Source organism: Artemia franciscana, unplaced genomic scaffold (genome assembly GCF_032884065.1).
Source record: "Artemia franciscana unplaced genomic scaffold, ASM3288406v1 Scaffold_1143, whole genome shotgun sequence".
In the NCBI taxonomy this organism is placed as follows: domain Eukaryota; kingdom Metazoa; phylum Arthropoda; class Branchiopoda; order Anostraca; family Artemiidae; genus Artemia; species Artemia franciscana.
Window position 1 is genome coordinate 31,535 of NW_027062748.1, and position 72,089 is coordinate 103,623.

A 72,089-nucleotide genomic window follows, 5' to 3' on the forward strand; every position below is an offset into this window, starting at 1 on the left:
GTTTTAAGTTTTAATGTCGCTCCTTACTTTCAGCTAAAAAAACTCGTTTTTTTTATTTAATTATTATTAAAGGACGAGATCGAAATATTTTTAACTGGACGAAAATGTGAATTTGTTGCTTTTTTCAAAATGACTTGTGTCAATCCAAGCTGTGTTATTTGTCAGATATTTTTGCGAAGTTAAACGATCTTAACTTGTCTCTTCAAAGAAAAAATTGCAATATATTTACTTCAAACGACGAAATTGAAAGTTTTATTAAAAAGATCAGCATTTGGAAAAGTAGGGTCGAAAAAAATTCGTTCGAAATGTTTTCCAGTGTTGACAATTTTTTAATTGAAAAAATTCATCGTAAAATTTTTATTGCAAAAACTATTGTAGATCACTTAAAAGCACTAGAAATACAGTTCCGGACATATTTTGTATTAAATATTGATTTACAAAAAATAGTTTGGATTCAAAAGCCGTTTTGGATTGGCTTAAGTGACATTGATCATCTACCACTTAAAGCTCAAGAGGAATTTGCTGAGCTTTCGTGTGACTCAAACTTAAAACTACAATTCCGAAAAAAGCCCTTGATTGAATTCTGGATCGGAACTAGAACTGAAATTCCCAAAATCACTGATATGGCGTTAAATGTACTTCTGCCATTCAACACCACATATTTATGTGAAGTTCTTTTCTCAGCTTTAACACACATTAAATCCCAATATCGTTCAGCGATAAGAAATGTTGAAGAGGTCTTACACCCAGCAGTTTCAAACATTACACCAAGATTTGATTTGTTATGCAACAAAAATAGGCACATCCATCTCATTAAATTTTAAAAGTAAACTTTAATTTAATATTTACCACGCAACTACTTGGATATATTCGAGAGAATTAAGACGGTTAGAATCCACTCTTGTTTTTGAAACTATAATAAAAACATTTCTATAACATTTTTTGCAAACTTCAATTTTAGATTTTTATATGTTTCAAAACGAATTCTAAATTTATATATTTTCATATGCATATGTATATTGTTACCTAATAAATATATCATGAAAAAAATATTAATTTTATTTTCTTTTATATTTGTTGGGGTCGCTAAGAAACTCGCAATCATAAATGGGGTCGGGAATTACAAAAGTTTAAGAAGCCCTGCTCTAGAAGGAAATTGTCTCCCCTCCAGTTTGAGCCTCTGTTGGAGTGTTATGTAGTAACTTCTTCAAGTTAAGTTAATTGAAGTATTTCTCGCAGATATATCAAGCACGGTTTGTGGAGAGATGCTGATGCTTTTGCATTGCAGTCTGGAGACATGAATACCATAAAACAAGTTCAAGAGGCTGAACTGGAAGCTGTAAAAAGACAAAAAGAACCTCCCAAAACTGGAAGAGTTCATCCTACGTCTAGGACGAGTTCAAATAACTGTGCATGCGTTTATGGTTTATTTAGAGATTTAGAGAGCTAGCTTGTGAAAGATGATACGACTAAAAAATTTCGGCATTTTTACAGGTTTTGTTTGTTTTACAGAAAGTTAGGTTCCGTTACTGCAGAATTAAAATTGCCTTCCCTTGCCTGTCTAGATTTGTCACTCGGCATTAGTTAACCCGGTTTTTAAACGGCAGAGGGAATAATGTGATTGGCCTATCAAGATATGTCGCACAAAATATACCAATGGAATAAAAATATACTTTTTAACACGAAAAAGAAAGAGCAGTAATGTCTCTTTTTCCTTTTGGTTCATACCTATCTATTTTTTGATCGCGCATGAAAGGTAAAAACACTAAATGACACATTTTCTTTACGCTTATTCTTCTTAGATTCTATTAACTACTAGCCTCAGTAGGCACTAAATCCGCAAACGGATGTAGAGCTGCTACTGAATTATTCGTTTACTTTTTTTTACTCTTAAAAATATAATTTTCGTTTTGTTCAGCTTTCATAATTCAAGAAGAACACTACTGCTGCTACGAACAACTCATTGCAAGACCAAGCAGTCTGAAGCCAACCACGCCCCTCCTCAAGCCCGGTCTTTTCAAAGCTTCACTCGTAACACACATTGATGTCGTTCCAGTTTCCCTGAGATCCTTTCTTATAGCCTCCTTCCGTCCCGTTATGGACAACATGCTTTTCGTTCACCCCAGACGGACGGCGAAAAGGAACAATCTCTGTTATCTGTCATAGTCTGGAGCAAAAAAAAACATCAAGCACACGGTTTTTCCGCCGCTGTGGTGGGTATAGTAGAATTTCCAAAAATCAAAAATTCACTGAACAAAGAGATTAATTTTTTTTCAAGGTACGTATCAAAGAACTCACATAGAAATAACACAGAGGGGTCAAAATGGGATGCGTAGTTTTGCCAGAACCCTACGGTTATATTTACTCTTATTTGCAAAGATTTGGAATAGCCAAGCCGGAGCTTAACCTGGCTTCGGAAACAGCATGCAGTGGCACCAGTTAACGATAATTGGTGGGAAATGTCTTTTTCAAAATCTAGGCAGTGATTTTCAAGTTTTTTCAATAGAGATACACAAAAACATTTTCAATGGAAATTCAATGAAACGGTTATTTTTAAAAGTCTGGGAGAGAGGGGACAAGGACTGCCCCCTCCTACTGGAGCTAATAACAGCACTTGAATGTATTAACTGTAAAAGATATTTCTAATCATCTGACATATTTAATTAGAGATATAAAAAAAATGACCACCGAACGGTGATCAAGAAGTTTTATCAGAAATTGAGAGGAGCTCAATTTCAACAATTAGAGAAAGTCTTAGAGAGAGGCAAGAGGCAACAAAATTACAATAATTAGTAAGCCCCTTCCAAGTGCAACTAATTAAAAGAATTTTATCTATGTAGCAAAGTAGAAACGGATGGGGCTCCTTCCTCTTTTGCGCCTTGTCTTTCAAGAATTGGAGAATTCAAGATTTGCTCATTGTAGAAGTTAATCTTCTTCCTCTTCTAGACAGCAAATCGGATTTTATTATTCCAGTTTTTGGATAAAATGTGTATCCTGCTTTGGTCTAGATTTAGCGAATTTTAATCAAATTTTAGAAAACCTAATGAAAACATTGTTAGTAATTCTTCCAAGCCTTTATAATTTACTAAAAAAAATTATTCCAGCTTTTTATTATTCCAGCTGTTTGAATACAGAATATTTATTGCTTCTGTTAGGTTTTAGTGAATTCTAGTAGATTTTTGAAAATTGAATTTTCAAAAAATTAATTTTTTTTAAATTATTAAAATTAAATTAAGGTATAAATTACTAATTTTCTTAAGAATTTCTAATCAACGCTGATCCCTGCTTTTCCAATTTTAATAATTGTCCTAAAAAGATAAGTATCATTACATTTTAAAATGAAAGCTGTTTTGAAGTGCGATACGTCTTTTGGAACTCCGTTACAGGAAGAAGGAAGAAAATTTCCACGCTTTTGGCGATCCGAACGTTTTATCCACTTAAATTTAAATATTGTTAAAGGTATAAATCGTCTATAAAAGAAATTTGCCTTATTTTGGAAAATAGGGGGGGGGGCACCCTAAAGGTCATAGAATATTAACGAAAGTCACATCATCGCATTCAGCTTATCAGAAAACCCTCCTGTAGAATTTTCAAGCTCTTATCTACAAAAATGTGGAATTTCATATTTTTTGCCAGAAGACCGATCACGGGTGCGTGTTTTTTTTTTTTTTTTTTTTTTAGGGGTGATTGCATCGACCCAGTGGTCCTAGAATGTTGCAAGAGGAAACATTCTAACGGATTAAATCAGAAGTTCTAGTGCCCTTTTTAAGTGAACAAAAATATTGAAGGGCATCTAGACCCCCTCCCACGCTCATGTTTTTCCCAAAGTCAAAACTCTGAGATAGCCATTTTGTTCAGCGAAGTCAAAAAGGTTAATAACTATGTCTTTGGGGACCACTTACTCCCTCACAGTCCCCAGGGGAGGGGTTACACGTTACAAACTTTTACCAGTGTTAACATATAGTAATGGTTATTGGGAAGGGTACAGGCATTTTCAGGGGAATTTTTTTCTTGGATAGGGAGGGGGTTGAGGGAAAGGGGTTATATGGGAGGGTCTTTCCATGGAAGAATTTGTCATGGGAGGAGAGAATTTCCATGACGGGGGCACAGGATTTTCTACTATTATTTAATACAAAAATACAATCAAAAGATAAATATGAAAGTCTTTTTCAACTAAAAGTAAGGAGCAGCATTAAAACAAAACGAACGGAAATTATTACGCATATGAGGGGTTCATCTCCTGCTAAATACCTGCTCTTTATGCTAAAGTATTTTTAGTAATTTCGACTATTTCTTCTACGGCCTTTGTGATTCAGAGGTCATTCTTAAAGAATTGGGACAACATTTAAGCTTTAGTGTAAAGAGTAAGGTATTACAGAGGGGCAAACCCACTCATATATGTAATAAAAATATACGAACATAGAAGTTCGTTATGAACGTTAATTCGGATGTTACGTATATTTTTTGTTAATAAAATCGTTCGTAAATAATTTAAAGTTCTAGTTGCCTTTTGAAGAAACAAAAAGATTGAAGGGCAACTAAGCCTCCTCCCCCACTCCTTTTTTCTCAAAATCGTCCGATCAAAACTAAGAGAAAGCCGTTTAGCCAAAAAAAAAAATATGCATTAATTCAAAAACATTCGGAAATTAAATAAAAAACAAGTTTTTTTTTTTAACTGAAAGTAAGGAGCGACATTAAACTTAAGCGAACAGAAATTACTCCGTATAAATGAAAGGGGCTGTGTCCTTAAACGTTTCATAAAATATGAAACGTTTGTTTTTCAGAATTTGGAAGTAAGAAATACAATTTTCCTTTAATGTATCTCTATATTTTCAAAGAGACTAAGAACCTAAGGGACTGTGAAAGAGGGGATGTTGCAAATCTCTAGTTAAGCATATTCTACCATATTTGTTTTAATTGGACCGTATTTCAAACAACAGGCAGTGCCGAAAGTGTGGTTCAATCCCTTTTCTAGGACTATGATGAAAAAAAGGTTGACCTGGGTCCAGTTCTGCGGATGTCGAATGACAGCTTGCCGAAGATTGTCCACGGTTTGGATGGGAGGGTGTCTTAAAAAGATTTTAGGGAATGGGAACGTTATCAGAGAGTGTATAGAGGGAGGTTTTGAATTGATTAGGATGGAGGAGGATTATGCGCAGCTATGTTAGCCTCAGCTGCCAATGTGCTGCGGTGAGTTATTAGTAGTAGTAATTTATTATAATGGTGGCCTTATTATACATCCCATCCATTCTACTGCGGAAGGTGCCATTTGGCATGTCATGATAGACCAAATAAGTAAAACTTTGAAGAGGCAGCATCCTCGGGATAATCCTGAGTGATCGCATATCAAACTTGGATACACGATGAATGTATGGTATGAAGAGATGCGTTGCCATAACCATCAAGGAGCGTCAACTGAAATGGTTGGGCCCATGTCTTACGGGGGCCAACAGAGTACCGGCCTCGCTGAACCCTTCTAGCTGGGTTCCTCAGCTCATGGAAGAGACGCCTAAGAGGACAGAAAAAACTGGTGAAACTTGATTTGATCAGATCTTGAACCTATTTGGATGTTCAGAATTCTTGGTCATAGATGGACAACCCAATGGCTTCCACTTGCGAAGCAACCGGCAGCAGACCACACTACATGGTCCAAACTGGTGTCAAAGATTCTTGATGACGGTTTCCCACCATAAGTAAGAAAGTAGAGCCATTAAACCGTCATTAATATATCCAGTCATTTATATAATAAGTGATCTTCATTATTTTAATTTATTTATTTTATTAATTTTAATTTCTCTATCTTGTACTCGATCCCTATGAACTATCCCTAGCTCTAAGAACAACAAGTAATAAGCAAAAATACAAAGGAACAATATTTTATTGATTCAAATTTTTAAAAAATATTGGAAAAAACTGGTCTTGAATTAGGAAGGGGTATCTTGGCAGGAGCAGAGGCCACATAATTGCACAGCTTAAATGAGCAGTAAATTCGTTAGGTGAAGGAGGAGCAAAAAGGAAAATTTATTATAAAATTTTTTAGGGCTCTATTTTTTTAAAATAAAATATGAAAAGGAGAGAGGAAGAAAGCTATACGCATATTTTACTGAGATTGTATTAAGCTTGAGGTTTAGAGCCCTTGATTTTTATTTATTTAAACTTTAAGTTTACAAGAAACCCGTTCTGTTGCACTGTCTTTTTCTGTCAAATAAAGCACTATGACACAAAAAGACGAATGCAACAGATAATAACAGGATTATACAGAGTATTCAAAATTTACTGCCCAGCTTTCCTATTCTTCATTTTACCTAGAAAAGAAAAGGAAAGTTAATCATTAGCAGACAATAGACACTATGATTTAAATAATAAAACAAATAATAAAAAACAAAAAACTAAAACAAAGAATATTATCCCACTCCCGACAGCACTCCTTTAAAAGTTTCAAGGATATTTCAAGCTAATATAGAGCGACACTGCCTATGATATTGCTTAGTTGCCTTTTGAACAAGGCAACTAAGCCGGCATATGGTTTTTTGTTTAATTGAAACTCTCTCTCTCTCTCTCTAAAACAAACTCTGCTTCCCTTTATTTTTTATTTTCACCCATCTTTTTTTGTTAATCGCTTTTAACACTCTTTTAACTATACTATATTATTCAAATTTTCGAATTATAGTATTCAATATCTTCAAAATCTAATTATTTTGGGGTTTAATCTTACTCTTTACTTTTATAATAGCATTTTAGACCGAAAACATTTCCAGCAATCAAAAGGGATTAAATTTCACATTCTACCTACAACCAATCCCACCCCTTTCTTAGAAATAATTTTGTATTTACCAGAATTACCTAACACAATTTCAAGCTGCTAGAAGCTAATAATGAGCCAAAACATTTTTGGTGTTGTATTCCAGTTGAAATCCTAGATTGAATTTTTCCCGCTTCTCTGACAGTCAATGATAATACTAGACATTCCTTGAGCTTCAAACCAAGTTCATATAAGTTTTCCCGTGCTACTTTATCAGTTTCTTTCTACATCTAATGACCAAGCAAAATATGTGAGTATTTCTGAATGTAAGAATCTGGGAGCTGAATTTGAAAAAATAAAAACAAAGAATATTATACCACTCCCGACAGCACTCCTTTAAAAGTTTCAATGATATTTCTAGCTAATAGAGAGCAGCACTGACTATGATATTGCTTAGTTGCCTTTTGAAAACCTGTTTTGGTATACGGTTTCTTCGTTTAATTGAAACTCTCTCTCTCTCTCTCCCTCTAAAACAAATTCCGCTTCCCTTTTTTTTCAATTCCTACCCAATATCTTTTTTGTTAATCGCTTTTAACACTCTTTTAACGATATTTTATAAATAAACATCTCCCCCCCCCCAAAAAAAAAATAGGCCCATCTGTATCACATCTGTTCTTTAACTAACATAGTCCTTCCCAAACTTACTTCTTCTACCACCCCTTTTCATGAAAAAATATCACTCAGTGCTCCCTGCGGATTATTTACTTTCAAATTTTAGCACCAAATAAAAAGAAAAGAGTATACAATAATGCATCTACCTTTTGTAAATCATACTAAAGAAAGGAGGAAATTAGAAAAACTGATGCTACTATTAAAACAATTTTTATTATAAAGCATAACAAAGTAACAAAAATATCTACAATGAAATTTGTTAACAACGAAATTGCTTTAAAAATGTTGAAACGTTGACAAAGAGCGAATAATGCAGCAATTATAGTTTTCTGCACCAATTGGGTGTAGAAATTGAATGCAACGTACAATATTTAATTGGTGAAAGTTAGACACTTTTGCAAACCAAAATCTGTTACTTGCGCCCTTGAACAAGCAGTGATTTAGTTGTTTCAACATGCAACATTGCGTCATAAGAGACACAATTTTTACTTTTTTCTTAAAGGGATAGTTCAAAGAATATTGCTAACTTATAAGAGTAGAAACTGGCACTAGTGTCGACGAAACAAATATTAATGCCATTTGGCGTTTGGTGATACTTGAAATTTTTTGTGGAATTATAAGAATAATTAAATTAATTAGTATAATTGCTAAAATCAAGGTACCAATAAGCATTTACTCTCAGTTCCCGACAAAGAAAATAAATACAAAGCTTAAAAAATGGCAAGCGTCGCCAAACTTTAGATGGCGTGGATAGTTTTTTTTTTGCAGACAGTAGGACCAGTATCCCCACTTCTAAGTAAATTTCTTTCCACGATAAACATTTGAAATTAAGAATAATTTTAAATAATAGATATCATTCCTGAATCAGCATTAACGGCAATTTTCTTTATACGAAGACTCAGTAGCACAAGAATTTAGCTGCATGAAAGTTCAGTTGAATGGGGATGAGTTGCACAGGGGGATCAATTGTACGAGGGTTCAGTTACAGGAGGGTAAAGTTACACATCCCCTCTTCTAAGTAAATTTCTTTCCACGATAAACATTTGAAATTAAGAATAATTTTAAATAATAGTTATCATTCCTGAATCAGCATTAACGGCAATTTTCTTTATACGAAGACTCAGTAGCACAAGAATTTAGCTGCATGAAAGTTCAGTTGAATGGGGATGAGTTGCACAGGGGGATCAATTGTACGAGGGTTCAGTTACAGGAGGGTAAAGTTACACAGGAGTTGAGTACACGTGCGTTCAGTTAAACAGGGGCTCCGTTTCCCCTGGGGTCAGATGCACGAGGATTCGGGGTTCAGTTAAATGGGTTCAGCTACAAGACTTCAGATACATAAGGGTTCAGTTGCAATAGAACCAAAAAAAGGTTTGAAACAGATATGAAATATTATAAATATCAAAATATTAAAACAAATAGAAACAAGGTATCGGGCATGAAAAAGTTCGGGCTTTGCAAAATTTATTTTTCAAAATTCAAGGTGGGATACTTTGTTGTTTTTTTTCGATCGTTTTCAACAAAACACAAAAAGGATATTTTTTTAAATATCCTTAAAACTTAAAATTCATCTAGAGTAAATGAAAGCTAATAAAAGGGGAAAAACTGTTACATGACATTATAATTTGTACACAAGCAATTATACAAATCAGATAAATGTTGCTAACCCGTTTAATAATTTACTCCTCAAAGAATACTATGGAATAGTGGCATTAAAAGTTGAAACTTTCACACCCCGCTGACGTAAAAATTCAGAAGACCCCCATGATCATCGTCGAAAATCATCTCTGTCACCATTGAAAACTGTTCAGAAATTAAAAACAGAGAGATTCAAGCTCTGATGAAGCGTGATAGCTTTCTAGGAAAAGATTTTAATTAATTTTCAAAATTTATTATTTGCTCAACCAGAAATTTACTCTCTATCTTTAGTCAACTATCCTAAATTTAAGAAACCCTCGCCTCTTTTTTCTATATTTCCATTGTTAAAATTCCCAAAAACCAAAACCACCCCCAGCCTCCCCCAGATTTTAGAAAATATTTACTTTTATCTTTATGTTATACATATACCACTGTTTACTCATAGATTAAGCTGCTTCAATCAACGGGCCCTAAGATGAAACGAAAGAGTGAGGTATAGTAAAATCCATGGAAAAAATATAATTTGGGCTACATATCTGCAAATTAAAAGGGTGGGGTAAAATAAAGTGAAGCGCTATTAGGAATTATACAAGTAATCCAGAAAATGCTAAAATACTTACATATACTATTCCTAAAAGCACTTCACTTTACTTTAGCCCCAATTAACCCTTTTTAATGTACAAATATACGGCCCAAATTATATATTCCCCATATGTCACTCGTTTTTGCTTATTACCCGTGAATAACTAAAAATATGTTTTAAATAGTGGTATAGGTTTATTATCTTCATAAGAAATTTAAGAAATCCTCGCCCCTTTTTTCTTGTATTTCCATTATTAAGAATCCAAAAACCCAAAACCACCCCCAGACTCCCCCTGATTCTGAGAATTACTTTATTATCTTCATTAGAAAACTTAAACCCTACCTTTTCGTGAATTAGCCGTGCGAAAATAATGTTGGGAAGCTCGTGGTACTTCTAGGAAAGCTGTATTAAGCACAAATCAGGTTTTAAATTAAGCACAATCAGTAAGAGGAGTCAAATCAGGTTTTTATTAAAATTTTAAGCATTAAATATAATGATAGGAAATAGTGCGTACCAAAAACAAACCATTAATAACTCTTGAAATTTGTGTTTTTCCTGTAATTTCTCACCAAAAGAAACAAAGATAAACTATTATTATTATTAAGTAGTTTCAACAGTGATATATGTTTGTCCTGTTTGTTTGTAATGGCTAACTGGCATTTTTCAACCACGCAAAGTAATTTTTAACAGATTACAATAGTTTAATGGCCTATTATGTTGGCTAGGATTATATACAAAAATTGCAGCTGAAAAAGTATTGAAACTACCTTATGACACCGATTATTTATTTACTCTCTATTTTGTAAAAGTTATTGTAGAAGCATCAGGCACAACATAACCCTACTATGTGCAAGAACTAAGAAAAGCCCATAGTTGCTCCTTATTTTAAAGTAGCTCTTGGCAGAAAAGGGCAAAATTAGAGCTCATGTTATCTTCCCTCATCAGCAACTCCTGGCTACACTCTAACATTGCAATCCTTTCTAAGGCCCAGCATGACTCAAGAAACCACGAAAGGGGTTTCTTGAAGTTGTTCCGAAAGCGGTTTCGAAAGTGGTTCCAATCCTTGCTAAGTTGTGTTTTCGAGCAGATTTAGTTTAGGACGGTACACCTCTAACCAAGTTAAAAAGAATTGCTAATACGTTACAAATAGACACACGAAGAGCGTTTTAGAAGCTTTTTTCGGAAGGGGTGGGGGATTTACCCACTGTAATAACCTCTAACAACAATATTCTACACAAATTTTAATAAATTACATTCATTTTTGTAGTAATAACTTAAAACAAACATTGATATATTTTGCGTACATTAGCTTTCTTTTTTCTTATACGATGATTTATTCTAAAACCAAAATTCCATAAGAAAAAGGCCTAAACCACAACAAGAGCTGCTTTGCGTCTAGGGACCCAAAATAATCCTAGACCTTTTCTCTAATAAAAAGTCTTTACATGTGTTTTTTGAACCTTTCGAACCCCTTGAAAGTCTGGGCCAGATAATTTATACTTTTTTTTACGTTCCCTTAGCGGTCGGCCCTGTAACGCTTACAACTGCAACAAGGTAACAAGTTGCTGTTGCAACTTGTTGCGACCAAAAACTAGCCATTAAAAATTCCAATTTCTCCAACAGCTCTTCGTTTTCATAATACTCGGTAGTGATATCTACTTGCTGAATAGTGATGATAGGTGACTGCAATCCTGCAAAGCACATACCAATTTTTGACAGTTGTCTAAAATCAGTTCCACTTTTGAGTACATAGGTTTCATCTGAACTGAACCATCAAATACGTTTTAGTTGGGTTTTCATCAGTATTTTAATTATAAATAATACTTTGTTGAGGACATGAATAATCAATATTAATAACCAGCAGAAACAAACCAGCATCAAATATCCCCCGCCCACCCGCAAGACTCTATGGTGGAGAATTCAGAGAGAAGAAAAACAAAAACAAAACCAAGCAAGAAAAAAAAAACATAAATACGACATCAGCAAAAAGTTTTAACATTAAATAGCTTCCTGCAAGGCTCTATGGCCAGAATTGTGGGAGAAAGAAAAGGAAAAGAAATAACAAATTATAACAGAAAAAAAAGAAACATAAACAACCATCCTTGATTACCGTAAGAACACCCAGCCAGTACAGGCATCCTCAGTGGCGTCAATTTATAGATATTGTGAGGAAGACAAAAGTGTATCTATTAATATCTAGGGAGGAGGGATTTATTTCAAATTTTTCAATGAAAATCTATCTATCTATATAAAAATATACTGTTTGTTTTTGACAAAAAAAAAACTAAAAAAAAAAGAAAACATCAGAAAAACTAAAAAGAAAACACAAAAAGCGAAAAAAAACAAACTAAAAACAGTGGGTTTTTAGGGGGGATGGCTGATACTCCATGTGTTTCTGGGGCACGCAGCAGACCAGCAAACGCGTGGCAGGGGTCAACTAGCATAAAATAAAAACATCCTTGGATAAAAACACCAATAAAAGCCGTTTTTTATAAATCTATGGAGAAGGGCAAAATACCATACCTCCCCCCTCAATTGACACCACTAGGCATCCCATATGCGGAATATGGGAATAATCATATACGGAATAATTTCTGTTCGTTTTAAGTTTTAACGTTGCTCCTTACTTTCAATTGAAAAAACTTGTTTTAATTTAATCTATCCCAAATATCCGTATTAAGAAGTATAAAGATAATATTGACTACAAACCGCTACAAAGATGTCTCGATTTGTCATGTTAAGTCGTGTTCTACTACGGTACTATTTTTTAATCTATGGTAATAACTTGCTTGATTACTTCCTTTTGCCGATTTATTAAAATTTAATTACATTTTTTGGATATTAAAAATTGCTTAAACATAACTCAGGATTTCTGTAAAATTAAAGATGTAATAAACTGTACTGAAGAAATTATAGAAAGGATTTGTAGCCCATAACTTCAAAGGCAGGGTTTCCAGGTGGTTCATGTGACACTATGGGAGACTTTGACCTAAATATATGAGTACTATAAAAAAAAATTCGGGGAAATCCAAGTTTTAAAACTTCCATTACCTTAATCAATTCATGAAAAATCATGTACAAAAAAGGGACGACATTTTTTTTTCGAGTCTTAAAAAACTTACTTCTTGATAAAGCTAGCAATAGTAAGGAAGAGTCCAGAATAAGTAAGACTTCAAGCGAAAACAAAAATTGAAGGTCAATTTTATAAAGAGAGAAAAGACCCCTAGTGCCGGGATTTTCTTGGCTATTTCAGCAGGCGAAAATACAAATTTTTACTTGCTATTATTAATTAGACATAAAGATTAAGAACTTTACTTACATGTTTCAGCTTATCTGTTATTTCCTGTTGCGATTCGTCTGTTCCAAAATTAGGATTTTCTTGTAAGGCTCTGGACAAATTTTCAACACCAGTTTTAGCTCGTTTTTCTCGCTCAATATCCCCGCAGATGAGATTTAAACATTTCTCCAGCGTCTGAAAGAATTTGATAAGCTGATAGAAGGTTTTCTCTAAAATGAGGTGGTGTTGGATTAAAAATTAAATTAAGATTTTGATGCTTTTTAAACTCTTGGTTTGGCATATAAGTTTCCGAAAGTGGCACAGGATTAGCTTCATGACTTCGCAAGACGTCAGGCAAAACCGTGGATACAACTCGAGGGAGAGAAGAGCCTACAACTCTTCACAGATTTCCCAAATAATGTTTGTTAAGGCATGACAATCTAAATGCCCGCTGATAAAACCTCCACTTAAATGTGCTCAAAATTTATTTAACTTTTTAAAGTTAATATTAGTAAGGGAAATGAAATGCAATATTCTTAGATGGCATAAGCTACGATATAGCCAATCCACAAGTCAAAGATCTTTGCTTGATGACAACATATATCGTAAATAGGCCATTTGAGAGGTGGGGACATTGGACCTCTACTGATTTGTAAAGCAATTTCAGGAGACTTTTGGGAGGGGTTACTTTTCCACTTGTCTTGAGGATTTCATGTAATAGTATATGCCTTGGCACCATCAATTTCTGTGAAATGATTTTCTTCGAAGACTGGTCGGTTTACCTTTAGAACTAAAATAGATGAAACCTCTCTCTTTCTCTCCTTTTATTTTAGTCTGCTCTTTGTACTTCTGTGTCTGTTTCAAATCCCAAATTAATGATAATTATTTAACAGTGCCGGACAGCATTTATTTTTATTCATTGTATAAATGCAGATAACTTCAGCCCGCAACGTGCTCCCAATAAGTCAAAGGTTTTCTTTTCCGTAATTTTGAAATAAAATCTTAGCAAACAATTGATTATTATCAACGATTATTAGATTTTTGAAACCCATTTGGGAAATTTCATGCGTAGACTGCCATCTATTTTAGTTTCTACACATCAAATCAAAGAAAGCAGTTCGGCAGTTCGGTAAAGATTCAAATAAATTTGAAAATGCACTAAAGTAGGTTGATCCGCTCAAACGTCAGCTAAACAACAACAACAGTGCATTTAAGGCGTCAAATAATTTTGGTGGTAAGGCGGCGTCAACTAATGTTAAGAATATTCTCGATCTGCTATGTAAGTGTGACAATGACGATTTGGATATTCCTTGCTACGTTATTTGTGTACCAAGGGACTACTGAAGTCCCTTGTGTACCAACGGCAGCATATTCTAGACTAGCTGTGAAAGTAAATAGCTGCAAACAGATGTTTAAAGCTATATCTTCTAAAATGGTGTCTTGCGAAACCCATTTCCCATCCCTTCCGTCTCGCAACAATGAAAATCATGCCACTGTGATTATCTCCAAGGTTCCGCCTGATCTGAGCAATCCTAGGAAACGCAGACAAGCTCTGGAACAAGTTAGCGGCCATAAATCGATTCTGCCGGTTAAAACTGTTGGTGACAAAATGATATTGTCTATTGACAAAACCGCTGCCCCGGAGTTTTGTGTCTTGGCCCAGTCTATCCTACCCTTCTCAATCGTGAAAATGAAAGCCAAAAAGTACTATGGTTTAGTTAAAGGCATTGAAAGTGATTTTTAACTCACTTTTTTTAAGGAGGTCCCTGGGATCATTGATGCTACTCGTCTTGGCAACTCGTATTCTGTAAAGCTCTGTTATTAAAAAAAGAATTAAAGACCTTAAAGTGAAAGAAAAACGAGGAGGGTTGATTTCCTACCTACCATCAGTTACCACCGATTAGGTTGAATGTCAAGCACCAGAGAAAATTTTTGTAATTTGGTCCAATAATTCAAAAATTGTGAAAATACATTGAACATTTTGAAAAAACAGACTTTAAAGTGAGAGGCTATTGGGGTTTTGACTCCTCACTTCTTGCCAGTCACAACAAGTTATGCAAGTATTTTGTACATTCAGAATTTCATAAGTTATTCTTACCTCTTTTCTTCTGTCTCGATTCATAACATTCGACATATGCTCGGCGTAAAAATCAGGTAAAAGTTGTTCCGATACGTTTGATCCAGCACTCCGAAGGGATACAACGGTTTGCAGGTCAGAATCGATGCTACAACACGCTATCGGAATATTTAATCTGTCAGCACTCTGTAAAAAAAAAATTATTGATAATTACACTGCTATCCCCAACACACCACAACACTGCTATCCTCTGCAAAAACCTAGTATCTAAAATAAATTGCTAAGAGCCACAATTTTTTTTATTCATCATTATTATTGAAAGTTATTTGTAGATGTTTCAAAATTCTAATTTTTTTTTTATTACTAAAGTAAGAGCCATAAAAATCCATACTACAAACTATACTAATCTATGCCAAATCTGTCTGTCTGTACTAATCTATTCTTTAATAAAATAAATACTAAGAGCCATAAACTTTCATGTTTTTTTGTATTATTGAATTTTATTGATATAAACATTTTTTCTTTATTATTATTAAAGTGAGTTAAAACCATGAAAACCTATACTAATGCCTAGACTAATCCATACTAAATCCGTCTTTCTCTACCAATCCATTCTATACTAAAATTAATGCCAAAAGCCATATTTTTTTATTGTATCATATTTGTAAACGTTTTTTTTAGTTTCTACTTAAAATTTTGTACCATTAAAGTGAGTAAAACCCATAAAAAACTATACTAAGATCTATAGATCTATACCAAATCTGTCTGTCCATACTAATCTGTTTTGTAATAAAATCAATGCTAAGAACCATAAACTTTCATTTTTTTTTCTATTATTGAAAAAAATTCAATAATAAATTCCACTATTATTGCCATGGGAAAGCTATGCTATAGCTTTTTCGTGGTAACGAAATGTAAGTAAGGAGTGACCCTGGCTCTATAGTAACCGAAACTAAAAAACAGAATTTTGATATCAATAGATACACCAATAGAATCTTATTTTTATGTTGATTTCCAATATATAAGCTTCATCAAGTTTAATCTTATACATCAAAAGTTACGAGCCTGAGAACATTTGCCTTATTTTCGAAGAAAAGTAGCAACACCCCCTAAAAGTCACAGAATCTTAATGAAAATCACGCCATCAGATTAAGCGTATCAGAGAACCCTATCGTGGAGGTTTCAAGCTGCTATCTGAAAAAAAGTGGAATTTCGCATTTTCTGCCAGAAGAAAGATCACGGATGCGTGTTTTTTTTTTCTTTTTACCTTTTGTTTTCTTCCCAGGGTTAATCATATCGACCTAGTTGTCCTAGAATATCGCGAAAGGACTCATTCGAACGGAAATTAATAGTTCTAGCGCCCTCTTTCAATGACAAAAAAACTGAAGGGCAACTAGGTGCCCTCCCACGCTCATTTTTTCTCAAAGTCAACCGATTAAAAATTCGAGATAGCCATTTTGTTCAGCATAGTCAAAAAATCTAATAACCATGTCTTTGAGGATGACTTAACCCCCCACAATCCCCTGGGAAAGGACTGCAAGTTTTGGACTTTTCCCATTGTTTACATATACTATTGGTTATTGGGAAGTATACAGACGTTTTCAGGGGGGATTGGTGGGGATCGGAGGGAAAGGGTTACGTGGGACGATCCTTCCATGGAGAAAGGGAATTTCCCATGAAGGGGGCGCCGGATTTCACAGCATTATTTAAAAAACGATCAGAAATCAACAGCCCCTTTCATATACGGAATAATTTCTGTTCGTTTTAAGTTTTAACGTTGCTCCTTACTTTCAATTGAAAAACTTGTTTTAATTTAATCTATCCTAAATATCCGTATTAAGAAGTATAAAAGGTAATATTGACTACAAACCGCTACAAAGATGTCTCGATTTGTCATGTTAAGTCGTGTTCTACTACGGTACTATTTTTTAATCTATGGTAATAACTTGCTCGATTACTTCCTTTTACTGATTTATTGAAAATTAATTACATTTTTTGGACATTAAAAATTGCTTAAACATAACTCAGGATTTCTGTAAAATTAAAGATGCAATAAATTGTACTGAAGAAATCATAGTAAGGATTTGTAGCCCATAACTTCAAAGGCAGGGTTTCCAGGTGGTTCATGTGACATTATGGGAGACTTTGACCTAAATATATGAGTACTATAAAAAAAAATTCGGGAAAATCCAAGTTTTAAAACATCCATTACCTTAATCAATTCATGAAAAATCATGTAGAAAAAAGGGACGACATTTTTCTTTCGAGTCAATTAGAATACGGAATATTTTGTATTACATTCGATATCTGGTATGATTGAAAGCGGAATTTTCCCTTCCGCACCAACATAATTAGCTTCAACTAAGGCTCTGACAAGATACAAATTTCGCTGCGGTAGTCGGATTTTCTGTCGCTCCATGAAAAATGTCTTTAAAATAAGCGAATAAACGGTTCACATTTGTTTGAGATAATTGTTAAAAAATTTGTTTCTCTGGCCAACAAAACTGTAATTAAATAAATAAAACTTCCTAGTTATGACCTAGTAAAAATATCCTATCTGCATTTTATTTAGAAGCGAATTTCGCTTTTACGGCCGGGTTTCATGCCGCATCAAGAGAAAGGCCGTCAACGACAGTAAATGTTCTATTCTCTTCTGTTTCAGATAAGATATGTTAAAAAATCGTCTCTCTAGTAATCAAAAGTATGATTTAATAAACAAAAGTTTCCTTTCCATCATGGTTGTAGCGGGTAGCTGCAACCTAGTAAAGGAGGAATCCTTTACTAAAGGAGGAATCCATAGTAAAGGAGGCCTATAGTAACCAAAAATTAAAAAACGTGTTTTAAAAAACAGTCAAGTGTAAAAAAATTGTCATTTCTATAATTAATTACTTGCCTTAATAATTATTGCCTCGATTAGTCATAATAGTAAAATGTAGTTTTGAAGAAATATTTATGGAATTTTCAAAAAAATAGCCAAAACCGCTAAAAAATAGCGTCGGAATAAAAAAAAGTACACCATTGAATCGCCATGGCCAAAAATCCTATTCAGGAAGATAGCAGTCATCTGGCTTGAATATGTACTGGTAAAAGTGTGCTAGTCGTTTTCTTTTCCGAATCGGATTTCGCTTTGAGCATGTTCCATGGTTTCACGCCGTTCCATAAGAATTTCGACCGACCACGGTGGATATTCGATTTACTTTTGTATCCTATCATGAAACGGGGTTTAAAATAAACAAGACCTTTTCATTTACGCAAGGGTTTGAAAATCATGTTTATTTGTATATTTTTTTTTTAATTGGTATTCAGTGATTTTTTCATTCGGAAAATTTCCCCTAAAAAAAAAAATCTAAAGGAGTTAGATCCTCGGCAAATAAAAAATGGAAGATAGGGATTAAAATAACTAGCACCATTGATAGTTTATTCTCGGCCGATTTGGTGAAAAACCATAGAAAATATCAAAGAAAATTGGATAATTCATGTTATTGATTTAGACTATAGCTGATATTTCTCTGAAAATAACGATTAATCAATACATTCTGTTTTCAAGAATTTTATAGTAAGCCAAAATCCAGCCTACATATATTAGGCCTAGTTTAGTTTGGCCTACTAGCGGCAGGGTTCTAATTTCTTTACCCATCCCTGCATTTTAAAGTACCTGAAAAGACAGGTGTCCAGCAGTTTTGGGACAAACAATGTCATCAAATACTACATAGCGCTGGAAAGTTTCCTTATTATTATTATTTTTTATCATTTTATTATTTTATTATTTATCTTAACATCAGTTGGGTATCAAAGGACGTATCTCCATCATTGTAAATTTTCAGAAGAGCAAAATAAAAACTTCACAACTTTCTTATTTCCCATCCGATAATCGTAAAACAAAAAAGGATTGAAATGTATGGATTTTATGTATCGATCCCTTTTTGTTTCATGGTAAACAGAGGGAATATATAAAAGTTTTGAGTGTGTTTTGCTCCTTGAAAAATTGCAATTATGGAGATACGTCCTTTTGATACTTGACTTAGGATAAATTGCACTCTTGTAAATTCCTCATAATCTTTTATCTTCCCTAAAAAAAATCAAAGAATTTCTCTTTTAATCAGTCATCATTAATCAGCCGATCAGCCAAAATTCGCCTCGCACCTTCAATGTTGTTTACTCTTGATAAAACGTACCGTCTTCTATCACAATTAAATGGACAAAGCAACTAAATGGCTTTGCACCGACTATCATGAGTGTGTATGGATTTGTGCTCTTACCTACTCCTAGATACAGCTAGCTATCCATTAGAACCAGTGGCGTCAATTGAGAGTGCAGGGGGAGGCCTGTACGACCAAGATTTTTACCCCCCCCCCCTCCTAAATTTTGAAAAACAAACTTTTCAAGGTATTTTCCTTAAAATTGCCTTTTTTTATTTTCATCGGATAAGTTAGAAAAAAGACAGCCCCCCAGCCCTATATATTGAAAAATATTTTTACCCCCCCCCCCCATCACAAAAAATTATGAATTGGCAACACTGATTATAATCTTTGGCGGTTAATTTTTGAAAATTCAATGTAATATTTTTCATAATTTGATATTCCCTATAAGAGAATATGGGGCGTACCAAAGGAATTATTTTTGCATTATATCAACATGAAAAGAACAATTAGAAAGTTTAATATACATTTTGCAACGAATGAACTTTACATGAAAACAATTGATTTTCTTCAATAGCCACAATAAGCACTTTATTGTGGCGTCAATTAAGGGTGCAGGAAGAGGCCTGAACCCTCAAGATTTTTAACTCCCCTTCTATATTTTGAAAAATAACCTTTTGGGGTATTATCCATGAAATTGACTTTGTTTGGTGAAAGGAGGAACTAAAAACTTAAATGAAATGAACAATTAAAAAGTTTGTTATACATTTTGCAGCGAATTAACTTTATATTAAAATAACTGATTTTTTTAGACACCCAAACAAGCGCTTTACAGACATGCTAGCAGTATATATAATGGTAAATCTGATATCTGTAGGAAAAATCTGGTATATGCTACAGGGAAAAAATTGTCCTAATCATCACCCTGTCATACCTGTACAAGTTTTGGACCCAAATTTTTGACGACAGACAAATATTGTGATGCTACATCCCTCATTTGAGTCAATCGCTCTTCTTCCATGGCTTGGAAGCATCTACTACCCCTATTAGTAGCAGCTTCCCAATCTAACCTGAAAAATAAAACAGTATGAATAAATAATTGTAATATATAATAAGTAATAAATATATGAGGTGTCTATTCCTTCTTTCACTCCCTTACAGGCTATTTGATTTGAAAAAAATACAAAAGAATCAACAACCCCAAACATTTCTATTTATACTCTTAGAAGAAACATGACTTGACTCTTCCGTTAGAACTTTCATATTTCAGCAGCGGATAAACTGATATTTTAGATGTATTTTTGATATATTTTTATTTTTTTCAGAATTTTTTTTTCACAGAAATGTTATTTAGATACCTTTATGTTAATATATATTTTAGGTATATTTTATATATTTGAAAATATATATTTAAAGGTATTTTTAAAAAAATATTACGCATATTTCTTTAGATTTATTTTAATATTTTCATGTTTTAATTTCTTTATTTTTATACTTTGTATTCTTATTTCGGATATATATTTTAGTTATTTATATATTAATATATACTTAGGTTAATATATTTTTTAGATAAATTTTGAATATATTAGATATACTTAATTAGATATATTTTAATACTTTGTATTTAAATTTTTTCATTTTATATTCTTATTCCAGGTATATTTTCATATTTTTAAGATATTACAATTTAAAATATTTAGGGGACAAGATTATGATGGAGCCTCATCTGTGAGTGGCCAGTTTCAAGGCTGCGCTCTTGTAGTCCGTGAAAGCTTTCCCCATAGAGTTTATGCTCACTGTGCAAGTCACTTCTTAAACTTAGCTCTGTGTCATTCGTACAAAATACCTGTTATAAGAAATTATCTTGGAACTTTGAAAGAAGTCATTAATTGCTTTAGAACTTTTCATAAATGCTCTGCAATTTTCAAACAAATTGTTCAAGAAAACAATCCTATCACAGGGACAAAAATAACAAGATTGAGGAAAATTTTGCGAGACTAGATGGGTAGAGAATTCTCCTATTGAGAGATGCACTGTTGTTGCAGCTATGGGTACAGTCGGTAAAGTTTTTAGTCTGTCACACAATTTGTCAAAATCTTTGCAATCAGAAACTATAGATCTTGTGTACTTTCTCAGATATGCTGACAATCCTAAGAGCAAAAAAGGAGAAATAATAAATTATTATTATTTACTTTACCGCTTAAAACATAATGCTTTCTCAAATAAGTAACGGTTTTGTAGAATTAGTACAATGTCTTTCTATTGATTAATCTCTGTTTTCTAGTATATTATTGTAAACAAATTTTTACAATTATATTTGAATGTTTTCCTACATATTTTTATATTTCGAAAAATATAAGATTTTCTCTTAAGATTTTCATCAATGCCTTCTTTCAAAATAAAGATCTTGTGACTTACGAATATTGCTTGGCATATGAAATGATCTTTGCTATACTCCTGAATCCCAAAAACAACAGAAACTTCAAATAGAGAGGGTTCTCAGATGTTTTCTTGATGAAGCTACCAAAAGTACATTTTTGGAATAAGTTTTTTCCCTAGCTATTTTATTAAAAAAGATCATTTCGTTTGAAAAAAACAATAATTATTTAGCCCAGAAAAAAAAGGTGTCCCGGCCAAATTGATTCAAGTTTTTTCTTGAACCAATCTTGGAGGGATTTTCTCTTGTGTGTAGTGCTACTAATTGGGGGGAGAGAGGGGATTTGTCCCTCCAAAATTTCAAATAATTTTTTTTGCAGTTTATTGCCATTAAAATGGCCGTTAGTATTTTCATTGAAAAAGCGAACCCCCCCTTAGATTTTAAAAAAATATATTAAGATCTTGAGAGCAACGTTAGAGACATGAGAAAGAGGAGTAAAGCTACGTTTCCTCCACTTTGTATTGAACCAACTGAACTGGGTCAAGAAATCAGCATTAGAGCGCCCAGATGAGCTCTAAAACAAACGTATAGGGATAATTACGCAACAGTGTCAGAGGATCCTGAAACGTACTACCGACTTCCTGTTACCAACAAAAAATTGCTGACTTACCTCTGTGGGGGAGAATGCAGATACAGTCGGGAAACGTGGCACCAAAATATTTCACGACGTGCTTAAAAAAATTTGATAAGAACATTTCCCAAATTACATTAATTCTGAAGATTGGTGCAGCGATTCCCGTCATTACGGCCATGTGCGAGCAATCTTTTTCTAACCTGAGAATTCTACCCTGAGGAGTGCCTCAGGTCAAGAAAGGCTTAATGGATTGGCTTTATCCATACACAGGGATGTCCCAGTCAATGCAGAAGACGTTTTTGATAAACTAGCCTACAACAAAAAAGGGAGGCTTGATTTTATTTTATAATTACATATTTGTTTACAGTGTTGTCACAATAAAGAATTTACCTTATATTCTAAAAGCTTTATTTATCCTTTTTAACCAGTACTATAATCCCTGAGTCAATTTATCTTTATCCCTCCCCCCCCCCAATTTATCGCTGGGTTGGCCCCTGTGCATCCAGAATGTTAATATTTAACTGAGAAGGGGTTTCGAAGCACATATATCCACTACTCCTCCCTCAAAATGACACTGACCTTTAATGATCTTATTTTATGGTTTTGTCTTGTTTTTGTTTATTGACCCTGAAATTCAAATTTGGCCCTTTGGGGGCTGCAATAGCAATTGCTTGAAATAAATATCATATCTTAGCAATAAATATCTCCTTAACAATCATCTGGAGCAGTGGTTCTCAACCGATTTTGGACCATGCCCGACCAAGGTATTTTTTAAATCCTCATGCCCCCCGGTGCTGCTCAAACTTTGTAATTCATCCTCTAGGCATATTTTATACTACTGAAAAATTATTGTTTGTATGCGACACCTTTAATAAAATGCATAGTATCATTGCAGTGCTATCATTTATCAATTTGGCTGTTTAAATGCATCTGAGTGTGACGTCATTTACATAATTTTTTTTTTTAATTAAGACTCTAGAACATTGTCAGCCGACCTAGGTCGACTGAGGATACTCTATCAGGGATCTAGAGGTTTTTTCTCTTCTTTGTTTGGAATTTCTTTCCATTTTCGCAATGTAGCATTTTCTTCTTTTTTCTTCTTCTTCTTTTTTTGGCAAAGTTGAATGCTAAATTTATTCATTATAACAAAAACTCTTTACACTTACCTAGCACGTTCAGCACGGACACAATAGGCATAATATTCTACATCTGCTTTCCGTAATGCTTCTTCGCTTTTCCGTCGTTTCAGCCCAAGCTATAAAAAATCACAATACTAAAATATTCTACAATACATAATTCATATATTCTACAATATATTATACCAACAGCGAGTATATATATATATATATCTATATATATAAAAATAAGTTGTCTGTGTGTGGATCTGTGGATGGATCAGGTGACGTCATGTTTGTTCGCATATGACGTCTGAATTATTTCACACTAATACAAAAGAAGAAAAAAACTAAAAAAGGTAAAAACTACAAAAAAAACTAAAAAGAAAAAAAAACTAAAAAAGCTAAAAAACTAAAAAAAACTAAAAAAAGGTAAAAATCTAATAACTAAAAAAAAAACTGAAAAAAATAAAAAAAGGCAAAAACTACAAAAAAATAAAAACTAATAAAAAAACTAAAAAAGCTAAAAAACTAAAAAAACTAAAAAAAAACTAAAAAAAGGTAAAAAACTAAAAAAAACTAAAAACTAAAAAAGAAAAAAACTAAAAAAAAGGAAAAAACTGAAAAATAAAAGAGAAAAAGAAAACTAAAAAAATATGAATAAATATATATAAAAATAAGTTGTTTCTGGGTTATGTCTGTCTGTCTGTCTGTCGAGTGACGTCGTGTTTGTCCGCATATGACGTCTGAATTATTTCACACTAATGCAAAAGAAGAAAAAAAACTAAAAAAGGTAAAAACTACAAAAAAAACTAAAAAGAAAAAAAACTAAAAAAGCTAAAAAACTAAAAAAAAACTAAAAAAAGGTAAAAAACTAAAAACTAAAAAAAACTAAAAAAAGGCAAAAACTAAAAAAAAACTAAAAACTAATAAAAAAACTAAAAAAGCTAAAAAACTAAAAAAACTAAAAAAACTAAAAAAAGGGAAAAAACAAAAAAAACTAAAAACTAAAAAGAAAAAACTAAAAAAAAGGAAAAAACTGAAAAATAAAAGAAAAAGAAAACTAAAAAAATATTAATAAATATAAAAAATATAAATATAAATATAATATAAATTAGCAATCAACAAAGCACCGAGACACAAATGACGACCGGGACACAGGGAGTATAAATGACGACCAGGACATAAGTAAAAAAAAAAACTAAAAAAACTAAAAAAATGGTAAAAACTATATATATATATATATATATATATATATATATATATATATATATATATATATATATATATATATATATATATATATATATAACTATATATATATATATATATATATATATATATATATATATATATATATATATATATATATATATATATATTCTGCAATACATAATATTCTACATCTGCTTTGCGCAATGCTTCTTCGCTTTTCCGTTGCTTCAGCCCAAGCTATAAAAAATCACAATACTAAAATGAAGACACCCGAAATTGAGAAAAAGTTAAAGTTTGAATAGACAATTGGATAGACATCGCAGTATATTGACTACCACACTGCAAAGGGCAGTGTCGGATATCATAACTCACCATGCTTAATATTTGTATGGTTGTACAGTCCCCCTATTAAATTCTGTATCTTCAATCGATTAGTTAAAACTGTTTTATTTGTTCCTTATTTATAAAAAAATTTACTACAAGAATTAGAAGTTAGTTTTGTTCAAAATGTGTTCCCCCCCCCCAAAAAAAACCAGTTAGTTCCAAAAAAAAGGTCAGTTTTCTTTTCCAAATTGCGCTACTACGGCTACAGTAGTTTATAGGGTGGTATGGAACATTATGTGTTAAAATTATTTTTATATCTCACCCTATTAAATTCAGTACGTTCTATCAATTGGTTCAATCTGGCTCTTATCTACATTTTATTGCAAGAATTATAATTTCATGTTTTCCAAAATGCATTTATTTCCTTTTTTCAAATACTGAAATAGTTAGAACCTGAAGCCTTTAGTAAAGACGTTTATCTTCTATTTAGAAGGCTAGGTAAGCCTTCACTGTATACGTAGGTGTTCGTTAGTAAGAATTGAAAAATCCAAACTAATTTCTTGAGCTTTCCATTTCTTAAAAAGCGGTCATTTTTTTTTTTTTTTTTATTAGGAGTTATTAGGAGACAACTGTATATTAGGAGACAATTTTAAAAATAAAATAATTACGCAGTGACACATACATTTTGGATTATTTATTTCCCAGAAATCAAAACACGCGTAAAAAAGGCCCTGGATAATTCTCCCAACACCTCCACATGAAAAATCTGGCAAAGAGAATGTAAAGCAACTAAAAAGAATTTCCTATAGTAGAGTCCAATCCTCTCAGTGTAAAAATTTTCCCTGGAATATTCACCCCTCTCCCCCCAGAAATGTTCTTCACCATGGAAGATTCTCCCTACAGAAATCAACCCTAAGCACAGCCCACCCTCCCAAAAAGTCTGCAAAATGTCTGCATACTTCCGAAAAACAAAATCTATATGTAAACAAAGGGGAAATTCCATAACTTACAGGTCTCTCCCCACGAACTCTGGGGGGTCACCCAGGACATAATTATTTGATCTTTCAACAATATTGAACAAAATGGCTATCTCAAAATTTTGATCGAATATCTTTGGGGGAAAAATAGGAGTTGGAGGGGGCCCAGTTGCCCTCCAGTCGTGTTGGTCACTTAAAAAGGGCACTAGAACTTATATTTTCTTATCAAATCCACCCTCTTTTGATCTTTTAGAGCCATTATTTGGATACTATCCCCCCTGGAAATTTTTTTTTCTCAAGAACCAGCATGGCTTTCATTACGCCTGTTCACCTCTCTTAATTCAAATTTCAGAGAGAACTTTTTGATAATGCATTGAATAATCCTTGAAAAAATTAAAAAACAATAATTTGAATTAGTTTATTCTTAAGCTTCATTTATTGCAATATTTGTATTCATTTCCTCTGGTTATATCCTCGAAGTCTTAAGAGACGACACATATGAAGCAACTTCCAGTAAACTGTCACGCATAATAGGCAACAGGTGCCTACAATAAAAGTGCGTCTTGACAACCTAGATTTTTCTTCTACAATTCCCAAGGAGTATGAGAAACTGGCAAGACCCGGGTATTCGGCAATTTAACATGGGAAGATAAAAAAAAAGGCAGCACCACTTTTACTATAATGTCTGGCGAAGTAGAAATGTTCAAAGAATTAGCAATTTGCCCTTGAGAATAGTATCAATCAGGGCCGTCTTCGGTATTTTTGTTCAGGGGAGGGGGTTACAAGAAGAAATTCAAGAGGGAGGAGGGGGCAAAAATGATCAGTGACTATCAAGGTCTATGTGCGCAAAAAAATACTTGCATGCATTTTTGTTACTTGTGTGCGAGCCAGACAAAACAATCAGGGAGGGAGGGGGGTTGTCAAACTGAGTATCCCACCTGGATTTGGCCACAGTACCAATTAACTATTCTCAAAAAGAATAGATGAGATTATCAATCTGGAATTTAATATAATTAAAGCTAAAATTCCTCTGTAGGTAATAAATTGATGAATTTTTCTTGTCTTCAAGAATTATTTGAACTCGAATACAGTCTGCACAAAGTCGACCGAAGTTAACCTGAGAAAATCTTGGCAGGTAAGTGGACTATCTAATTTTGATTTGAGACTGGTGTCAGTATTTGGGGTTCTTTATTCTTACCTTTAAGTACCTGAAAAGACAAGCCTGAAGCAGTTTTGGGTATTGAGCTATTTAACCTCCTAAGACCTGAGGTCAAACCGGACTTGTCATCCATATGCGCCTTTATACGTTGGACTATAAAAGTCATATAATTACAAGGAGTTTTTCCGATGGCACATCCCCTCCCCCTCTTTTTGCTTTATAGCCTATGTCTAGCGCATTTGACATTCAAGACCAACCGACGAAAAGACCTGATATGTCTAATAACTATGATTTGGATTATGGTAAAGTTGCAAATCAGGTACTTTTTGCTATGTACTCAAGTAGTTGAGCATTTAGTACTCAAGTAGTTGAGTTAAAAATGAGGCGTTCAGGAATGAATTTAGATACAAAATCTATCCTCGGAATGTGTTTTAATAAATAAGAAATACAAATTAAGTTAAAATTTCAGACATCCAGTTTACATCTCAGATGCTTTACGGGACTTAATTGGCACGGGGAGAATTTTAATAGGATCGATATTTAATGCTTGTAGAGGCGTATCCAGATTCTTTGTTCGGAGGGGGGGGGGGTAAAAAGGCTTTACAAAAATCTTCCAAATTTGCTTATATGCATTTTTGTTACTTTTTTACGAGTCGGACAAAATTCAAGGAACGGGGGGGGGGGTGAAATCAGGTGCCCCCTGGATATGGCCTTGCTATAGTGTGTAACAATTTGGTTAGCATTGATAGTCAGCTATGATATGACTAGGACAGTGTTCCAGATTTCTGGGCTGGTTATTGACTGCGTTCTTTGTTTTATCACAATCAAGGAGTCGGTTGATGGTAAACTAAAAGATTTGGCATTAGACAATCACAATTTTGCGGTTGCGCCTGTTGCATGACTTAGCAGGTGTTAAATTAGTAATTCATAAAGAAAGTGTTCGTGAAAAGTTGGTAGCATTTAATGACGGAATTAAGTGCATGCGCACTACAGCTTTAGGCACTAATGCAAGTTGACATATTCAACAGCATGGCAAAAATGGTTAAGAAAAAACAGATCAGTGTATTATATTTCCTATTTTTTTTTTTTTTTTTTTTTCATATTGCTTACCAAGCAAAAATTTTAATATTGCGCTGGCGAACAGGGTGGGGCCAGCACCTTGTGAGTGGAGGGGGGTAGCATTGCATATACGTGTTCTATTCAAAGTAATAAAATGTCATTTGCCTTTCACCCTAGTATGGAGGTATGAAATGTGTTGCTAATTCACAAAAATGTAGGGGGGACAGGGATTTTTGTTTTTCTACATGAAGATACAACGAATTTATTTTCCAAAAGCTAGTGAAAATTTTTGTTTTTTCACTTTTTCTAATGAAGATACCAAAAAGGTGGTCATGCAAGAGTTAGGAGACCCCACTACAACTCCCCCCAAATTAAACCTCCAGTTACGAACGAAGCCTTAGCTGCGACCAAGAACTACATAATTATTAAACAATTACAAGAAAAGCCCGTGGGAGGATTGACATATAAAAATTGAAAATTTTCTAATCTGAAAATAACTTTGATATCAAATATCCAATACAAAGTAAATCTCTCATTATAGAGTAATCTATAATTATTATTGACACATAACGGTGAAATGCACTTAGAACTCACTAGATAATACACTAAATTGTGAACGGAGCTTCTGAGGCAAAACTTATTTTGATTTTCGAAATCTGAACTAAAAACTAAGCATAGTTCATTTAAATTAGCGGAGTAGCATAAAGTTTATTTTGATAATATATTCTGTTAAATTTTGACTTATTTTGACATTAGCTTTCTAGATAAAATTTCAGAGACACAACATATGAATGACCAAATGAACTGATATTTCATACATTTCGAGTACCGTTGATTAAGCGGTACCATGAAAATTCTCGGGTTCGTATTAATGGCTCAATTGTATATCGAGTTCATAGTTTTTTTTTTAGAAGATGGCCAAAAAAAAGCAGCTGTTCGTTCGTCGGGTTTGACTTCATAAGGAAAAATCGAAGGCGATTGATTTGCCTTTTGACCTTGAAAAGCATCAATGGAAACTGGGGCTACCAGAAAGAATAAAAAGCCAAGTCAACTTTGCCACAAAACATCATTGAACGGTCATCAAAATCGCCAAAGTTTTAAAAATACTTCATATTATCATGCACCCACTTCATGTTCTGTTGGCAAAAATAATTGTAAACCAATGACGTAGATATGAAAGCGGAGAGAGGAGAATTAAGGGAGTAGAACGTAACTATCTATAGCTGGATTTTAGCAGCAATTTTCTTTGAAATTTAACAGCTCTGTCGAACAACAATTGACTGCTATGGGAGTTTTAGGTGTAGAATGCTGTTTTATACACTGGACCTTCATTTGAAAATAGTACTATTGAGATGGGGCAACTTTCCTATTAGTCTCTATCTGGCAAATATATATAATTATTTTCATATAAGTATTTTCATAAATATATACGTTACTAGTTAGGCCAATTGTAAATTTTGAACATTTTCTCAGTATTAAAAAAGAAAAAAGTAATTTTGAGTAAATGGTATTTTTGTAGTGGTCGGGCGACTAAGCATAAGAATCCTTCAGCTGTGAGATAAAGCCTGAAAACTGATAGACATATACCTTGGACTGACATTCAAATATTTGACAGTGGAGAAGAAAATTCAACCGCCATAACGTCGTATAACGTTACAAATCATAAATAAATTTACTTTTCTCCCGTTGTCATACCTTGACCGTTTCCTTTTCTGATAAAGTTCTCAACCTTCCGTGCCTGGAATCGCCAAACCCAACGTCTTGCATTTTCTCATTGTCTCTGGCACACATATAACACTGTTTCTTAGCTTTAGCCTGGGCTGCACGCCATTCTGCCAATGACCTCGCTGTTTTGTCAACAGTGACTTCAACCGCCTTTCTGGTTCTATGCTGAGTCTCTATGACATGTCGAAATGGCTTGACTAGATCTTCTGACAGGGAAACTGCCAACGTCCTGGAAAAGTTAAAATGAGTAAACTGAAGAAAGTGGGTAGTGACTGTCAGGGAATTTAGGCATAAGTAAGAAGTTCCCAAGACGTGAGATGGGGCGATCACCCAGATTGAGAAGACGTGGGTTGAGAGGAGGAATAATTATTCTCTAACAAAAGACAGTTTTACACTTGCTTTTGAGGATTTTTCTACGATGTAATGAGTTTTCTAGGGAGAACGGGGTGTCGGTAATCTTAGTGGTATGGATAGGGAACTCAGAGCCGAGATTGAGGAGCCAACTTTAAGGGCCTACAGTAATTGGCAAACATGATGGCTTGAAGGCAAACAGATACAATCTAAAACGAAGAGCTACCACTGACGAATTTGGGGTCACAACTTTAATCAGCAACTTGAGAAAGAACGCCAAAACGGCTAAGAGGAAATTGGTTCTTAGCCACACTTTTTTTTTATCTAGCCATTCAAGACAATAAAGATAAATCTAGATAAAAGTCCAGGTAGGGTTATATTACAGAGAAAGAGAGTTGACTTATAAGAAATGTTGCGACTCAAAAAATTTTCTTCCTGGTTTAAAAATTCCTACAAAAGAACCAATCAGCTTTTGAGTTCTATATTCCCTGACATAAGAACAACGGGTAAAAGTTTGGAGCTATTTAGCCTTCTTATGTGACAAATTCTTAAGGAATAATGTGGGAATTATGAATAAAAATCACATAACAAAACAATAAAATGAAAGATGAGTTTTAAACAGAAATACAGGACACTACTCTTTCTTTTTTTTTCTTCGGTAGTATCATTTGACGCCAACGTCCAGAGTGAAAGACAGGATGAAAAACAAGCGGAGTTGATATATAATCAAAATATAAGAGAAGGGGAGATATTTACAGTTTCAGGATAAGGCTCAATCAAAATATAAGAAAAGTGGAGATACTTAAAATTTCAGGGTAAGGCTGAAATCAAAATATAAGAGAAGGGAGATACTTACAATTTCAGGGTGAGGCTCAAATGAAAATATAAGAGAAGGGGATATATTTACAATTTCAAGGTAAGGCTCAATCAAAATATAAGAGAAGGGGAGATATTTACAATTTCAGAGTAAGGCTCAAATCAAGATGTAAGAGAAGGGGAGATGTTTACAATTTCAAGGTAAGGCTCAAATCAAACTATAAGAGAACAAGAGATATTTACAATTTCAGGGTAAGGTTCAAATCAAAATTTAAGAGAAGGGGAGATATTTACAATTTCAGGGTAAGGCTCAACGTTAAAGAAGTTGGGATTAGTAAATATCTTAAAACTCTTATTTACAGGATTAGAGTAACAGTAGGACAACTTTATTTTCGTAATTTTAATTTTTTATGTTTAATAGAGTATCGACAGTTCCTTAAAATGAACCGTTTGTTATGAGGCATAGGCTATATTCGGTAATAACAGTTACAATAGGCTATTACAACGCTATTTAATTCCTTTACACGATTTATGACATAAAAATGATTGTTTTGTTACTATAATATTCAAAGTAAAAATTTTCGATTTTTCATCGAAATATAGAACAAGATATTTTATTTTAAAAAAAAAAATAGACAAATAAAGGTATTTCTCAATGAAAATGCAAGAAAATACACCTTGAGGAGCAATCGAAAATGGGAGTAAAAGCCCGTTTGCTTCCATCAGTTCTTAGGATTAAATGTCATTTGCCAATGTGGCTAGCGGATCACTGATGCCACTGATAACATACTATCAAGCGAGAATTCCGAGATATCCTATCGGTTTAGAGCTATCAAAAAGCTATTTACTCACCAACCTAGTTTCAAAAGTCATACCACCATAGGATGGCATATTTGTCCCTAAGGGCACAATACAGTCCCTACCAAATAAAAGGGTATTATATAAATTCAAAACGTATATACAGTAATATCAACACTAAAGCAGTATTGATTAGTTGCTGACCCAATAATGCCCAGAGCTTAGTGGATATTGTTGGGGCGAGGTTGGGAGCCTGAATCCTCAAAAACTAAAATTTTTACTCAAATTTTTCGGATTTTAGTGAATGGTCCTTTCAATCAGTATGGAAAGAGGATTTACTCCCTAACCACCCTTATTTGGAAGAATATTTAGAAATAATTGTTAAAAACGGACTGACTCTGATGAGATGACAGCTCCTAGCATATGGCAGGAGTATTTTAGGGCAAGAAAAAGATCACTTTCATGTGCTTACCTCAACTAAGGCAGAAGAGAGAGAGAGATAATCCCCAAGAGCAACATTCGTCCCACGAACTATTCTTGAAATCGTCCGACTTCGAGGCATGGAATATCATGGTTGAGATTTCAAACCCGACCCCCCTCCTGTCCCCCCCCCCAAAAAAAAATAGGAGTCGCCTTTTCAATCGGAAATTTCATATTCGTAGCCTTGTCTTGCCAAAGATAAGCTTTAAAGTAAAGATTGATGGGTTGAATGGGAGATAGCCCTCTTCATACATAGGATAACCCTGTGTATGATACTAATAATGAGCTGACATCAAACAAAAAATGAGGTTTTCAACTGTACGTAAAGAGCCATGTTAAACTTTGAAGTGAAGTTATCTTATATGTTAGGGGATCTGCCGCAACACTAATCCTACCGACATTTCCGCTGAAATTTAGCCTATGCTTTATTGAAACCATAATTAGTACACACAAAATAATTTACTTTCACTTGGGACAACCAATTTGTCTTCATTTAACGTTTACAAAGAAGTAATCCTTGTAATGGATCCTAACATGTAAAGAATACTTTTATTGCGTCAAAAAACGAGTCCAACTAAGAAAAAACGTAAATTCCAGGGAATAATTTCTGTAAAAAAATATCCACTAGGAAGAAAAAATTCCTTAAGGGCTGGAACCCTGTGCTCAAAAATTAGTACTTTTTTCAGGGACAGGAGATTCCGGGAACTACCAGCAAATATGTATTTTTCCTGGTTGTGTTTAAGAAGAAGTTGCAAGTATAGTAAGAATTCCATTGGGTTTGAAACATACCTAAAGCGCATTCGAATTCAACTTAAAATATGTTGTAACTTAAATATAGAAAATATTATCGACGTAAGCGTTGCCAAAAGCAATAATAACACACAGTATTGTGCTGCCAAAATAAAGCCAAATCGGTCCCAGATGTTATCGACCAGACCTTCAAAAGCCAAAAATGGTACCAAATTATCCTCCAAATATAGCCATAATGGGTTCATAAAAAGGTGAAATAGTTTTGGTATGATATAGGCGAGCTGCTAGTTTTGTATTAAAGAATAATGAGAATGTGCCTATTCACTTTGGATAGTGCACCGTATATAGGCTGAACGCTTGAAAATATTTGACTTCATAAATAAAAATGAACCATTCAAAGCGGGTATTTATCAACCACTTAATTTTTTCTCGAAAACAAAATATTTAACACATGCTTTAAAAAGACATTGAACAAAGCTTAGAGCTAAAAATGTGAGTTTTAATGTTGTAATACTCATTAATTCTCATAAATTTGGTTATTTGCCTACATTTTTCCCAATTTGATGATAATTGTGCAGAAGTTAGTTCATTAAACATGCTACTTAACCATATTCACAAAAATTAAATGCGAAAATGAATACGAAATTAATTTTCAACCGGTCCAGTTGTTAATTCGCTTTTTAGATTTAAATTTAAAATTTAATTTAAATTTAAATTTACTCTAGGACAGCATTTTACTTCAAAGACAGAAGAGAAGACTCTCACCTGGAACGAAAGAACTAATTTTTATTAGCTTTCATCGCACCTGGAACACCCTTTTAGAGTGCCAGGTTTTTTCTCTCCTTCTTCCAAAAGGGGACCACAAGAATCTTTGGAATCCAATATATTTGTCTTTGAATATGCATATTCTAAATTACTTGTATTATCTTTGAAAGAAAATTTAAATGCGAAAACAAATTCAAGCTAATAAGAGGATGACCATAATCGTGATCAAATAATCGTGACTCAAAGAAGAATAAAAAACAACAACAATTGATTATTATTTTGGAGAATATCTATTTTAAGAAAAGATTTCTTTTTTTAAATGAAAATAAAGTGACACATTAAAACTTAAAACTAACATCAATTGTCTTGTAGGCTATCTGGTACCTTCTGCTCTTTAAACTGAAGCTTAGCGTATGTTTTATTTAGAGCAAAATCAATATGTTATAAGGTTATGTTACTTGATATATATGTTACTTAAGTTCTATATGTTATATTAAGTTCTATATGTTACTTATGTTCAACATGTTACTCAAGCGTAAATCCCGATGGTTCCAGGAGGAACCAACCCGCTTCATAAATAAGATAATTTGTGTTCATTTCAAATTTTAACACTCTTCTTCACTTATATATATATATATATATATATATATATATATATATATATATATATATATATATATATATATATATATATATGATAAAACATCTGTGACCATCTTTTTTTTTTTTAATGCCAAATTTGGTGTTTATATATAGCAACTTGAAGCCCTTTTCTAGTGTTCTAACATATTTTCATGACAATCGCTCATACTTTCAAAGTGACTTTCGGGGATTTTAACCCCCTTTTCTTCTAAAATTGCGCAAAGTTTGGTTTATGATAATAATTTTGATGGGTAAATTTAAAATTAATGAATGCTGCTTATGTAGAATCCGGATAAAAACAGATTCTTTCGTGTCTAAATAATTATCAGTCTGATCTCAAATTTACATGTGCGGGAGGTATACCACCCTCATACCACTGTTTGCGTTTAAGCTTAGGTTTTTTTTTCATTACGATGCTTTGAAAACGGTAACCACCCCTTAAAAAATTTGACCCTTTAAAGATTTCCAAAAGGGAGGTTCTAGAATGTCAAAAATGAATCCTATTTTGACAGTTTTCATGTTTTCAGGAGAATCTTAGGATGGGCCTTTCTAAGAACGACCCCAGGCACCCTTCCCCACCTTTCGTGGAAAGACCCACTAATAGTCTTTCACTCGACCTAATAGTTGATGCTTAAAACGTGAGTTTTGTCACAGAGCAGTGTTTTTTAAGTTTAGTTATTTCCCTTTTCTTAATTAAACCCGACTGAACCTTGAAAAAACCTAATAATTTAATGAGGTCGAGGGCTTGTCCACTCTCAGAAATCATATACACCAGGTGGCGCGTGCCAAGCCTGGAGGAACAGTTTCAAGCGTTTTGGGGAGTGTACCAAGCATTTTGTGCGGCATTGCGGCACACATTGCGTCCCGAAATGTACACCGGGTGGCTGGAAGTTGGCAACCCCTCAAATGAAGTCTCAAGTTGATTAGCTTCTTCAAAGGAAACGTAAAATGATTGCCTAAATGATCGTTTATATTTTACAGACCGCGTGTATCCTTAGGGACGAGTGCACTCTGGCCGCACTCTGATGTTCTGGTATCTGAAACCGGAGGGCTATACAAGCAGATTTTCATTATTTCGAGTTCAATTGGCTGTTTCAGAATTTTCACGCAATAGTATTATTGTCCTCTTTGATCGAAAATTACTTCTTTTAGCCATAAAACGTCAGAAACGGCCCAATTGATGTGGCGTGAATTCTATGTTACTTGGAAATGGCGGTAGAACTTTATATCTTGTTCTAATGATCCCGTTTCGATTTTAATCCGACCAATGATTTAACAAGATTACCTACGAGAAATGAAAGCGGGGCTTGTCCATGGCAAGCTTTCTTATTTCTTAATAGAGGGAAATAGAGCTGTGACTTTTCGCTCGAATAAGCCCTCTCATGACACTCAACAATAGTGTTCCAGTACGTTTACCCCTGTCGAAAAAAGGGATCAGAAAAGATTATAGTCAGTGACCTACGTTCTCGGTGAAATTCTGTGTTCTCCCATTTAGGAAAATTAAACTGATATGAAATTTTTGGACATGCTGAGTTTGCTGCTGTGATTTTGTCGAAGTCCTCCGCCCCTTGGGTGTATTTTATTCCCTTTTTTTCAATTATCCATTGTTTATGCTAATAAACTTTTGCGATAAATTTAAAACTAATGTGTTTCAAATGTCTATATTAACCATAAAAAGTATTTTCTTTGATTTTTTAGCCTTTAAAAAAAATCAAAATTATATTTTTTTTAAATTTTGATTACTGTTGATCTTAATTTATAATTTATTACGACAAGCCCTTTGTTGCAACCCGCATACTATGAATTGTAGTTGCAGACCATATAGGCAGTAACAGTAGAGTTCATATTGTCTTATATAATTGAAGACCGACCATTTGGGGAGATAAATGTTGTTGTTTTTTTAAAGAAAGGTGACTGAAGCTTCAAAAAGTGTAATTAGGTCCAAATCTTCTGTATCAAGGTCTTGGCTTAATGCCCCCTTGAACTCTCTCAATATGGAAGAATATGTTGGGACAAAGCTCTTACTTTCGGATGCTGATGTGGCACATATACAGAACTTTTTTCCGGGCAATAATAATAATAATAACAAAAATATTTGACAATTTGAACGAGAAGTTAGTACCCCGAAGAAAACTTAGGAATTCAAGTAGGAGGAGAGGGTACCCCTTCCTTCGTATACGTGCCCCTTCTGATAGATGACAGCTCCTCTGTTATTGCAGAACTTCTTTGAATGTGAAATAAGAGACTTTTTGTATGCTTACCTGCAGAGAGGTGAAAGGTTTGGGGAGGCAACCCCCTAGGAACAGTATTTTTCGATGACCCTAAGAACTATAACAGGAAGTTTATTTGGCCATCGCACACCCCTAACACATCCCCCCCCACTGGAAAAAAATCAAAGAGAATGTCCTTTTTTCACGGGTTATTATCACAATATGCAAATGTTGAACTCTAATGTCAAGAAAGGAGATCAGTGGGAGCTGTGAGGAGGATGCCCTCCACCTTTATCTAGGACAGCCCTTTTTATCTAGGAGATATTGGAAACGACAGAAACTAAATAAAAAGAACAAGTTTTCATTAGTTAAAACAGTCTATTATTTATATATATATATATATATATATATATATATATATATATATATATATATATATATATATATATATATATATATGTATATATAGCGTGAATATCCACAGATTGGTGAATATCGACATTCACCGGTGAATGTCCGAAATACCAAATTTTCTCCTTGAATTTAGTCAACGTGGCCAGTCAACTTTTTCAATTCAATGCAAGGTTTGATGATGACAGGTTAGGTTGAGTCAGGTTAGCTTAGGTTTTTAACCCATTTCTCATAATTAGAACCAGGTTTAACCTAACCTAACCTAAACCAACATAATCTAACCTAACTTTAACTTTTACCATCATAGCTTTCAAAAGGCTGGAAAAAAAAAAGTTCAAGCATGGATAAAATCCTTTTAACAGACAGTGATAAATTTCACAAAAAATACTAGATATTTTGGTCACATATGCAGCGACCGTCATCAGTAGTAATGACAGTCGCTGCATATGTGACCAAAATATCTAGTATTTTTTGTGAAATTTATCACTGTCTATTAAAAGGATTTTATCCCTGTTTAAACTTTTCTTTATCGTCATGGAAAGTTAGTGTCGTCTTCAAAATTATCTACGTTATAAGACTGGAAAAGCTGACTCTCAAAGCTAATTACATCCAAGCAGAGAAAAAGGAATTTCGGACATTCACCGGTGAATGTCAACATTAACCAGATTTCAGATATTCACGGTAAAGTATATATATATATATATATATATATATATATATATATATATATATATATATATATATATATATATATATATATATATTATCTGTTGTCTGTCTGTGGATGGATGGATGGATGTGTCAGGTGACGTCACCTGAAAAAACTGGATTAGGTGACGTCAAAACTGAAAAAACTAAAAAAAGGCAAAAACTACAAAAAAAACTAAAAACTAATAAAAAAAATAAAAAAGCTAAAAAACTAAAAAAACTATAAAGGTAAAAACCAATAAAAAACTAAAAAAAAAACTGAAAAAACTAAAAAAAGGCAAAAACTACAAAAAAAAACTAAAAACTAATAAAAAAAGTAAAAAAGCTAAAAAACTAAAAAAACTAAAAAAACTAAAAAAAATGTAAAAAACTAAAAAAAATAAAAAATAAAAAAAACTAAAAAAAAGGAAAAAACTGAAAAATAAGCTAAAATAAAGGTAAAAACCAATAAAAAACTAAAAAAAAAAAGGAAAAAACTAATAAATGACGACACTCAAAGAGAAAGCGACCAGGACAAAAAACTAAAAAAAAGGCAAAAACTACAAAAAAACTAAAAACTAATAAAAAAAATAAAAAAGCTAAAAAACTAAAAAAACTAAAAAAAGGTAAAAAACTAAAAAAACTAAAAACTAAAAAAAAACTAAAAAAGGTAAAAACTAAAAGAACTAAAAAAGAAAAAAATAAATGACGACACTCAAAGAGAAAGCGACCAGGACAAAAGGAATGTTCGATTAGCAATCAACAAAGCACCGGGACACAGGGAGTATAAATGACGACCAGGACACAAGTAAAAAAAAAAATTAACAAAACTAAAAAGAAGGTAAAAACTACAAAAAAACTAAAAAGAAAAAAAAACTAAAAACTAATAAAAAAACTAAAAAATCTAAAAATCTAAATAAACTAAAAAAGAAAAAAAAAGGAAAAAAATAAAGGAGAAAAACAAAACTAAAAAACGAATGTATATACAGACCGGTACACCGGGATACAAATGACGACCGGGACACAGGGAATATAAATAACGACCGGGACACAGGGACACAACTACAACGGGGACACCGGGGGAAACAGGGGGATATAAATGACGACCGGGACAAAAAAACTAAAAAGAAATAAAAACTAAAAACTAATAAAAAAAACTAAAAAATCTAAAAATCTAAATAAGCTAAAAAAGAAAAAAAAAGGAAAAAAATAAAGGAGAAAAACAAAACTAAAAAACGAATGTATATACAGACCGGGACACCGGGATACAAATGATGACCGGGACCCGGGACACAGGGAATATAAATGACGACCGGGACACAGGGACACAACTACAACGGGGACACCGGGGGAAACAGGGGGATAACCTGACAATCTATTTATATGCAAAGACAATGGGACAGCAAAGAATGTTGTATATTCGCAAGTTTTACGTAGTTAAAACCATATATATATATATATCTATATTCACAGGTGGGACATAGGGACACAACTACAATGGCGCGTAACTATTATGGCGCGTAACGACTTACGCGCGCGGGGGGGCCTTGGGGGGGGCGCGAAGCGCCCCCACCAACTAGGTGTTGGGGTGGCGCGAAGCGCCACCCCAACAGCTAGTCTTATATAAAAATAAGTTGTCTGTCTGTGGATCTGTGGATCAGGTGACGTCATGTTTCTGTGTCGGCTAACGTCATGAAATTAGTTGTCGTCATTTTTGCTTTGACGGTGAAGTCATTAATGGTATTTAAGACATATATGTTCACGTAGAAATCTATTAATGTTTAAGTTTAAAATGACTGATGAACTTACAATGGCAAAAGCCGATGAAGATGCTCAAAGAGTCTATGCCAAAAAACTTGCTGCTGATAGAGAAAGTCAGAAAAGAAAGCGTGCCGAGGAATCAAAAGAACGGCAAGGAAACAGGCTTGAGGCTAAAGAACGCAAAACCGCGCAGTTAGATGAAGATCCATCTGGACAGCGAGAGTCAAAACATATCAAAACTGAAAATGATAGCGATGATGATTGGGTTTGGGATTTTGACTTGGATAAGGGCATCAATGCCTACCAGATTTTAGTTAAAAAAAACAAAGGTTCGGCGATATTTGTTTCATAGTGAAGCTGAAAAATAAAGAAGAAAAAGAAAACTGAAAAAAGAAAAAATGTAAAAAACTAAAAAAATACTAAAAAGAAAAAACACTCAAAGAAAAATTACAGACCGGGACACAAATGACGACCGGGACAGAGGGAATATAAATAACGACCGGGACACTCAAAGAGAAATTACAGACTGGGATACCAGGACACAAATGACGACCGGGACACAGGGAATATAAATGACGACCAGGACACAGGTATTTAAGAATATCGTTCGAAGACAAATTTTTAATTGTAAGAAGACCGTTGAAAGAGAAATTTCTAATTGTAAAATGACTGAAGAACCTACAATGGCAAGAAGAAAAAGAAAACTGAAAAAAGAAAAAATGTAAAAAACTAAAAAATACTAAAAAGAAAAAACACTCAAAGAGAAATTACAGACCGGGACACAAATGACGACCGGGACAGAGGGAATATAAATAACGACCGGGACACTCAAGGAGAAATTACAGACTGGGATACCGGGGCACAAATGACGACCGGGACACAGGGAATATAAATGACGACCAGGACACAGGTATTTAAGAATATCGTTCAAAGAAAAATTTTTCATTGTAAGAAGACCGTTGAAAGAGACATTTCTAATTGTAAAATGACTGAAGAACCTACAATGGCAACACCCGAGGAAGCTGCTCAAAACGAATGTATTCAAGCCGAAGTAGCTGAGTTGGTAAAGCGTTATGTTTCAGGTTCTAGGTCCGAGAGGCTCCAGGTTTGAACCTTGGCTTTAGCATAAATACAAAAGAAGAAAAAAACTAAAAAAGGTAAAAACTACAAAAAAAACTAAAAAGAAAATATATATATATATATATATATATATATATATATATATATATATATATATATATATATACTACTACTACTACTACTACTAATAACTCACTGCAGCACCAAGCCGCCTGAGGCCAACACTGCTACGCACGCTCCTCCTCCAACCTAATCTATTTAAAGCCTCCATCTTTACACCCTCCCAGGAAGTTCCCATTTCCTTTAAATCCTTATTTATGACATCCTCCCAACCCAGACAAGGACGACCTGCTTTCCGTGTAGCCCCAGACGGTTGGCCAAAAAGGACAATCTTCGGTAATCTGTCATCCTTCAAAAGACAACAAATCGGCCTATCGAAAGCCTATTAAAAAACCTCCAAGTTTCGGAGCTCCTTGTGATATTCTTTTTGAGCATTTCCCTGTACACTATGTCCTCCCAGTCCCATCAAAGGCACATCACGTCGCCTTTGGATGGAGGTAAGTCTTGACTCTCAACTTTGGCGTATCCCCTGAAGCGACCCACTCCTTTCTTTGCTTCATATCATATGGCTTTAATAATATTAGTACTAAAGTAGTTAAGCTGATACTTCCTTCAAATATTTCTACCTCAACTAAACTGATAGTTTTTTTTTTTTTTTTTTCATTGTGGTATTTTCTTGAATGCCTCCGAGTCACCTTAATATAATATATCCCGATAGGTCAATATCTCAGTTATCAGAGTTTAACAAAATTTTTGAAAGAATGAGGCTTTCTCGTCTTAACCACCTTCTAAAGATTTTATGCATGATTCTGGCTTCGAATAAACCACTAAACTCGGCATGTTTCGTCATTTCTATTGAACTTACTCGAAAGTGCTTGAAAATGCTACGAAGGCATGATTTTCCCCAACCACTTTCTTGGCCAGTTTGCCAATTTTTTAACAGTTTTCCCCAAATCTAACGAAACTGTCACGTTCATCATTCATCGAGATAATAGTATTGACTTCAGGAAATCCTTACAATGAACAGAAGAATCAGTCAAACTATGACGAATTGAAATAAATTTAGGTGCTACATCTGAGTGAGCAGCTTCGTAAAATCATCTTACTACCACGAAATAAATTTAATAAAACTGTAAGACGAAAACCAATTGAAATAAATTTAAGCGCTACATTTGAGTGAGCAGCGTTGCAAAATCATCATTTTGCCATTAAATCTGTCACACTTCGCTGTGGATCACGCCGACTCATGGACTAAGAATTAAGTATTTGTTCGGTAATGATTCTTTAATATGTAATGCAGCTTCACAGCCATTTTAAACTAGTTAAGTTTGTTGGAATGAAAAAGCAGACTAATCAAAATTTCAGGCTTCGCGTGTAGAATCGTCAATTCAAATAAAGGAGACAAATATGGCCAGAAAAAGCTCGTAACAAATTATGTTTCAATTCGTCAACCAAATCCGGATGTGATTGAAAACAACCTGGAACTCGGCATAGAATATCGCTACGAAAAAATGTTTCCGCTTCGTGTTTTACATTTCAATTGATGTAAAAAGAATAGGTCAAAAAGGTCAGGAAAAAAGGCAAGCTAATTCTGGTATCAGGCTAAAGTGTATAAGCTCTAAATGAAAAACGACATTGACATTCTAATCGTCCTTCACATTGTCAATTATATGTCAAAAATGGATTGAAGTGAATTCCATGCCCAGGAGGGAGCTCCATGTAGAACTGAGAAGAATTACATATTTTTTCAACTATGTTATAGCCATACCTGTCACCCTCCCACAATCAAATCGAATTCTGGATTCCAGCCCTAATCCAGACTATTCTATCTTTACTAGTCCTTTGAGGAAACAGAAAATCATGAATTAAACGATTTTGCGTATATCTAACGCATAGCTTACGGTTATGACTTCGAATTCCAAAATTTCGACATAATTACAGTCTGGACGCGGTAGTTTCACATCTAAATACAGCTTCCATCTAAAAGCGACTCAATGAGTCTTATAGATATTTATTTCTGGTTGATTAATAATAATGACTATGATATAATAGAACTATACACATTCTGGTGTCTTCTAATTCTTAGAAAGCTGATTGCTTGTATCAAGATGTACATACCGTACTGTAGATCCTTTATCTTTTGTTTGGCTATGTCGAATTTCAAACAAGCGCACAAAATATCCAGGGGAAAGGGGTCTATCTTTCACATAATTATCAACATTATCTATAGGGCAGCTACTTACGCAGGGGGTGGGAATTCAATCTAGAATTAATACTATTCATTCCTGGTATACCTTCAGCACTATATGAATCGACTTACTTGTGAAGCTCTGACTCCGCCTCCATTTCTGAGCCAACAGCTTGCCATGCAGCTGCTATTGTGCCACTAGACTCTCGAGACACTTTCATCATTTTGGCTGCTAGCTTACTCAATCCTTTTGCATAGCTTGCATCCAAATCAGACCTGGAATATATGATCAAGAAATGATTACTATGAGCAGACAATTATCATATATGAACAGAATTTATTTGCAGAGAATTTAGTGACTCAAAACACTTCTTTGTTTTTAATGGCTGAATATTTCTCACGAAAGGACCAATCAGGTTCTAAAAAGGCGGAGCTATGTGTCTCTCCAGAACTTGTATTTTCTTGTCTGTCTAGACTTAACATATCTGTCTTGTCTATGTGTTAACATAATCTGTCTTGTCTATGTCAGTTAACATGAGGGGGCTGATTTTAAAAAGGAGAGGCTATTTTTTCTTCAAAAGTAAGGAATAACGGCATTGACTTTCAAAATGCGAAACAAAATAACTGAGTTTACTTTTTTAAACGCTATCCCTCAGTAACTTTTTGTTGTTTTTACTGGCTTAAAATTTCAAACAAAAGAACCAGTCAAAATTTAGGTTCTTTAGAATTCGACATAGCAGCAACAGTAAAGACAAGGCAAAAAAACGAGGCAGGCGATTCAGCTCCTATTTCTATCAACCGCTTATGCAGCAATGTGACTGGATTACGGAAATATGTCCCGAAATATACCGTTGAAAGTAAATTGGTTCCTTCAAAGAACCTTTGGTGGGATAGTAAAATGTAATATTTTATGTGTATTTCGTAATGAATATCTTATCACCAAAGGCATTGAGGCCAGAATAGAAACACAGGCCGAAAATGGAGCGCACTAAAGACAGCACAGTAAATAGAAGAAATGCATGATCCGAAACTAAGTGCTACTTACAGAAAGCACGGCCTTTTGGATCATACGGCGAATTTAAGATAATTTTTTCGACTATCAAATGAAGTAAGATACTACAAAACCGAAAATTCAAACACAACTTCGTAACTATATAGAAGTTGAAAAACGAAACTATTTTAGGTATTGATGCCACAATAACGAAGAAGTTCGAAAAAGATATGATAGGCGCGATATGGATTGGACCTTAGGAGGGAGAGTTTAGGGTATTTTTCCAGCGAAAATGGTATGGGGGAATAAAAGGCAATTCTAGGCCACCATCTCAAAACTTTCTATTTGATCCTTTGAAATAATCTTAGGGAGGGAGATGAAACTACGATTGAAAAGTCGACTGTGTTAATTCAGATGACATTATGTAGCATTTCTAGGGAAAGCTCAATTTACAACCCAGCCCCTCAAGAAACCAAGTTCTGTCGATTAGTTAAGTCTGTTTTCTCCTATTTGATTGGGTTCTGAATAAATTCAGAAGTTTCTCTCTTTACTAAAAGCGCTACATGCTCTTTTCTCGCTCACCGAACTAATTAAAAAAAAAATTAATTTTTCAAAATTAATTTTTCCTGTGGATGCTGTTGGTGAAATATTTGTTTTAATCATTTTATAATGCTTTTGTTATTGGGCTTTTACCAGGGGCGTCGTATGGGCAGAGGCAAGGGGGCAGTTGCCTCCTCAATAATGTGGACAAACAATTACTATACATCCCATGCCCCTTGACTATCCGGATATGGACCCCTCTTGCCCCCCCAAAAATGCTGAATATTTGCCCCTGGCTGTAACAATAGATAGATAGGCATTTATTACCAACAAAACATAGCGCCGTGGCAACAAACAAAATGATCGAATATTCAACACTCTTCAAAGATAAATACATATTTCAACAGCATATGTAAAATAAAAAAATCATACAATTTCAAATATATTCTCAGCATTCATCCCCCCCCCACGTCCTCTTTAGAAACCTTTCTTTGTGTGTCATTTCTAAATTAACGTGTCTCGTTATCTTTTTTATTGTCCAATAATTATTGGTCACCGAAACAAACAATTCATTTGACCACACACTATTGAAACATAGGCCTTTCCTTAAATCTTGTAATTTGGGGGGAAAGCCATAAGGTGTTTATATTAGTGTTAATTTTTCAGCCTTTAGTTTGATCTTTGTTCATTTTTTCTTCGTTTTGTCTGTTTTATTCCCCGCCCCATCTCACGAAAATGAAGAGCATTACTCTGCTTCACAATCATTGGTTTATTAGCCCATTAATTTATTCAGTGTTTGAATCCATTTTAATATAAGGTATTTTATAGCTTAATATTCTTATTTTTGTCATTATATACCCCGTGCCACAAACACAAGGATCGTCCTCCCCTCCACCCAAAAATTAGCGTGTCTAATCTATCTTTATTCTTCATTCTTATCCAAGTTTCTACTTTTGCTTTATCTTGTTCAATTCTTAACCATGTCAGTCTTACATATTCGTATTTCAGTTTTCATTTTTTAACCTTTATCTAATTCTTCTAGTTTTTTGTTTTTCTCCCCGCCCCCCCCCCCCAAGAAAAATAATATATACCATCTTCATAATCGCAGGTTATACTATCCTTTTTGGATCAACATTTGGACTTTCTTTTACAATGTTAGTCATGACCAGTTTGATTTTAAATCTTTTTCCTCAGCTTTGAATTTTTGAGAACTAGTTTAATTTTCTATTATGAATTTTTGCCGTAATTAGTCAAAATTACTTAAAATTTCTTTTTTACTTAATTTCAGTAAAACAAGTTTGCCTGTTAAGTCCTTCATGGTGTTTTAACCTTCATTTTGAAATCTTTTGAATATGCTTCATTGTATCAAAGAGAAAGCCCAAAAAATGTTGTCGCAATGAAATCCAGATGTTATAATACACCAATTAAATACTTAACATCCACTAGTTGAATAAGTTTTTATGCCTTTTCAGTTGCTGGACAATGGACTTTTCTTGACAATTATTATTATTATTGTTAGTTTGCATAGGCATGTATTATCTAGTTAATTCAAAATTAACAAATAGTAAATAGTAATTTACAACATAATTTAAATTTTTATGAAACATGAAATTTATAATCTAACCAATGTGGATCCATATATTTGACTCACATTGATCCCTTGGATGGGATACTTATATCTAAAATTACATGTGGTTTTAAGAAAACCCAATGCAAAAACATATCATAAAAATGGGTACTTGTATATTATTCAGAACACACTCAATAAGTGAACAAACTACGATCTCAGCAAAATTCTTGAGCGTGTTCTGAATTGAATTGAATCAATTGAATCGTGAACAAGTATCAAATATTTAATTGAAATGTACCTGCATTGTAGTTTGTTTCACGAAAGAACCTAACTTTACTTATTGAATGTGTTCTGAATAATAAGAAAGTACCTAAAAACGTATAATCCATACATATGGAAATAAATACATATATATATATATATATATATACATATATATATATATATATATATATATATATTATATATATTTATATATATATATATATATATATATATATATATATATATATATATATATATATATATATATATATATATATATATATATATATATATATATATATTGAAGGCAAAAACAATGAAGGCATAGAATCGCACCTGCACAGACAGATCTATTAAAAATACCCCCTGTCTTCTCGACGTGTGAGATAAATTGTGCTGTTTTTGTAGAGCATCTTTGGAAACAAAATTCGCAGGCATGGATTTGGAACCTGAAGAAGGGAAAGCTGGAACAAAAAGCCCATGGGTTTGTTTACCTTTACTTAGCCCATCCAAAGAGGATGAATACACTTTTTGTACACGTGAGGGGTTCCTCCTTAAGATGGATTGAAGGACTGACAGGTATTTAGGCTTGTAACGTACTTTTTGGGCCCTACTGGAAAGGTTACTAATATACCTCTTTGAAATTGCGGTTGTGAGCATTATTAAAGTACGTTATTATTGTTCTTCTCTCTCCTTGTTCTTGTGGCAGGGCCAGGTGTTTCATCTGCCTCACCTGGTGCCTTAAAGTCAAATATTACTGGGAATTTTTGTTAACATTAATCTCTCCAGAATTTGGTGTTTTAACGCCACGGTGGTTTTCCGCCACCGTATGTTTTCCACCACCGAGGAAATCCTGCATCATCAAGAGGATTAGTTAGGTAAAACGAAAGGGTCAAATATTAGGTTATACTAAGTTTAGTTAGGTTAGGTGGGGCTAGGTTTTTAACCCATTTCAGATATTTATAACCAAATTTAACCTAATCTAACCTAATAGGTGGCGGAAAACATATGGTGGCGTAAAACCGCGGTGGCGTTAAAACACTGCTACCCCCCAGAATATTCGTGTCATAAACATTGCAAGTTATTATTGTCAGGTGCTTTACTCGCTCAATTAATTATTCTAAGAGATTATTCTAAGAAAGAACAAAAAACCGGAAACTACGACACTTAACTCATAAAAGCCATGGCGTGTTATCCGAATCTTTTTTATGGGTGGTGGGGATTTCGTGGGAGGCAGAAATAAAAATTAGGTGAACTCCATAAAAATTAAATAAACTACAGGAAACAATTTCAATGTCTTATGTTGTATTATCTACTCAAGTAATATGTAGGTAAACCACACATATGGCGCCTTGGTGCTGCTATGAGCTATTGGAAGTAGTAGCAATAGTAACCATACACATACTCGCGGTGGGATTCCTTTCCAGCGATTTTGGCAAACTTTGATAGTTAAAAATATTGTGCATTAAAAAGCACTTTTTAGTTTTAATTAATCCCTCCCCTTGGGAGAAATTCTCTCTGATGTTCCCTTATCTCTAAAGGTCAGACCAGTGGTCGGTATGACGTTGATTACAATTAGTAGCAGATTAAAAATAAGCATAAAACTTTACCTTACAGTTTTCGATTTTTACAATTTTTCTACGGTAGGCATACAGTTTTTCTACAATTATTATGGCCTTAGTTATTTACCAATTCGTTTTCCCAGCTCACCGACTTGTATTTTTGTGACATAAATGTACTTAATTTATAAGCCATTTTTCGCCCATCTCAGGATGTTTAATTACTTCCCATTTTTGTCAGTATATACACATCTGATGACAGTGGAATGAACAACATCAAAATTTCCCCCTCTTGTTTAATCTCCCTTGCATAAATAAAACAACACAAACGGGTGATTGGGTATATTAAAGTATAAAACAAACACTATTATAGAAGACTTGATAGCGCAGCGGTAATATATGTTCGAACTTTAGATAGGACAAGTTTTGGTCTTAGGGAAGACTAATAACATTCAGTCTCGTTTTAAAAAGTCAAAAATAATACATATAGATATGTTTTAAACTCATTTTCAAAAAAGAGTGAAAGAGAGAAAATAACTATTATTATTAGACAAACCATGCAAAAAAGTGAAAACAAGGGGCGCAAAACGGATTGGGCTTTACATAGCTTGATCTTTTTAGCTGTTTGTTTTTTCAACTCGCCAACTTATTTTCCTATTATGCATTTATAGTCTAGGTTATATTAAAATCAATGTTATGTAAAATTTACTTTCAGCCCCTTATTTTCACTAATATTCAAAGATTATCGAGAGAAAAATTATTTTTCTCCTTTTTAGTCCATTTTGAAAACGAGTCTCAAAATTGTGTATATTTCTCGGTACAAATCTTCTTCAATAATGTCTTAATGTCATGGACACAACTTGGCTCGACATAAATACAGATGCAATAAAAGTAAACTACTATTGCATACGTTTTTTCATGTTGATTGGAACATGAACCATACATATCAAACAATATCATTTTATCAATATCAATTATCAAACAATATATTTTATCACCTTTTCTGCTGCTTCAAATCTGCAGCCGCTTTTCAACGAAAAATGCGAAACAAGAACAAAACAAAAACAGGTTCTGAGAGTCAGTCTGACTGAATGTTATCCCCTCATAACTTGAATAGTTTAAATCAGTGATTCATCTTCTTTCCCAAATATATGATTATACAAATGGAAGATATATCTACCGGTGCCTATAAAGGTATAAATATATTTACCTATATAATAGGTAGACCGCTTTTATATAACCGCTTCTCATTGATTTCAGGCTATATAGTGGAAAGATATATCTACCTGCATGATGGTGCCTGTAACTCCAGAAAAAGCCGGTTTGTAGGAAAGCCATTTACCTTTCTAAGAAAATAAAGGTGTAAAACGTACTGAAAAGTCTGGCTAGTTCAGTAGTAGAGCACCATATCCCCGCTCTCGGGGTCATGACAGCAAACTTGGCATCAGTGGAAATTAAAATATTGAGGTTGTTTTCTTTGTCACTAAAAATTGCAACTTTGGAGCAAAAACTAGATATTAAACTACATCGAACGTGGATCGGACTTCGATTAAAGAAAAGACTGGCATATTTTCTCTTCATACATCAGTTTTTCTGAAGTTATAGTTTTGATAAACCTATTCTGTTTTGCCTCATGGCAGAGGGATCAAACTAAGAACTTTCTCTTGGACTTTTATTTGGGGGGGAGGCAAATTTGAATATTTGTACTGGGGAGAATTTTTCTCGGATCATCAAAAAAGAGCATAAGCTAAGGCTTGTTTTTCGTTTTTATACTTCTCGTCCGATGCGGCTAGTTAGAAAAAAAAGGTAACATCTGTAAGCTTCCAAATAGAAGGAGACAAATTACAAATTATAGCCTAAAGGTTGCCCTGCACATTTTTAGAAGAACTGTTTTTAAATCCACCCAATATAATGTTCCTATCCCACATGGTAAGAATTAGGATTTCATCTTTTTTCTTTTAAGTTGCAAGTCAATTTTGTAGTAAAAAAAGCAACTTTTACTTTCGGCTCATTCTTTGTATAGGTATTGCTAAGAAATACTTTCCGCTTTTAACGCTATCATATTTTACATAGTCTTGTTCTTAGTATGTAATATTCGTGTTTTAAACAGTAATAATATTTAGGATTGGGTCAGAGTAAAATTTCTAGCTTTAATTTTTCTCCATATTTACACTCCGCCTCCTGTAAGGATGTATACAGTTAGGATCGCCATATCTTGCTGAAACCACGTCGGGAAACTCTGACGGGGATATACGAATGAATTAAAAACTTATTTGATTTAGTGCTTTTTTATTTATAACTAGCTGTTGGGGTGGCGCTTCGCGCCACCCCAACACCTATTTGGTGGGAGCGCTTCGCTTCCCCTCAAGCCCCCCCGCGCGCGTAAGTCGTTACGCGCCATTGTAGTTGTGTCCCTTTGTCCCACCTGTGAATATATATATATATATATATATATACTAGCTGTTGGGGTGGCGCTTCGCGCCACCCCAACACCTAGTTGGTGGGGGCGCTTCGCGCCCCCCCCAAGCCCCCCCGCGCGCGTAAGTCGTTACGCGCCATAATAGTTACGCACCATTGTAGTTGTGTCCCTATGTCCCACCTGTGAATATAGATAGATATATATATATATATATATATATATATATATATATATATATATATATATATATATATATATATATATGGTTTTAACTACGTAAAACTTGCGAATATACAACATTCTTTGCTGTCCCATTGTCTTTGCATATAAATAGATTGTCAGGTTTACCGACTCTTGAACATGCAACATATAATGGTCCATGGGAAAACAATCTGTATTCAGATCTATACCTCATGATTCTAATGATTGCCCTTGAGCTTTGTTGATGGTGATTGCTAATCGACCATTCCCTGTCCCGGTCGTCATTTACATCCCCCTGTTTCCCCCGGTGTCCCCGTTGTAGTTGTGTCCCTGTGTCCCGGTCGTCATTTATATTCCCTGTGTCCCGGTCGTCATTTGTATCCCGGTGTCCCGGTCTGTATATACATTCGTTTTTTAGTTTTGTTTTTCTCCTTTATTTTTTTCCTTTTTTTTTCTTTTTTAGCTTATTTAGATTTTTAGATTTTTTAGTTTTTTTATTAGTTTTTAGTTTTTTTTTCTTTTTAGTTTTTTTGTCCCGGTCGTCATTTATATCCCCCTGTTTCCCCCGGTGTCCCCGTTGTAGTTGTGTCCCTGTGTCCCGGTCGTCATTTATATTCCCTGTGTCCCGGTCGTCATTTGTATCCCGGTGTACCGGTCTGTATATACATTCGTTTTTTAGTTTTGTTTTTCTCCTTTATTTTTTTCCTTTTTTTTTCTTTTTTAGTTTATTTAGATTTTTAGATTTTTTAGTTTTTTTATTAGTTTTTAGTTTTTTTTTCTTTTTAGTTTTTTTGTAGTTTTTAACTTCTTTTTAGTTTTGTTAATTTTTTTTTTTTACTTATGTCCTGGTCGTCATTTATACTCCCTGTGTCCCGGTGCTTTGTTGATTGCTAATCGAACATTCCTTTTGTCCTGGTCGCTTTCTCTTTGAGTGTCGTCATTTATTTTTTTCTTTTTTAGTTCTTTTAGTTTTTACCTTTTTTAGTTTTTTTTAGTTTTTTAGATGAAAATTTTTTTTAGTTTTTTCCTTTTTTTCTTTTTAGTTTTTTATTGGTTTTTACCTTTATGTTAGCTTATTTTTCAGTTTTTTCCTTTTTTTTTAGTTTTTTTTTATTTTTTTATTTTTTTTAGTTTTTTACCTTTTTTTAGTTTTTTTAGTTTTTTTAGTTTTTTAGCTTTTTTACTTTTTTTATTAGTTTTTAGTTTTTTTGTAGTTTTTGCCTTTTTTTAGTTTTTTCAGTTTTTTTTTTAGTTTTTTATTGGTTTTTACCTTTATTTTAGCTTATTTTTCAGTTTTTTCCTTTTTTTAGTTTTTTTTAGTTTTTAGTTTTTTTAGTTTTTTAACTTTTTTTTAGTTTTTTTAGTTTTTTTAGTTTTTTAGCTTTTTTATTTTTTTTATTAGTTTTTATTTTTTTTTGTAGTTTTTGCCTTTTTTTAGTTTTTTTAGTTTTTTAGCTTTTTTATTAGTTTTTAGTTTTTTTTTGTAGTTTTTGCCTTTTTTTAGTTTTTTTAGTTTTTTAGCTTTTTTATTTTTTTTATTAGTTTTTAGTTTTTTTTGTAGTTTTTGCCTTTTTTTAGTTTTTTCAGTTTTGACGTCACCTGATCCAGTTTTTTCAGGTGACGTCACCTGATCCACGATCCACAGATCCACAGACAACTTATTTTTATATATATAGATAGTTTTTTTTTTTACTTATGTCCTGGTCGTCATTTATACTCCCTGTGTCCCGCTGCTTTGTTGATTGCTAATCGAACATTCCTTTTGTCCTGGTCGCTTTCTCTTTGAGTTTCGTCATTTATTTTTTTCTTTTTTAGTTCTTTTAGTTTTTACCTTTTTTAGTTTTTTTTAGTTTTTTAGATGAAAATTTTTTTTAGTTTTTTCCTTTGTTTCTTTTTAGTTTTTTATTGGTTTTTACCTTTATTTTAGCTTATTTTTCAGTTTTTTCCTTTTTTTTAGTTTTTTTTTATTTTTTATTTTTTTTAGTTTTTTACCTTTTTTTAGTTTTTTATTTTTTTTAGTTTTTTTACCTTTTTTAGTTTTTTAGTTTTTTTAGTTTTTTAGCTTTTTTACTTTTTTTATTAGTTTTTAGTTTTTTTTTTGTAGTTTTGCCTTTTTTTAGTTTTTTCAGTTTTTTTTTTTAGTTTTTTATTGGTTTTTACCTTTATTTTAGCTTATTTTTCAGTTTTTTCCTTTTTTTTTAGCTTTTTTTTAGTTTTTAGTTTTTTTCGTTTTTTACCTTTTTTTTTAGTTTTTTTAGTTTTTTTAGTTTTGTAGTTTTTGCCTTTTTTTAGTTTTTTTAGTTTTTTAGCTTTTTATTAGTTTTTAGTTTTTTTGTAGTTTTTGCCTTTTTTTAGTTTTTTTAGTTTTTTAGCTTTTTTATTTTTTTTATTAGTTTTTAGTTTTTTTTGTAGTTTTTGCCTTTTTTTAGTTTTTTCAGTTTTGACGTCACCTGATCCAGTTTTTTCAGGTGACGTCACCTGATCCACGATCCACAGATCCACAGACAACTTATTTTTATATATATAGATAGTTTTTTTTTTTTTTACTTATGTCCTGGTCGTCATTTATACTCCCTGTGTCCCGGTGCTTTGTTGATTGCTAATCGAACATTCCTTTTGTCCTGGTCGCTTTCTCTTTGAGTTTCGTCATTTATTTTTTTCTTTTTTAGTTCTTTTAGTTTTTACCTTTTTTAGTTTTTTTTTAGTTTTTTAGATGAAAATTTTTTTTTAGTTTTTTCCTTTGTTTCTTTTTAGTTTTTTATTGGTTTTTACCTTTATTTTAGCTTATTTTTCAGTTTTTTCCTTTTTTTTAGTTTTTTTTTTATTTTTTATTTTTTTTAGTTTTTTACCTTTTTTTAGTTTTTTAGTTTTTTTAGTTTTTTAGCTTTTTTACTTTTTTTATTAGTTTTTAGTTTTTTTTTGTAGTTTTTTGCCTTTTTTTAGTTTTTTCAGTTTTTTTTTTAGTTTTTTATTGGTTTTTACCTTTATTTTAGCTTATTTTTCAGTTTTTTCCTTTTTTTTAGCTTTTTTTAGTTTTTAGTTTTTTTCGTTTTTTACCTTTTTTTTAGTTTTTTTAGTTTTTTTAGTTTTGTAGTTTTTGCCTTTTTTTAGTTTTTTTAGTTTTTTAGCTTTTTATTAGTTTTTAGTTTTTTTGTAGTTTTTGCCTTTTTTTAGTTTTTTTAGTTTTTTAGCTTTTTTATTTTTTTTTATTAGTTTTTAGTTTTTTTTGTAGTTTTTGCCTTTTTTTAGTTTTTTCAGTTTTGACGTCACCTGATCCAGTTTTTTCAGGTGACGTCACCTGATCCATCCACAGACAGACAGACAGACAACTTATTTTTATATATATAGATATATATATATATATATATATATATATATATATATATATATATATATATAAACTTGCGAATATACAAAATTCTTCGCTGTCCCATTGTCTGTACATATAAATAGATTGTCAGGTTTACCAACTCTTGAACATGCAACATATAATTGTCCATGGAAAAACAATCCGTATTCAGATCTATACCTAATTATTCTAATGATTGCCCTTGAGCTTTGTTGATGGTGATTACTAATCAAACATTCCCAGTGTCCCCATCTTCATTTATATATCCCCCTGTGCCCCCCGGAGTCCCCGTTGTAGTTGTGTCCCTGTGTCTCAGTCGTCATTTATAGTCGACAAACATGACGTCAGTCGACACACACGTCACAGTCGTCATTTGTGTCCCGATGTCCCAGTCTGTAATTTGTCTTTGAGTGTCCCGGTCGTTATTTATATTCCCTGTGTCCCGGTCTGTATATACCTTCGTTTTTGGATTGGTATATGATGAAATAATTTTTTTGTTTTTTTCCTTTTTTTCTTTTTAGTTTTTTTTGTAGTTTTTACCTTTTTTAGTTTCTTTTTATTCTTATTTTTTTAGTTTTCTTTTTCTCCTTTATTTTTCAGTTTTTTCCTTTTTTTCTTTTTTTCAGTTTTTAGTTTTTTTATTACTTTTTAGTTTTTTTTTGTAGTTTTACCTTTTTTTTAGTTTTTTTCAGTTTTTTAAAGCACTGGAAATCCCCCCAGCTTCCCCAAAGAGAACAGATCTGTTCCGGTTATGTCAATCACCTATCTAGGATTTGTGCTTGTTCTTCCCACCAATTTTCATCTCGATCTCTCCGCTCTAAGCGTTTTCCAAGATTTCCGGTTTCCCCCTCCAACTCCCCTAATGTCACCGGATTCGGTCGGGATTTAAACTAAAAGCTCTGAGATACAAGGTCCTACTAAATATCAATTTTCATTAAGATCTGATAACCCGTTTGCACGTTAAAAATACCTTCTTTTTTCTAACTTTTCCAAATTAACCGTCCTTCAACCCCCCCCCCGACGGTCAAATCGGAGAAACGACTATTTCCAATTTAATCTGGTCTGTTCACTGATACGCCTGCCAACTTTAAGCGATTGCTATATTCATCACGTATCTAGTTTCGGATCTTCTTCATGTAAAAATTTGGGTGGTCCGGGATTCGAACCTGAGACCTCTCACACCCTAAGCAAGAATCATAGCCCTACACCAGCAAACTACACTTAAAAAGAACAATCATTTGTTTTATCGACGAATAAAATTCTTCTCAACTATCTCGTTCGCTCGCTCCCCCTCCCCCAGATGGTCAAATCGGGGAAGCAACTTTTTCTTATTTAATTTGGTCTGGTCCCTGATACGCCTGCCAACTTACATCGTCCTAGCTTATCTGGAAGTGCCCGAACTAGCAAAACCGGGACCGACAGACAGACTGACCGACAGAGACACATGGACAGAAATTGCGATTGCTATATGTCACTTGGTAAATACCAAGTGCCATAAAAATGGGAATATTATACTAGTGAGTCTGAAGAGGGTAGGTCTAATCTAGAATAAAATCTTGGGGGGAGGTAATGTGAAAAGGATGCCATTGAGCAAAATCTTGGGGGAGAATGTGACAAAGGTGCCAATAATTGACCAAAATGCAAAATTTATTCTAAAAAAGAGTGAAAATGAAGAAAAAACATGGAAAGAGGATACCAAAAAACTCTTGGGGGGTCCAGGCCTCACTGGATACAACACTGGAGACACTGGATACAAATCAAACATATAAACTCAAACAAGTAATAAAATATTATACTAATATTACATTAAAACGCATAAAATTAAAAACAGCTAATAACGTGGAAAGTCCAAATATTTAACAAAAAACAAGGCTAATATACTTCAGAAAGGTACAGATGCTTAGTTTTTTATTGTTTTTTTCGGGGGGGGGGGGGACAAGAAAAAAATTTAAAAAAATAGAAACTGGATAAGCATTAAAATTGAAACTGACAAATAAAAAATAATTGAAATCGCGACTTATTATTTAAATAAGAAAGCAAAACTCTAACACCAGAGTCAAACTAAGGAAATAGTCCCAAATCAGAAAAGATCCGATAGTAGTTTGATATTTATATCAAACCCATTTGTTGTTAAGGGGCTTAGCACTTGGGTGCTTTGCACACACTGGAAGTATGGAGGCAGGATGGGTCATACTAGTCAGGATCTAAGGAAAGGGTTTCTAAATGAAGCTTTCGGTTACATTTTTATCACTTTTTAGACTTGTAAGAGCCAAGAAAGTAGTAAAAAAAACTTGTAGTCAGAAACTCGTTTCTTATTTTCCATGCTGTTTTCAGGACATGGGCAATGAGAGTTGCCTATTTCGGGCTAGAGTCAGCCAAAAGTTGGCAGCCCTGTCCGAAGGTAAGCTCAGAGGAATGATAAACCCGTGGGGACACATAAATAAACCAAGACACACACAGCCATCTACATCTGCTACAAACAGTACAGCAGCCCTTGTTTATTAATATAACTCCACTTTGGAATCACTGATGGATCCAGGGGGCCAGGGGAGATCACGCCCCCACCACAAGCTCTTTTCTGGCAACCTCATTCCTTTTTTTCTATTTTTCACTTAAAAAAAAAAACTGTGTAAAATTGGCGGCTTTGTCACATTGACCTCCCAAGATTTTGCCCTAGATCTTGGAATGCATGATACTAAGATAAATTAAATGCCTTCCGTAATTGGAAACACTCTTTTTTACTTTTTGATTTATTATAGTTTGAGGCAAGTGCCTTTTTTGATCAAAATCCAAAGATTTACAACAAAGAAGTTGAAAAAAACACCAACTGAGCATTCATCGTAAATTGCGGAATAGCGTTAAACCATCTGACTTATGAAATGAATGATATAAGTAAATATGACGTTAATCTAGCATTATATGTAAGTTATAAGTTGCAACTATCAAATAAGTTATATAAGATTAATACGAAAAGCGTTTGAATGATTTTTCCTTGTGCTTATATATTACACTCAACACACCCAAGAAGGGAAGTTAGGTTAATCCTAATGAAATATACCAAAATTTGATGAAAATACAATACTTTACTAACAAAATTATAGAAACTAAAACAGAGAATTATGGAAATCAGCCCCCCCCCCCCAGAACTTATTATGGTACTTGTTATTATTCAGAACACACTCAATAAGTGTAGTTAGGTTCTTTCGTGAAACAAACTACGATGCAGGTACATTTTAATTAAATATTTTATAGATAAAGGTGGTAAGGTTAGGTTAAGTTAGGTATTTGATATAATGCACCCCATCCCCCCTAATATGCAAATATATAGCCCAAATTTTTGATAAAGCTAATGAAACAAGACAAAATATAATAAAAATATAATACTTTATTAGGAAAATTGTAAAATTACAACTTAGAATTATGAAACCAGAACACAGAAATGTCGTTAAGAAACTAAATTCAGTTCTATCTTGGTGGTTATGAAACTGGATTTTCGCAACGTAGTTTGTTTCACGAAAGAACTTAACTTCACCTATTGAGTGTGTTCTGAATAATACACGTACCATTATTATACTAAATGGTTTCTAACCTAACCAAAGTATCAACAAATATTAAATTAAAATATGCCTACATTGCAGTTTATCTTTCTTACGCTAAGCTGATTATCATCGAGTATATACTGAAATGCAGAAAAAACCCGGTTCTGTACAGATCAAGAGCTCGAGGGCGTTTGGTATAAGGTACCCTTTTTCTTTAGTTGAGCCAAGAGAAGAGCCATGCTTATAGAATGTCTTATTTGACATCAAGGAGCGTGGGAAGGGAGGAAAGGAAAAGGGACATTGGAAATGGTACCTTTCTTGCAGAATATTCGAAATTTCCTTTGCCATATCCCCGCCATCTTTGACGTACTTCCGTAGCTCTTCAAACGAATTTAAGCCCTAAAAAAAGATAGGAAAAATTAGAAACATTGTTATTCTTAGAATTGACGGTATTAGCTGTATAAACTTCTTAGGCCCTGAATCGTGCTTTAAGTCCATTTCCAAGTTTACGATTTTACATTTTGGGGTGAGAATGGGTTAAGGCGTGAATCGTTAATTCTCAGGCCTTTATAAATATCCCGAGCTTTGAAAACACTCATGGCTTTCTTAGAAATCTCTCTTTGGGTAGTTTGAATTTTGGAAGAAGAACAAGATCACTTAAACTGATAAAGGTGGATTTTAATTTATTTGGGAAAGATCATTGTGCCTTTGAGAAGACCAGGCCCTGAGACCACATTTATATATTAAGTAAGTGGTCATGTAAGAGGTAGAAATCTAGAGTCTCTCTTTTTGTTCCATCTGCTGAAAATCCGCTATTCTCAATTTTATCCTCTTTTCCAAACACCAAAAGGCAGTGTGGTCTTCATCGCTATTTATATCCTCTTTCCAAATATCATAGTCATTTTCATAGATATTGCCCTAGGATATATTATAAAAAAAACGCTAAAACAAAGAAATTCTCACTTTTAAAAGTGCAAAATTTTCGATTGACCAGATTCCGTTGCTGTCGACATTCTAAAATTATTTCAAATAATAGTTTTGTCCCTATATTGAAATATTTAATTCAGGTGTAACTGAATTTCTTCGAGAAAAAAAAAATAGAAAACCCATTTTTGGAAAAGAGGGTGACGTATCACGAGATTCAAGAAAACAAAGAGATATATTGTTAGGACTGTATGTGTCCATAGCAGGATAAATATTACATTGATAGATAAACATAAAATAAGGAATCTAGTAGCACAACATTTTATTTCATAATGTTTCTGCAATAGACCTGTATAACTGAACATTTACAGGCCAAAATAGCCTACTTATGTGCTAAATCCCCTAGGGTGGGTCGAAATAGTGGAAATAGGAGGAAAAGTGGATTTGTAAGAAGATTCTGGATCATAGAAATTCAGAATATACGGGTTTGAAGGTTCTCTCATGTGTCCATTTCTGCCATTCCCTCTTTTTAGAAGTAACATCAGAAAAATAAACCGTCCTTGGTTATAATAATTCACTTCATTTTTGTCAAGGAAATATTTTGAATCATAAAACCTTACTTTCAACTAACAGGTGATCCTCTAGCGTGACGTTGTTTGTGATTTTTTTTTTTTTTTTTTTTTTTTTTTTTTTTTTTTTTTTACGGCGAGTTTTTTAGACCAACTGGAAATTTTAGACTTTAAACTCTTTTTTTTACAAGTAAAATTTCGTTTTCCGGGTTTCTGTGAACAACAGAAGTAAAATTTTATTTTGTAAAGTTTCGATTACTATTGGCCGAGTCTTTTCTTACAGTTCGTTACCACGAATTGTTCGATAATTTACTTCGTTTTTGTCAAGGAAATGTTTTAAGTCATAAGTCCTTACTTTTCTACTAACAGATCTTCTAAGCGTGACGCCAACCCTAGATATAATTGTATCTTCATCCCCGTCGAACATTTTAATTCATTCCTTAGATTCTACCTTCACTTTCAACATAGCGACAAATAACTGATATTCAAAGCGCTTGAAGAGCATCGAATTTCTTCTTGTGTATGAAACAGCCTTAAGCGACATCTCAATGATGAACCACTCTTTTGGAGATCGTCTGTTTCGTTAATCGATTGTTGATGGAACAGCGGCAATTAATATAATACATATTGCACAAAAAAAAATAGTCACGGCTAGATATCGAAGGGTTTTATGGGTATAACTAAAAAAAATATATTGCGGTGAAAGTGATACTTCTGCTAAATCATTATGGATGTTGTCATATTAATACAGATCAATATTTACTGAGTTTGTTAAGGTAACATAAAATTCGAAAGGGAAAACGGTAAATTTATAGCATTTCATATAACTGACTTACCACTAAACTGAACATACCACTCAATGCCTTTTTTATGTTCTTTACGAATATAATAATTGCTTCTACCGTAAATTCAAGTTTAAGCCCTTTTTAACCTAACCCAACCTAAACTAACATCATAATAAATAATTTTAGCACTAAAAAATTGTGGCATTATTTTTTTTGAAAAGACCAAAAAAAGATGATGCTAAGAAAACGTAGCATTATTTTGTGGAAAACGAGCAATAACTCATACTTTCATTGAAAATTCGTCATTTTTAAGAGCTCAAAAAGTGCTTAAATTAGAATTTGCGGTAGAAGCGATTATTATACTCGTAAAGAACATAAGAAAGGCATTGAGTGGTATGTTCACTTTGTTGGTAAGGCAGTTATATAAACTACTATAATTTTACCGAGAAAACAAGGTTAAATACCAAAAAAGGATGAGCGCCGAGATCCCCATTTGCTTAAGCAGTGATGATTCCAAGCGTGGGCACGGGGCAGCTGCCCCTCCACCCAGTTGTTCTGATAGCTGATGTTAAATTCCTTTTATTTTATAATTTTACGCTCCTATGGTATACCTTGTGGTATACCTTGTCCTCCCAAATTATAAAGCCTAAAATCCCTACTGGCTTAAAGGCAGGCTAGGCTTTGTCAAGGGGGTGCAAAGTTTCCGCTACCTGGTGCATATCTCAGAAAACCATATGTGCCACACAGTTCCCCCCACGCTTAGCAGAGTTTCTTCTCAAGCATGGCATCCTTCCACCACCCTTAGCCAGCGCCACCTGGTTCAATTGTTTTTTTTTAAAGATGGGTACCCCGTCAGCCTTGGTTCAACCTAAAAGGGATATTTATAGGTAGATGTATCCGTTGGCTGGGTCTTGATTCCGTATCCCTCCCTTGATGCATCAATATCCTTACAAATTTTTTTTCATCGATTTTAATTACTGTACCCTTTTCACAAAAGTGGCCCATAATTATCTTTGGCCCATATAGATTAAAAGAAAAAATATAAGAAAAAAATAAGCGTCATTTGCTTTTTATTGGATTTTTAAAACTATTTTTATAAGCTTTTTGGGTAGGTTAAATGGCTCACTTTTTTTCTCAGAGATAAACTTGATTTTCCTGTCTTAACAATTTCTCATGCTCTTGGTGGATAATAATTAATTCAAGAATATATTGTTCTTCACTTATACTTTACTCAAATGTTGGGAGGGGGGTAAGGTAGAAAAAATCAGAATTCTGTTTTTGCCAAGTTCACTGTCTTATTAAAAGTTGATCTATCTATATTTTCATTTTATTCCAATTATAAATCATTTGTAAGTAGGGAGAAAACCTCCCTACTAATTACGCCTCTGGAAGATATGATGTGACACAAACCAGTATTGACAAATTTTTTGTTTTATCTAAAAGTGAAAACCTAACAGGAAGTTGGCGGATGCAATTCACTCCAAGTCAAACTAGTCATCCTTACCACAGAAACTTCACACCGATAATTTCATAGTAGCAAAATACCAATTTAGGACGAGCCAACTCAAGCAATTAAATCGGGAAGAAAGTGTGGAGAACCATTAGAACAATCAGGACATGGGATATGACGCATAGAACTTAAAAGGAATCTACTCTATTTTGATCTCATGCTATTTTCCTATCTTAAAACAATGCTCAATATCTTTCTCAGGTATAGGTATTTTCTAGTGAGAAATTCCATGTATATACTCCTAAACATGGCCAAAAATATGTACGAAGTATTTTTTTCAAAAATACCATTGGTAATTAAATAAAAAACTGTCACATACACTTGATTTTCTAAAAAGCCCTATTTCAAGATCGCAGAAATAAATTAAAATATGACTGGCAAATAATTTGAAACAGCTTAGTTATCTAAATTAAACGTTCGAATCGGATTTTATTTATGTCATCTAATTTGTTCAAACACTTAGTTTTTTAGTTTCTTTTTCGAAAACGACCTCTGTTGACACGACAAACTTTATTTTTGACCAGATTACAGCCTCTAAAGCCAATATTGATCAGGGATGGTTAAATCATTTTAATATGTATTTGTAAAAAATATATTGTCTTTTTAATTACATAAGAAACACTTCTCTGGTACCTCTGTTTTTCTTTTGAGTACGTCCTTATCTTGTTTTAAATACCATTATCTTGGGACACAAAATCAGTTCATGTCACTTTGCATGTGAATTCCGCATTGAGTCTTATTGACACAATTGGGTTGACTACGACTTGTTGTATTACGGTTTAGATAATTTTCTGGCAAGGTGTACGTCATGGACTCATAGATTATTATGCATGGAGTAATGTAAGGTAGCAAAAGGATTACGTTTCAATAGCCTAAATTTCTAAGCCTCACTGAGCCTTTAGATAAAAACTAAATAACTGAGGGACTTGTTGTCTAATTCTTCTTAGTTTTCACATATATTTTCAGTTTACCCCTTTATTATTGGTCCTGAGGCAGGAGTAGGGGTAGTAGTCCTAGTAGTGGTCACTCAAAAAGGTACTTAAACTGAGCTCTGATGAGGCTGCACGGGCTCAAGTTTATAAAGAGATAATAGGGCAAGCGCCAAATGACAACTGGATCTTCGAAAGAATCTTTCGAATAACCAGTACCTTATTTCATAGAATAGCCAGCCGAAAAGACAGCACCCGAACGGCACCCATTGTCAGAGACATTCAGAATGGTAAAGGTTATTTCCAGTAAAGGGGACGTATTTAGAGCCTGTTGCCTTGGAAGCGTACGAAAAATCTTGGTATTCCAATTTTAAAAGGAAGCAGTATGATCCACCCAGTCCAACAGTATCTCGGAACCTCTCTTGACAGTCGTTTACCTAATGGCACATCCATTGAGGTAAAAACTGTGCATAATATTCCTAGCGGGAATACTATTAGAGACACAGATACTACCAAAGAATTAGCAAAAAAAAATATTTTGCTTTCTTCTGCTGGTAGTCTTTCTTTAAGAAAAGAGCCATAAATATCAATCCCAGATGCAGGGACAGCTTGAAATAGTTAACTGTAATGAATACCATTTAATTGTGTTTAATAACGAGAGTAATTGGGAAGTGATCATTATTCCTAGATCAAGAGAATTTTGGTCAAGAATATTTCCGAAACTTGAATGGTTTTTGAACGAGCTTCTTTTACCGCAAATTATAGATCCTCCTTTCATTAGAAATAAGCCCTTGCGCGAGCCTTCTGACGTTGTTCTGCAACAGGTTCCAATGAAACCTGTCGACAAGGGTAGTAAGTCGTTTCTAAGAAGACAGAGTATTTAAAAAAAAAAAAAAACGTCAGAAAGTCAGAAAGTACAGAAAGTCAGATAGTCAGTCAAACCCGAACACCAGATTTCCTTCAACTTCTGATCATGATGGAATTAAAAGGATTAGTTGGTCTTCAGATGAGTCTGGGTAAAAATGATTGGGTAAAAATGTCTGGATAGGGGACACTTTAAATTGTTTTGAATGCATTTTTATCGATAACCAAGCTTTTTTCAATTTAATATCTTTATCCTGCACAGTTTTATTCTTCTATGATCTCCTTGCTATTATAGATCAACCAGAATCTTCTAATCAGCATAAGAATTTGAACATTGAATCAAATTCAATTAGAATTGTTCTTATATTTTTTCTAACCATTTTTTTTTGTAGTTGCATTTTTTAACAGAGCAATAAATCTTAGAATGAGAAAATTAAAAATAGTCTGAAACATCTCTAGTTCATTATATCAGTATGTATAGTCAAACTCGGGAGCAATCTTTTAAAACGGAATTGTGAATCATTGATGACTTGCAGTTGTTACTTGTCGCACATACATTTTCTGTTTTCATATAATTACAAATTTTAGTTATAAAGTGTGCCAGTATTTATATTAGCTTTACCAATTAAGAATAGACATTATAGATAACTTTGAAGACCACACTGCCTTTCCGTGATGAAAGTGAAACAGCTTAAAATAGGGATGAAACCTTTTAATTGACAGTGAATAGATACAAATTTTTTTAACTGGATATTTCGAACACATATGCAATGTTCATCATCAGCAGTAAAACTGTTTTACTGTTGATGATGAACACTGTATATGTTTTCGAAATATCCAGTTAGATTTTTTTTATATCTGTTCACTGTCAATTAAAAGGTTTCATCCCTACTTTGAACTGTTTTACTTCCGTAATATACATTATCTGTTTATTAGAATACAAGCAGGTCAATTTATTTCAGTTTTACTGAAATAACACCTTTCTTTCCTTTCAGATTTCCGTTTGTTTTACCTGAGATTGCCATAATAGAAGTTGAACTAAAAAATAACAGTCGGCTCGACCCAAGGACTTAGGGATGCAAGGTTCAAACTTATCAGGTGCAAAATCCATCTTACCTTACGGCTCCCATGAACACCCCTCCCTACCAATAAATTTTTGGTCATCTGTTTTCTCAAGAAATGGTTTATGAAAGCTTCGTGCTGAGTAAGAAGTTTCAAGCATTTTTATCCTTTTACTACGTAATCTGTTGGTAAAAAATAAGGATCTGGCATGATTTATGGTCTGGGTCTGTAAATGCTGTGTCATCCGCGAGGGGGGGGGGGTATACTTCTTGATAGACAGAAATCAATATAGCAAGAAAATATGGTGCAGAGTGTCCATCAGTGTCTTTTATTTTTATCTTGTAGCTTATTCTGTTTATGGTTCAATATGTAATTATTTTCAAATCTTTTTTACTTTTTTTTTAGGGGGATCTGGGGCTAAATTATCACTGCAAAATAAGATAAATGTCAAACAAAATGACGTACTGGCTTTTTTGAATTAAAGAGTTCTGAACATATGAACAATTTTCTTGCCTATTTGTTTGTTTGTTTGTTTTTTTAGTTTGTTTTTTTATGCGTGACTCATCCAGAAGATGATGCCAAATTTCTTTTAGTAATTTTTTTTGTCCAGTTATTGGGGGCATATCGCTCAGCTAAGCCTGACCATAGTGCAGAGGAGCAGAGGTGAGTCAAATGAAATCAAAGTGCATTTGTCGTCAATACTTTGTTGTCAATACTTGTCAAAACGAACCTGATGCACATTGAACAGTTCCTACCAAAACAAATAAACAGAAAACCACAAACCATGCATTTCTTTTACGTTCGCTTACATGAGTGAAAAATTCTATTGATTAAAACCATGATATCCAGTCAATGGTGTAGCTAAGGGTGTGGTTGTCAAAAGGTGGGGAAGGGGGTATTTCCAATTTGTTGGAGCCGCCTACTGACACCTTGGGAAATTTACCTTGAAAATTTATTTTTTTTTGTCGGCAACATCTTGGGAAATGTATCCACTTACCTTAGAAATTTCGCTTATTTGTCTGCATTTGTCAGTACACTGGATTTTGTTCACACATTTTTTAAATCCTTCCTCCAAACTTAAGACCCCTCATCAATAGGAGAGGAGATTGCCCTCTCCTCAATACCTCACTCCTTACGCTAAAGTTATTTTTAGAACACTTAAAAATAGCTTAATACTCTTATTAAACGGCCCGTGTGTTTCAGTTGGTTCTTAAACAATTCGGACAGAAGTCAAATTTTAACGTGAAGCGAAGTGTTGAGAAAAAGGCAGCCCCCCTCTTATTAATAATAATTTTTGTTCGTTTCAGCTTTGATGTTGCTCCTCACTTTCAGTTGAAAAAAAAACTTTCCCTTTTTTATTCAATTTCTGATCGTTTTTAAGTAACGCCAGAAAAATCTAACTCCCCCTCCATTGAAAATTCCTCCTCCCCATGTAAAATACCTCTATGGACATTTATTCCCACGTAAAATAACCACCCCCTCCCGCAAGGATGATTGCTCTCAGACAGCTCCATTTTAGCCAAACATTGTCTTTGTAAAATTTCTTGCGGACGATTCCAGGTGAAAATTTTTTGTAGCGCACTTTATTTGAAAAGGTTGTTTTTAAAATAATATCTAAAATCCCCTCCTCCACGAAAGTTTTCCCACAAATAACCCGCCTCGTAGTAGAAAGTTGCTCCCGCAGAAAATTCCCTCTGAAGAATTTATTCCGTAGAAAACTCTCTCATGGCAAATTTTTTCCGTGAAAAATCTCCTCTCTTACGGAGAGTTATTATAGACAACTCCGACCCAGCAGAAATTTCCACCTGGACAAATCCCCTCGTTTTCATATGTAAAATCGAGTCGGCAAAGAGAAAGTAAGACTAGCAAAAAGATATTCGTATAGGAAGTCCGGCACATTCATCCTCAGTAAAATTTACCCTGGAAAGTTCAACCCCCGGAAAATTCTCTCCCCATGAATAATTCTTCCCGTGGAGAATCCTTCCAGCTGAAAATTCACCAGCCCCCTACCTGAAAAATGTGGGCATACTTCCAAATAACGAATACCATACGTAAGCATTGGACAACTTTTTAACTTAAAACTTTTACCCAGGGCCTTGGGTTAGACCTTTTTCTGAGTTTTTTCTGTACATATAGAGGCAAATCTGGAATAAGGGCTTTTTAGGATTGCATAAAAATGGTGTCATTTCACTCGTTGATAGATAAGTATATCATCCATTCGTCCATGCCTCATTCCTAGGGCAGAACTAAGGTAGATAGTCATAGAACGAAGGGACGAAAGATCGGATTGATTTTGGATTGATGCGTGACAAGACAATCTCCATTGGACTTGTATGCAACATGGGGGACTGAATTTGCTTGGACTCATAGGCGAACACGTGACCTAAGCCTAATAGGCCTGGCCGCCCGTAGTCTCAGGTTGAATATCGTGTCATAGAATTACCATATGACCATTAAGTTCCTGCACTTAATATACAAACATATATACATACACACACACACACACATATATATATATATATATATATATATATATATATATATATATATATATATATATATATATATATATATATATATATATATATATATATATATACATGTATACACACACACATATATATATATATATATATATATATATATATATATATATATATATATATATATATATATATATATATATATATCCTGTACGACCCTGGATACGACCCTGGTTGTTTCCATCCGCTATTCCCATTGCTACAAATTCTTCCTAATCAGCCAAGATCCAAGTTCATTTAAAAGGCCTCCAAGTGCCTTAGGCTGATGCTAACCTCCCGAGCGCTATACTGGAATTTCACAACACCTAATTAGCAGCAATGACGATAACAGGATTCTCTGTTAGCAGGAATGACTTAGAATTTGTTCGGGAAAAGCTGAATGATTCCTCTTAAATACTTGCACAAGAATTCCAATCAAATATGTCCGTGATGTTTTGCAAAAAGCGTATAAGTCTAGTTTTTTTCTGAAAATGAATTAAACACACGCTTCGGAAGAAATTGAAGAGATCTATCGATCGTTCTATTTAAAATGTGCTTATCTTTAATTCTGACCGAGTTATAAATTGTTCCAAAAGAGCGGAAGTCCCTTATCGTCTAAATAAATTCTGTGATTTAGATATTTCCAGTGAATTCCGATCGAAAAGTTAACTAGAAAACATCCTTTAAAACTTTCTTTCTTAACTTTCTTTCTTTCTTAAAAAAGTTTCTTAAGTTCTGATTTACGAGAAAAATATTTATTCACTCAGGATTCATTCACTCAGGTTTTACATGGCGAGAACAGACAAAAATCATATACTTAGGTCACAGCTCTCAAGGTTACTGGAGTCGTTTTATTTGGTGGGCAATGTTTATATCCCAAAGCTAGCTTTCATCCGTATTTAGCCTTTAGAGATACCCTACATATTTGAATTGACACAAATATATGCAAATATACACTCATTCCATTTCATATGTACTATTCCAGTAGGGTAAGACAAGGCAAAAACGGAAAATAAAGATACATAATAGTGAAACAACGGAGGAACCCCGCATGGGGTAGCTTCTACAGACCTTGGGAATTCCAGTTTTTCACAGAATATATATTCGTCTGGTTTTGTGTCCGTTTGGGTTTTGGTACATTTTGGGCAAGTGTTCTCCACCTTTCCCTGTAGAATCTTGATATACTTACAATTTTTTCTTTCATTTTCTATAAGTTACCTTTTATGCGGTTTTTATAGACATCCCCCTAAAAGAATATTTGTATCAAGTGTTCCGAGAGTAGTCCCTTTTTGGATTCTATGACAGCCCTATTTTTAAAAACATCCTAATCCCTTCTTTTAAAGACATCCCTACCCGGTCATTCCATGACAACCATCAGGCGTTAATTACTTCATAGGGATTTTTTTCTAAGAGATGCATGTGCATGTTACGTAATAGGGAGGATTTTCTAAACGAAACACCTGTTAATTACTTAAACAACTTTCAGGGCTTGCTAATTCCAGGATTTCTTTGGTTGTTACTCAATAGTTTCTTCAATTCTTTAAAAACCTTCAGAGTCACCGCCAAATCAAGATTTCTTGGGATGTTACATCATATGGTTTGGTTGTTACATATTAGAGAATGTCAGAGTCCGTTAGTCAGGCGGGGACACCCCGGTTGCAAAAAATTAATAGTGGTCCAATACTTACAGGCGAGGGTGACGCAATCTTGCAAGAGCTGCTTGATTTACTTCAGTATTGAAAAAGAATTTAGTATGTCAATATCAAGGATATTGTTCTTTAGTAGTGGATGTTTTTACTCTATTGGATATTGAATATACAAACAATGGTGAAATTAAGCCCAGAGTGCCTAATTCTGCAGCAGAAATTACAAGGGGTTGCAGGCTAAACATTGAATGGGACGAGATGTTTGTGCGATATGTTATATTATTAAGAACATTCAAGTCAGAATAACGGTCATGTTTTGCAGGAAAAGTGAATATAATGCATATAAAAAGGTTACAAGACCGATTAAATACATTAGTGAAATATATTGAAGACAATGATCTGAGTCAATCAATAAAAAAAAGGAGTAAGTTTGTTACTAGAGAGAAAGAATCATTGTTAGTCTATAATCGGTAGTGAGACTGTCAGGATTCAAAATGCCTGGATTTGAAAAGCAAAAATTCATGTGGAATCTAGTGACTTTGGAAAAATATTTGATTCTAGATGAAGATTTTCTTGAGTTCTCTCTTCAAAGGAAAACATTTTCTCAAAGAATGCTTAACGATAAAATGAAAAATGAGTCTCCATCTTTGGACTATTGTATAAAACGTTTATGCCGTGGTCCAGATACATTTACTCAATTTATAGACACATTAATTGAAAAAAAAAATTGATAGTGTGGTTTGGTTTTTACCACTACCCAGACGGCCATCTTGCAAGGCAAAAAGCAATAATTAGAATAAGTTTTGTGACGTCACTCGATGACTCCACCTCCCAGAAAATTTTTAGTTTCCCAAGTCAGTTTCTTTTTTGTCAAAATCGAAAAAATGTTGTACAATTGTTCAATATTTTTGTATACATTGAACAGCTGGTCATCTTGTGAGAACCGTACTATTATTGATGAATATAATGAAAAGTGTAGATTTTTTAATGCATATAAATTGCATAGAGGATATACTTTACAAATTAAAGACTGTAATTCCTGTCCTGAAGAGATTTGTGACTCTCATACTAGAGTTTTCATATGCTCCAATTGCCACCATGATAAATATGACCTATGTGAAAACACTTACCGTGGCATAATTGCAAAAATCCTACACGAGATTTTAGTTTATTTTTAAGAGACTGATATCGTCGTAGTTTTAAATTGCTTTGGGAAGGGCCTGGTCAAAGCTTCAATTGCTGGAATAATAAGAGAGCTTGTTTTCACGAAATCTTTGTAAAGATACCGGCTACTATGATTATAAACCTCCAGACTTTTATTTGGCTGTTAGAGAAAGTGATTCTTCATTTGAGAATTTTGTGTGTGACATTGCTTCAGACAAACAAATTGAAACACTTGAATTTTAAAATATATATCAGAACAGTATTATTTACTTTACGAAGAGATATAAGAAAAGTGAAGTTAAATTATATCTTAGGAAATTTGACCGTGAGTTTGCATTTCAGGATGATTGCATGTTAAATCCTGACGAGCTGCCGTCACTTATCATTAACGATAATTACCTATACCAGGAAGAAGAAATCTTAAGAACACAGAGTTTTGTACCTACAGGATCTTTTATTAAACAAATTCATGAACATTTTTAGAACATTTCACTCTTAGGGCACTGCAATTTATATTATACAGGTAGGAAAAGGTATTTTTAACAAGAAACTCGTTCGATCGATGATTGTCACAATAAAGGCTAAGAAATACACTGTAGATATATCCTCGACATCGAAAAACAAAAAATATAATAGTACGTGAAAACCACAGCTTTTGATTGATAAATCTTGTACCACTTCCGATTTTGAAACATAGATTTTCCACTTTTCTCAAGAAATTTTCTAATGTGAGGCATGTAGAAAGTATACAGTAGGCCAAAAGGATCTAAAATTCAATATCCTTTGCTGCTTGAAAGATGCAAGGCAAATGCCCCATCTTTACAGTTGATATGCTAATGTTAACAATGATGAGGGTTAGCAAATGCCCCGTCTTTACAGTTGATGTGCTAGTGTTAACAGTGATAAGGGTATTGTTCAAACTTTGAACATGGTAGAGAAAATCCGAGGGTGTGCAATATGATTTGTATTTGGACATGTAGAGATACAAATTTAAAACACTGATTATTTGATTTGTGTTCATGGTGCCCAGTTTTATAGAATACTGCTATCAGGGGTAATTTCCCAATAGGTTTCAAATCGATTTAGCGAGAGTAATGCTCTCGCTGAATCATCTTCTCCAATGCTCTCAATACTCTCCTTTAATGGTTCGGCAAAGGTAAACTCTAAACATACTGTGCCCATTCGGACAATAGTTATATATTGAGTACCGAACAAGTCCAATACAATGATACCATGAGTTTTCGCAAGTATTTCTTTGGCTATACCAATTTCAATTAATTATGAATCTCAATCTAGGAATCGAATTTTCAATTCATATAAGGTCCTGTACGATTTATCAAAGGATAAATTGTAGAGTTGAATTCCGTTTACTTTTCGTACAAGAGATGAATGTGCAAACATGTCAAATTTATGCGGAAAATTTGTCCACGATCCGACGGAACTGGCACTTTTTACAAAAGCCAAAGAAAGTTTTGAAGGAGTACTAGTAGTAGGAGTATCAGTGTAGTTACGTGTGTCCTTAGCAATATGTCGTTGATTCGTCATTGTATGAGGAACGAGGAATTTGATATTATTTTTGCTAGCTCTTAATTTTTCAATGGCCAAAGCAAAAGCACACATGGAGTATTACCGAGGGAAGAGAGAGTCACACCATCGCCTCTCTTTGAATACAATGTAATAGCATATGCATAGCGAATCAAAACACTGATTGCAGGTAAAATATACTTGCGCAGTCTAACAGGACGTCTTTGAATCTCGTCTAGAGCCAAAAGATTCACTTGTAATAAATGCAAGTGGAAAATACTTTAATTTTTCAATAATGATTACCGCTAACTCTATAATTTCGATGAAGAGTGTATTTGAGTTCATTCTGTAAATTCTCTTTTGCTAACTTCTTTTCAACCCTAGCGACTCGTAAAATAACCACCCCCTCCCGCAAGGATGATTGCTCTCAGACAGCTCCATTTTAGCCAAACATTGTCTTTGTAAAATTTCTTGCGGACGATTCCAGGTGAAAATTTTTTGTAGCGCACTTTATTTGAAAAGGTTGTTTTTAAAATAATATCTAAAATCCCCTCCTCCACGAAAGTTTTCCCACAAATAACCCGCCTCGTAGTAGAAAGTTGCTCCCGCAGAAAATTCCCTCTGAAGAATTTATTCCGTAGAAAACTCTCTCATGGCAAATTTTTTCCGTGAAAAATCTCCTCTCTTACGGAGAGTTATTATAGACAACTCCGACCCAGCAGAAATTTCCACCTGGACAAATCCCCTCGTTTTCATATGTAAAATCGAGTCGGCAAAGAGAAAGTAAGACTAGCAAAAAGATATTCGTATAGGAAGTCCGGCACATTCATCCTCAGTAAAATTTACCCTGGAAAGTTCAACCCCCGGAAAATTCTCTCCCCATGAATAATTCTTCCCGTGGAGAATCCTTCCAGCTGAAAATTCACCAGCCCCCTACCTGAAAAATGTGGGCATACTTCCAAATAACGAATACCATACGTAAGCATTGGACAACTTTTTAACTTAAAACTTTTACCCAGGGCCTTGGGTTAGACCTTTTTCTGAGTTTTTTCTGTACATATAGAGGCAAATCTGGAATAAGGGCTTTTTAGGATTGCATAAAAATGGTGTCATTTCACTCGTTGATAGATAAGTATATCATCCATTCGTCCATGCCTCATTCCTAGGGCAGAACTAAGGTAGATAGTCATAGAACGAAGGGACGAAAGATCGGATTGATTTTGGATTGATGCGTGACAAGACAATCTCCATTGGATTTGTATGCAACATGGGGGACTGAATTTGCTTGGACTCATAGGCGAACACGTGACCTAAGCCTAATAGGCCTGGCCGCCCGTAGTCTCAGGTGGAATATCGTGTCATAGAATTACCATATGACCATTAAGTTCCTGCACTTAATATACAAACATATATACATACACACACACACACACACACATATATATA

At 33.7% G+C, this 72,089-nt stretch overlaps 1 protein-coding gene across 1 annotated transcript; it reads right to left on the bottom strand.

Annotated features, from left to right (window-relative positions):
- Nucleotides 1–12,909: 12,909 nt before the first annotated feature.
- On the bottom strand, nt 12,910–59,183 carry LOC136042345 (nostrin-like). Its single transcript, XM_065727312.1, has 8 exons — nt 58,993–59,183; nt 57,458–57,543; nt 42,845–42,988; nt 29,684–29,942; nt 23,306–23,394; nt 20,063–20,198; nt 15,011–15,175; nt 12,910–13,107 (listed from the first exon to the last, which is right to left on the bottom strand). Exons 1-8 carry the CDS (start codon nt 59,062–59,064, stop codon nt 12,925–12,927), a joined length of 1,134 nt encoding a protein of 377 aa, XP_065583384.1. The 5' UTR covers nt 59,065–59,183; the 3' UTR covers nt 12,910–12,924.
- Nucleotides 59,184–72,089: the final 12,906 nt, after the last annotated feature.

Bases quoted from the DNA above. Each gene is read 5' to 3' on its own strand.
- LOC136042345 (XM_065727312.1), bottom strand. From the start codon at position 59,064: ATGTTCGACGGGGATGAAGATACAATTATATCTAGGGTTGGCGTCACG. The intron at 23,395-29,683 runs GTATGACAACGG...GATTTTTTATAG, and splicing joins CAGAAAAGGAAACGGTCAAG to CTTGGGCTGAAACGACGGAA. The intron at 20,199-23,305 runs GTAAGTGTAAAG...TTTATTTTTCAG, and splicing joins GTCCGTGCTGAACGTGCTAG to GTTAGATTGGGAAGCTGCTA.